Source organism: Gymnoscopelus microlampas, assembly GCF_963454915.1.
Source record: "Gymnoscopelus microlampas genome assembly, chromosome: 24".
Lineage (NCBI taxonomy): Eukaryota > Metazoa > Chordata > Actinopteri > Myctophiformes > Myctophidae > Gymnoscopelus > Gymnoscopelus microlampas.
The window spans coordinates 33,272,673-33,344,761 of record NC_139961.1 but is presented as its reverse complement, the minus strand read 5'-3'; the positions used below and the strand labels follow the sequence as shown (position 1 = coordinate 33,344,761).

General features: G+C 41.2%; 1 protein-coding gene across 1 annotated transcript; it reads left to right on the top strand.

The window, feature by feature from the left end:
- Positions 1-12,173: 12,173 nt before the first annotated feature.
- On the top strand, positions 12,174-50,587 carry LOC311040658 (cholecystokinin receptor-like; the record flags this gene model as incomplete). Its single annotated transcript, XM_084050987.1, has 5 exons — positions 12,174-12,336; positions 30,323-30,571; positions 41,415-41,679; positions 48,357-48,484; positions 49,962-50,587. 5 exons carry the CDS (start codon positions 12,174-12,176, stop codon positions 50,543-50,545), a joined length of 1,389 nt encoding a protein of 462 aa, XP_083907113.1. The 3' UTR covers positions 50,546-50,587.
- Positions 50,588-72,089: the final 21,502 nt, after the last annotated feature.

The following is a 72,089-nucleotide window of genomic DNA, read 5'->3' as shown; positions in this document are numbered from 1 at the left end:
GTCTGAGCGAACAGAGCGTTGAGAGTGGGTGGAATTATGGAATGTACGGGGCGGGTCATTCTAAGCATGCATTAATTGCATTAAAATGTTTAATCTAATTAATTTCATAAGTTAATTAACTCAGTTAAGTCAGTTATTTTGACAGCCCTAATTTTTATATTCCTCTCATTTGTCTTAACAAATGTAATATTCAATATTCAAGTATTAGCATAATTTGACTCTCACATTGGCTTCAGATATTTTCATACATTGCACTACTTGTCCTGCTGAGTCGACCAACATCACTCTCTCTTTCAGACATTTCCTGGTCTTCGGAGCTGCCAATCATGGTTCTATTGGTAGGGAGAACCACAGGGTTCTGACTGGTCAATGTTGATGAGACAGTCTGGTAGAGATCACTGTCTGGGTGCTGGAGAGCAGTGTATGTGTCTTGATCATCTTGGTCCTATGAAAATTCAGCACATTTCAGATAATAAAAGTATATAAAATGTAATACAATGAAATTAGACGATTGTGTATTTATTATTTATCTTATCCCTCCATCCCGGAAGATGAATGGATGAAATTAAATTTGAGCCCAGCTTGTTGAAAAGTATTGGGGAAAAAATCATACACTGTTCACTGGAGAATGAAGAGTTGCTGCTGTGATGGATGGGATGGAATTGCCTTGGTTTGTTCTTCTGTTTCATAGACAAAGTATAGCAGAGTCAGTTAAGAAAGCAAAGCATTAAAGAGAGCATTAGAATGGACCCTTTCACATCAGTCCCTTTGATGGCTGGTTAATGCAGAAGAAGGTAGCATTAATTGTTTCATTTGATAGGTCTTACTGGCACTGCCAGCATCTTCAAAATGCTGCTGTGAAAATGTTCTACAGAGCAAATAAACAAACCCTCATTTGTATACATTAGTGAATTACTAAATTATAGTTTGTCTGTATACTTTATTTGGAGTCTCAGTTTGTACTGATAGAGTTATGCAGTTATTACAAATTATAGGAGAAGTTATGCTTAAAAAAAATACCTTTGACATATTTTCCACAGGATAATCCCAGTTAGGATGAAAATATTGACAGATATAGACAGAACTAGAGACACCACAATAGGCGCCAGGCTGTATTCCTTCTCAACTTGTACCATGTGGTCTGGAAAAGAGGTGGTACACAATGCAGAAAATTAGAAGTTCTGTTCCAAATTGCCATATCCACCTGGTGAAAAAGGGACTGTGACACTTTCTCTAACTTAACGATTGTGGCAAATTTGTTGATATACAAGATAATGTACTGTAGGCCTACTAATCAAATGCCAGCCCTGTGTGGACTGAAACCAGTAGCGTTTTGGCAATACATTAACCATACAGTATGGCTAAACCAAACACATTAACCTTGAATAAGCACTGCGACAAGGGGATGTAGAACTGTGATGGGAGGACTGTGAGAAAATGTAAGAACCTTCTGTTGTACGAGATGTGTTGTTCCGCCATGTAACTGTGGTCACCTCAACACTTTCTGGAATACATGAAAGATAAGATACTTGGTTACAGAAAAGCTTGTGTATCTAGGAATTAACATTCTGATTGATAGGCCTTTAGAAAAATGCAATAAAATAAGGGACATTTGAGTCCCTTATTTACACCGGCACACAATCAATATCTTGACCTGTATTGGGAAAACATCAACAACATACAAAGTATTAATAAGTAAATGAGTATGTATGCATAGTCTCTGTATGTCACACTGGATACAGGTATCCAGTGTGGCAGCATTTAATTTTGAAAAGCTGGATCACAGTCATGATCTTGACCTGCATGGAGAAAATGATAAAACTTAGAACTTACTGTTCTAAGTTCTAACTAACTTTAGAACTTACTGTGTAAATATTCTTAATAGTTATTCACTGTAATGTGCCAACTTATAACCAGTATGTGCAAACATACCTGCAAAACATTAAAATAATTCTGGATTCTAGAAATTAATGCTTGTCTCCCAAACTGGATATCTTCATAATATAAACAAGTAAAAATTAAGCTTGGCAACTTTTTGGCAGCTTATTTGTGAGTGATACATACTGTATAATAAGAGTTGTGAAATATAAGCATGAAACCACCACAGTGTGATTAAATATTACCATACGTTTAGATAACAGGTCACTTTCCCATATCTATCAGTGAAAGTGGTATGTTAGTGACTAACTAAAAACATACAGGGGATTGCACACATTATTGTGGTGACATTTGACTTCCTGGAGAGACGGAACTTGATTTACATGAAAGAGCCAGACTACCGGTTTAGGTTTACACAGGAAATGTGCAAAGACCCACCTAAAGAAACCTTTGCTTCAGTCTATATAACTTCAACATCATGACCTTAACAACAGTAAGGAATAGAGAGCTATATTAAATAATAATAATAATCAGTGCACTGCTCAGACATAACATTCGAAAATCATTAGATGCATATCGAGAAGGCTAAGGTCTAAACATTACCATTTGTCATAAGTTACAAACTATTCTTTCAAAGCTATTGTTTGTTTTTAAGTTGTTCACTCTATTATTTTGCAAGGCGACATCACTGTCTGAAAACTTGCAACATACATTTATATGCAGAACTCACATTAGAACTCGTATCATCATATCATATAGAGTAGTGGTTCTCAAAGTGGGTTCCGGGATCCCCAGCAAATTGGTTAATGGCATCAAAATATTTTTTTACCACTTCAACCCTATTTTACAAACTACAAGCTTATAAATCTGCTGTTTTTGTACAATTTTGAAATAAATATTTTTGAAATGTTTTAACAACACAATCCTTCTCTCATGGGGGGTCCCTGGCACAACTATTGTGGTACACAATGTAGACATTTTTAAGTTCTGTTCCAAAATGCCATATCCACCTGGTGAAAAAGAGACTGTGACACTTTCTCTAACTTAACGATTGTGGCAAATTTGTTGATTTACAAAAGGTAATCACATCAGTCATTTAATGTACTGTAGGCCTACTAATCAAATGCCAGCCATGTGTGGACTGAAACCAGTAGCGTTTTGGCAATACATTAACCATATGCCTAAACCAAACACCTTAACCTTAAATTAGCACTGCAACAAGGGGATGTAGAACTGTGATACAGTAGGAGGACAGTGAGAAAATGTGAGAACCTTCTGTTGTACGTGATGTGTTGTTCCACCATGTAACTGTGGTCACCCCGACACATTATGGAATACATGGAAGATTGATACTTGGTTACAGAAAAGCTTGTGTATCTAGGAATTAACAATCTGATGTATAGGCCTTTAAAAAAATGCAAGAAAATAAGGGACCTTTGATGTCACAGGGACTTTCCACCCTTACAAATGAAACCAAAAAGCTTTGATTATTTATCTATTCTATTCAATAGTGATATAGAGAGGAATTTCCTTTGGCAGACTAGTACAATTTAGATGTAAATAAGAGTCTGATGTGTGGAAATGGATATACTTACCAGAGACAAAAACTTTAATCAAGTGACTGACAGAACTTCCACCTCGACACTGATATATTCCGGAGTTGCTTACGATTATGTTGTCAAAATACAGATAAAAGTATCCTCTTGAATTTGTCTCTTGCTCCAACTTCATGTGAATGTGAGTACTGTCATTAATGATGGTGAATCTTGTATTTTCAACTCTGTAGTACCAGGACATCACTGGTGGTTCATTGTTGCAGAACTCCACAGAACAGTCAATCCTCAGTGGGTTCCCTGATGAAGCTCTATAGGTAGTGTCGCGATGTACTTTAATGACCGTCTCGCAATCAATATCTTGACCTGTATTGGGAAAACATCAACAACATACAAAGTATTAATAAGAAAATGAGTATGAATGCATAGTCTCTATGTCACACTGGATACAGGTAGCATTTAATTTTGAAAAGCTGGATCACAGTCATGATCTTGACCTGCATGGAGAAAATGATAACAATGACATCCATGACTGTATACCCACCCTTACTACTACTGCTACTGTTAACTCCCACATTACCTCAATAATTCATATTTATTTACTCCATATTTAAACACTTTGTGGCCTCTATAGTGTATATATTATTTTCTGTTATCTATATATGTTTGAGAACTTACTGTGTAAATATTCTTAATAGTTATTCACTGTAATGTGCAACTTATAACCAATAGGTGCAAAAATACCTAATAATTCTGTGTTCTTTTAATGAATAATTGTCTCCCAAACTGGATATCTTCATAATATAAACAAGTGAAAATTAAGCTTGCCAACTTCTTATGGCAGCTTATTTGTGAGTGATACAGGTAAGAAAGAATGGGAAATATAGGCATGAAACCACGGTGGGATTAAATATTACCATACGTTAATACCATAACAGGTCACTTTCCCATAACTATTAGTGAAAGTGGCATGTGACTAACTAAAAACGTACACACATTATTGTGGTGACATTTGACTTCCTGGTGAGTCAGAACTTGATTTACATGAAAGAGCCAGACTAGAGGTTTACACAGGAAATGTGGTGCAAAGACCCACCTAAAGAACGTTTGCTTCACAACAGTAAGAAATACAGAGCTGTATTATTATTATTTTAATAATCAGCGCACTGGGCAGAAATCACATTAGAAAATCATTAGATGCATATCGAGAATGCAGTCTGTAAACATATTACCATTTGTCATAAATTACAAATGATCCTTTCAAAGCTATTGTTTGTTTTTAAGTTGTTATTTTGCAAGGGGACATCACTGTCTGAAAACTAGTGCCAACATACTATACATTGAACTCACATTAGAGCTCATATCATATAGAGCAGTGGTTCTCAAAGTGGGGTCGGGGGTCCCCAGCAAATTGGTTAATAGCATCAAAATCATTCCCTATTTTACAAACTACAAGCTTATAAATCTGCAATTTGTGAATAATTTTGAAATAAATATTTTTTAAACATTTAAAAATACTAACAACTTCTAATTAAATCTAACATTATTACTTCTAACACAAATCTTCTCTTATCTGGGTCCCTGGCACAAAATCTTTTCAAATGGGGGTCTGCGGCCAATTCATATCAATCGGGTCCAAAAAATAACTAAATGAAATTGTATTATGTGTTTACAAACTTTGGAAGTCAGTCATTGCCAATCGGAATGGAGTATGGAAAATCTGACTGATAGGCCTACATCTTGATCACATGACTCCAGAGATTTTTGTGAGTTTTGGACAAAATCTGCAGGAGTAATGAAGAAAATGTCCTTAGTTTTAGTCTTTGTCAATATTTTATGCATTTTGTGTGGATATGAAATCTATCTTCCAATTTATCTACTCCAAATGTTTTAGCTGTGCCAGTTTTAACTGTGTTTTAACATTTTTGCTGTACTTTTTCTGAATCTTGCCCTTGATGATATATTATGTATTACACTTTTTTTAAATGTTGTTTTAACTAAAGCTAAAATTTATACTAAACTAAAACTAAGCCTTTACACAAAAGCAAACCCAACAAATTAAAACTAATCTAAGGGCGCGGTCACACCAAACTTTAATTCTGCCTATGCGGGCGGATTCTGACAATGCTTTTCAATGGGAACGGAACAGGTTTTTTTTTCGGAAATCCTCCAATGGCAACAAACCGCTCCGTTCCCATTGAAAGGCATTGACAGAATCCGCCCGCATAGGAAAAATCTAAGTTCGGTGTGACTGCACCCTGCAATTGAGAACACAAAATTAAATAAAAAATTACTTTGGTGAAAAATATGCCCCTGGGGCATAAAGACATTTTTCTCATTTAATAATGTTCCTAAAATACATTCTGTCTCTGTAATGTTGATTTAATTTGTAGGTAGGCTTGGATTTTTGTCCTCTTTGGTTTGTTCAATGTTATTCAATGTTAAGACCGGGTCAGTTTTTCGTGTGGTAAGCAAAAATGCCTGGACTTCAAGCCAATTGCATATAAAAATCAGTCTTCCCTTGTGGTGCAACAAACAAAGCTTTTGAGTTACACATGCCACTCACTCACTAAACATGGAACACAATGTCTAATTTATACAAATAGTTTGAATTGTGAATAGCATGGCGACAAAAAAAGTGTTAAATTAAAGAGTGATTTTGTTTTATGTATATGTATATATATATATGTATATATATATGTATATATATATATATGTATATATATATATGTATATATATATATATATATATATACACATACATATATATATATATATATATGTATATATATATATATATATATATATATATATATATATATATATATATATATATGTATATATATATATATATATATGTGTATGTATATATATATATATATATATATATATATATATATATATATATATATATATATATGTGTATGTATATATATATATATATATGTGTATGTATATATATATATATATATGTGTATGTATATATATATATATATATGTGTATGTATATATATATATATATATATGTGTATGTATATATATATATATATATATGTGTATGTATATATATATATATATATATATATATGTATATATATATATATATATATATATATATATATATATATATATATATGTGTATGTATATATATATATATATATGTGTATGTATATATATATATATATATATATATATATATATATATATATATATATATATATTTAACATAAATCACATGAGTAACATGATTATTACGTTTTTGAAACAAACGTACAGTTTATGCACAGAAATGAGTAAAGCCTGCAACTTACACCTTAAATATAATCTGTAGAAAGACAGTTGTATCAGCAGTTAGTTCATGTTCTGCACAATGAAGCTGATATAGCATGTGACCCATAACCTTTAGCATAATAATAAGACAGATGTCTTACCTTCAGTGGTATAACTTAAATCATCAAGCAAGATGAGAAAAATAAGAAGCAGCTTAATTTTGAAACAGTTTCCCCTCATGATGACCAATAACTCTAACTTTACAGTACTTCAACAGGTTATTCTGTCAGTTAAATAAAATGGCACTAGGAAGTGGTGGTCTTTTATTGAACATGTATAGACCTACCTACTTGTGGTGAGCTGCAGAGGTGGACGAAGTACTTGCCCCCTGTACTTGAGTAAGAGTACAGATACTCCTGGTCAAATTTACTCCACTACAAGTAAAAGTAGCTCAGTAAAAATGGATTTAGATTAAATTACTTAAGTATTCAAAAGTACATGCCTTGAAAAATACTTAAAGTACAAGTAAAGGTAAAAGTACATGGTTTTAAAAATAATTCAAGTAAAAGTAAAAATAGTACATTTCTTAATTTTTATATCAATGAATTGCTGTAATGTTTTCACTATGAACTTATAACTCTTGTTTCAGAGAAGTAACTCTCTGAAATCACCTGCACTGATGTGCTATAGAACTGCAGAAACACCTACTGTATAAATACATAAAAATGATGGCTAGTGTGAGAGCAGAAGTGTGGCCAATTGCATTTTAGGGAAGAAAAAAAAACAGCCGACCTAAAAGTACTCATTACTTTACAGCCTTCCCAGAAATCTACTCGAGTAAAAGTGAAATATTTGTCTTGGAAATGTACTCAAGTAAGAGTAATAAGTATAAAAACAATCTAATACTGAAGTAAAGTACAGATCCTCAGAATCTGTACTTAAGTAAAGTACTCAAGTACATTTACTCCTTTACTGTCCACCACTGGTGAGCTGTGTATGTATTTTTTAATCTTTATTCACACCTGTGTATTTTGTTTTGTGTGCAGTTCATAGCCACAGAAAGGAAATAGGATATGAGTACGTACTTTCAGGTGAAGTGACACTAGTGAACAGGAAGTGTAGGCCTGAGGTATGCAGAGCAAAATGTTGGTTAAGACTCTGAGACATTTTTCTTTAAACCATGCACATCTGCTTTGGAATCCTTTTTATCTTTTTCTCATTGGAGCCGCTTGATTTAATACAATATTAAATACTGGAATCTTTATTTCTTTCATCTTTTAGATTCTTCAATAAATAAATACACACAGTGTATATTTTATTATTATTATTATTATTATTATTATTATTAAGGGTGAAGGACTCCCCCCCCCCCCCCTATAGGATCGAATTCAACACATTTCAACGACTTCCTTGTTAAGACAACAAAGGTTTATCCAGTGCTTTGCAACTCAGTACTATGATGCCAATGATTTTGACAGACAGTTACTGAACAAACACTATAGCAATGATTATAGAGCTTTAACTTTTCAACAATACACTTTTTGTTTTAAGCAGAAAATAAAATGTACACTACAGAACCTTAAATAGTATGTACTTAATCCATTGACCAAACACATTAATAAAGAGTTTACAGAGGTTATACATTATTTTAAGTTTGAACTTATTGTTGCATTATGTGTTTATCTCACACACGCACGTGTGCGCACGCGTGCGTGTGTGACACACACACACACACACACACACACACACACACACACACACACACACACACACACACACAAATGATGGCTAGTGTGAGAGCAGAAGTGTGGCCAATTGCATTTTAGGGAAGAAAAAAAAACAGCCGACCTAAAAGTACTCATTACTTTACAGCCTTCCCAGAAATCTACTCGAGTAAAAGTAAAATATTTGTCTTGGAAATGTACTCAAGTAAGAGTAATAAGTATAAAAACAATCTAATACTGAAGTAAAGTACAGATCCTCAGAATCTGTACTTAAGTAAAGTACTCAAGTACATTTACTCCTTTACTGTCCACCACTGGTGAGCTGTGTATGTATTTTTTAATCTTTATTCACACCTGTGTATTTTGTTTTGTGTGCAGTTCATAGCCACAGAAAGGAAATAGGATATGAGTACGTACTTTCAGGTGAAGTGACACTAGTGAACAGGAAGTGTAGGCCTGAGGTATGCAGAGCAAAATGTTGGTTAAGACTCTGAGACATTTTTCTTTAAACCATGCACATCTGCTTTGGAATCCTTTTTATCTTTTTCTCATTGGAGCCGCTTGATTTAATACAATATTAAATACTGGAATCTTTATTTCTTTCATCTTTTAGATTCTTCAATAAATAAATACACACAGTGTATATTTTATTATTATTATTATTATTATTATTATTAAGGGTGAAGGACTCCCCCCCCCCCCCCCCCCCATAGGATCGAATTCAACACATTTCAACGACTTCCTTGTTAAGACAACAAAGGTTTATCCAGTGCTTTGCAACTCAGTACTATGATGCCAATGATTTTGACAGACAGTTACTGAACAAACACTATAGCAATGATTATAGAGCTTTAACTTTTCAACAATACACTTTTTGTTTTAAGCAGAAAATAAAATGTACACTACAGAACCTTAAATAGTATGTACTTAATCCATTGACCAAACACATTAATAAAGAGTTTACAGAGGTTATACATTATTTTAAGTTTGAACTTATTGTTGCATTATGTGTTTATCTCACACACGCACGTGTGCGCACGCGTGCGTGTGTGACACACACACACACACACACACACACACACACACACACACACACACACACACACACACACACACACACACACACACACACACACACACACACACACACACACACACACACACACACACACACACACACACATTTTAGAGGGCCCCCCCCATGTAGTTCCAATTTAGGATGCCATTTGATCCATGTTAAAACCCTGTCATACATCTATCCACCAGAGGTCAGTACAAAGCAGAGTTTAGAGGAAACCCAGAGATCAAGGGTGTTTTTGAGGCAGTAGGGATTAGGCTACCTCCCCTGCATTCCCTCCACGATTACTGCGATGTCTCTAATTATGTTGATGATATGATATTCAAGGAAGTCTTTATCCACTTTTTTAAAATGGCCACGAATGATCTCAGTACATTGAGAGTTTGTAGATCGACTATTTATTTTGTAACGCGACACCATTGTACGATAAAATATGGCTTAAGTAGTTAAGTAATATCTCTTCATGTTTTGTCCTATTCACAGTTGTACACAGTTCATTTGGAGCAGGTGAACTGCTCAGCATTTTGGGGCATTTGATGATGTAATCACACTTGGCCCCCAGTAGCCTATAAAGCAAACATTAATATCAAATTCTGTTATCATTCTTTCATTTTTCTACCTGAAACTTCTCAGGGTCTTTCTAGTCCATTGTCATTCCATTGTCATTCTCATGTCTTTGTGATCTCTGAGCCACCAGGCCTTTGTTCTTTTTGCTGACATGTGCATTATGCATACTCACGAGCTTCATGCTTTTAAGATATTACAGAGACGAGACCTGTCTCATCCATGACATGTTTGTAAGAGACACTGTGTGTGTGTGTGTGTGTGTGTGTGTGTGTGTGTGTGTGTGTGTGTGTGTGTGTGTGTGTGTGTGTGTGTGTGTGTGTGTGTGTGTGTGTGTGAATAATGGTTGATCACTGAGACCTGTGTGTGTGTGTGTGTGTGTGTGTGTGTGTGTGTGTGTGTGTGTGTGTGTGTGTGTGTGTGTGTGTGTGTGTGTGCGTGCGTGTGTAGATTGAGGATCAAAGCTTACAGGATGTTCCTTCAAAATGAGAGATGAAAGTACTAATGGTTTCAGATGAGAGAGACAGAGCACTTTGCTGCGCTTACGCACTGTGTGTGTGTGTGTGTGTGTGTGTGTGTGTGTGTGTGTGTGTGTGTGTGTGTGTGTGTGTGTGTGTGTGTGTGTGTGTTGCCTTGAGCCATATGAGCCATGATCAGAAATCAGTATTACCCTCATTAGCCTTTAATCAGTAGGCTAGTGTAGAGTAGTAACCTTACAGCATTAACTGATTACCTATCTACACCCCTACAAAGACAGCTACTGTGTGTGCGTATATGCTTTATGTGTGTGTGTATATATATACATATGTAAATATATATAGAATATATACACACTGGCTTTTGTCTACTTTCTGTTTCATGGTATTCGCTGTCACTTATATTGGCTATGTAGTACAAACGTTGCGTGAAGCTAGGCCCATCAGCTAAGTTGCAGCCAACGGGTTGGGTTACCCTATCAGGGACTGTGGCTAAGCGGCACAAACGTGATGTGAGTTTGGGTTGGCCAATCATGGGAGCCTATGCATACAATCTTCCGAATACACAATTTGTGCTTCTCCTCAGAACCACGGGCTGAAAAATACAGATTCAGATTCATGATATGCGTGTTTTATTTCCCCCCGGTTCTCGGAAGCCGATGGTCCGTCTGAATTGAGTTTGGTCTCAAACTTGCCGTGTGCTGAATAGCCATTCAGCACACGGCAAGTTTGAGACCGAACGGTCGGACGCTTTCTGAGCTACGCACAGAGAGTTGGTAAATTACCTAGTATAGATAACACACATCATTTAGTGCTCTAGCGCACATAATTTCTAATATCTGTTTAATCCTTTTCCACAACAGAACCGAATAAGCTCAGTTAAAGACTCATAAACCTTTTCCAGGCATGGCGGCTAAAGCCAATTATAATGCAGTGTTGTGTCCTATAGGCTGCAGAATTAAGTTGTGCCCCATGACTATTAGCCTAGGCCTTCGTACTAAGTGATCGATAGCTGATCAACTGGCTGCAGGTTACATGCACATTAGATTATTATCTCTCTCTCTGACTAGCTCTCTCTCTCTCTCATTTTCTCTCTGTAATCCTCTCAGTGAGTGAGTCTGTGGTGTTGCATGAGTGATTGTGACACACACACACACACACACACACACACACACACACACACACACACACACACACACACACACACACACACACACACACACACACACACACACACACACACACACACACAGGGAGGGAGAGCATGTGAGAGAGAGAGAGAGAGCGAGCAAGACTTGCCAAGTCCTGTCTCTCTCTCTTCTCACTTCAGTTCAGTTATCTCGTCAGCCTCAGCAGCCCACACTGCTTCCAGCTGGGGTGGGGTGGGGGGAGCCGGGCAAACACACTCCCTCTCTCTCTCTCTCTCCTTCTCTTTCATTGTCCCTGCATTCCTCCAGAGAAGGATTTTAACTGCAGAGCTATTTTGAAATGTGGGACTTTGGAATGGCATTAATCATTTATTACCCTTAATTGAACGTTTTTTCTTTTCCTTTAAAAGAAGGTTTTGCAGTAAGATGATGCTAACAAGTTGTTTATTGTTGGTGTAAGTTGTATGATTTCTTGGGAGCAATGGCTTTACAAACATCCAATTCCAGCGTGGTGGTGGGCACATTCCTGGACTGTGTTCTGGACAAGGCGAACATCTCCTCTAATGCCAGCCTGGGAGAAGTCAATTCCACCACCTGTAGCAACGGATCTGGCAACCACAGATCTCCATCTGCACGGCAGAAAGGTAGTGACTTTTCGCCTAACTCTAGGACTGACATGATTGATTGATTGATTGATTGATTGAATACTTTATTAACAGTTTACAAAAAAGCACAGAAAGTACAGTTCCATACAAGGTCTGCTAAAATGATTGAACCCAAGAAAGCACTATGGCTTGTTTCCATTGGGGTCCATGTGTATTCAATTAATCGATTATGACATTTTACCTGATGATTAATTATTTGTCACTCAAATAATAGCGATTACGATTTAATTGTGTCTTTGAACACTGGAATATATGAATGAAAATTACATTTCTGTTCGGCTTTTAGGATTTGAGGTTGCACAGGGAGGATATGACAAATAATCTAACATATTAACTGACATATTTTATAACTTAAAAAAAAACACACTAATAGTGGAAATAGCCGTTGTGAGCTTGTAGATCTGCTATTTCCATGATTTTTTTTTCAACATGGAAACGATTATGACGATTATGCAAAATCATTACGATTATCTCAAATTAATTGTGACAGGCCTAACTGAACTCCAACAATATTCTCTCCTAAACTATTATCAAGTGGCCTTACGCAGCCGCTGACACAGCTGTCTTAATTAGTTAATTAGACCATTTTTAAAACGGAGTGGTTTTGGCCGGCTTGTGCATTAAAGGGATATAGTTCACCCAAAAAAGAACATATTTTCTATCGATTACTCACACCATGGAGACTTGAATTCATGGATATTTTTTGTTTTTTGACGCATTCCTAAGCCAATAATTTGACGACCGGCAGCTGTTCCGGTAGGAGACACAAGAGTCTCCTTTAACGAAATGCTAGATAATGCTGTCTATTGGCCAGTGGTGGAAAAAGTATTCACAATTTTTACTTAAAGGGATATTTCTCAGGCTTTTGTCTGCCCCCCAGACAGTTTTTAAGTTGCTTGATTCAGTATTTAGTGATTAGATATTCATTTTATCAGACACGCCCCCTTCCACACCCAATGTTCAACTTCAAACTCCATTTTAACCATGATAGATTCATCAGAAACACCCATCCTTGGTTCTGGTGACTGATATTTCCCTTCTAATATGTGAGGAGACTGTGTTTTTTTCAATTACTTTTTTCATGTATTTTTAATGTTTTTGGGGGGAAATAAAAAAAAAGTAATACAATAAAAGAAATTAATAAAATAAATGAAAAAAGTAATCGAAAAAACACGGCCCCCTCATGTATTAGGAGGGCAGGATGAGTCACCAGAACCAAGGACGGGTGTTTTTGAAGAATCTAACATGTTAAAAATGGAGTTTGAAGTTATAATGGGTTTGTATAGGAAGGGGGCGTGTTTGATAAAATGAATATCAAATATCTAAATACTGAATCAAGCAACTTAAAAACTGTCTTGGGGGCTCACAAAAGCCTGAGTAGACGATACAATGACCAAAAATGTTTTTTAAAGTGAAGTATCCCTTTAATCTTAAAGTGTTAATATATATATTTGATTGCTTTCATTAGGGCTATTATGATGTTATACACATAGGTAAACCACCCACTTCTTCCTTTAAATTATGCAGCATGGAGCTGACAGGTCCATGCATACAGGTTCTTCTGTGATCTATGATCCCTATAGGCTATTGATTTGCATCGTGAATATGTTTGAACTATGTGAACTTTTGCCTTGTTAAAAAAAGATGATCTACATCTCTTGAGGCTATACTGATTCCAATATTGATCTATTGGCTGATAGTCGTGTGTGTGTGTGTGTGTGTGTGTGTGTGTGTGTGTGTGTGTGTGTGTGTGTGTGTGTGTGTGTGTGTGTGTGTGTGTGTGTTACATTTCACTGTTTAACGTTCAACTTTAATGTCCAAAATAACATCAGTGCAATGAGACAGTATAACTTCATTGGGAATTTTATTATAATACAAATAGAACAATTTATAAATGACCTCAAGTATCTTTTTCGGCATTATGTTCTGTAAAAAAAGGTTAATGACGTATATGTTGATCTGTGATACTGTAAGTTGAAATCGCCTGATGGAATTCGCCTCATGGTCCGTTGCACTAAGTCTAGACTAGAGGGTTTAAATGGTTAAAATGCTGCAGCTGTTCGAATATATACATTTTTCTTATTCCGGTTGTTGGACTTGATGTCAAAAGAGGCCCAGAAATGGATTCCACTGTGTGTCAAAACAATGGTATTGAAAGGAAAGGTTGCGTACATACTGTATGCAGTCAGCGCTATGGCAACTAGCGGCTTAGACTCTTGACTGTTGCCTTCCATCAGTGGATTAGGAAATGAGGTCTACATGTGGGTGATGGTCCAGCTATTGCTCACTGCTGCTGCTGCTGCGGCATAGAGAAATTCTCAAATATTCCCTCACTAAATAATTCACAGGCATTCCCCCTTCACTCGTGCATTTCCTTTATTGACATTATATGTGGTACTGTAGGTCTTCCACTGCACAGCATTGGCAGTGGACTCTGTGCTTCTTAGCTGTACCTTGAGGGCAATGAAATCAACCGGAGACCACAAACTATTACTGGTTCAACCTCTTCATTTGCCCTTTTCAGACATGTGTGGAATACACAGGACAATCCTTAACTTGAGAGTTTACAAATGTAACCAAATGGACCCATTTGCTTACATTTGTAAACTCAGAGTTACAATTCTGGGGATTGTACTGCGTATGTGCATACTTATTTCCAAGTGCACACACACAGATTCATCATTGTGCGCTTACACACACACACACGCACACGCACACGCACACGCACACACACACACACACACACACACACACACACACACACACACACACACTGCTTGGCAGCAGAATAATTCATTTTGTAGTTCTCTTTCTCACTTGAATCCCCAGAGGACCCATATGCTTATTTTTATTAGCTGATGTAGCCATGTTCCTTCCGGCCAGATAGTGTAAGTACGCAAGTGTAAGTAAGCCATTACTGTATATGTCACTCATTATTCACTGGCGCCAAACAAGGGTGAGAAATGACTGTAGCACAGCACCAAGGTCCTTCAGTTGGTAGGGCACTGTTAAAAAGCTTTGGCTTTTTGAATGCAACATCTCTGTGACAGCGCTGCAGACTCACTCCCAATTTTACGCCGTTGTCTGAAGACTCACCTCTTCAGACTCCACCTCACCCCCGGCCCCTAGCACTTCACTCTCCCTGTACCCCTTCCTGCCACCTTCTGCCTCGATTGACGCTAGTGGCTGACCAAGATATGGCTACCATGCAGACATATCTTGGTCATTCGTTGTAATGTTTTTGTTACTGTAGGCTTGTTTTTCTTCACTACAATGTCATTTAGATAGCATATTATTTAAACAGATGCTTGGCTCCACCTGGTATCCTATAGTTTAAATGCACAGATAAGTATTTTGATAGTACAGTATATTGTTTAGACTGCATGCAACATTCTTGGTTTACCTGTGATCCTAGATTCCTGAGGCACTAGACTGTCTCTTTGCATACAATTTGCATTTTATGTATGTGATTACGTTGCTTATTGTAAGTCACTCTGGATAAGAGCGTCTGCTAAATGCCAAAATTGTAATTGAAGGTGTGTAGGCAAGGCACAAAATGAACAAAGAACAGTACAATACCCGCACACTGCCCGACTTGCATTGTACAATAGCAAACTTTAATGAGAGAGACGCAACGTTTTGGTCACAAAAGACCTTCATCAGGCATGAATAATGAGCAATTTAAGTTTGTAGGGGACAAAACGTCAAATAAAAAGAAATATGGAGCTGGAGTGTCTTCTCCTCGGGGGACCTCAGTGCCACTGCTGCCATGGTTTATAGATGTTATAGTCTAATAATTATTGTAGCAATATGCTGCCTAGACTTTCTCATTAGTCCCACGCCTCTATAGTCCACGGATGGGAGATGAAGTCTTCAGTCCTTGATTGGCTGCCATGCAGCAGCACTCATCAGACTAAATGTTAGCTTTGTGTTGATCCGCTGAATTGAAGAGAATTGTTTTTGTTAACTTTAACAGACTAATCTACCGTGGAACCATTTATTTCTATTTTAATGGAGATGTAATCATGTTCCATGTCTTCCACGCATCGTTCCAGGTTCTATGTAATGTTCCATGTACCATTCTACAGTATAGATTCAATGCTGATCATGCACTATTCAATGTTCCATGCACAATTCTATATTCAATGCATCATTCCATGTTGCATGTATCATTCCATGTTCTATGCGTCATTCCATGTTCCATGCATCCATGTTCCATTCATTCCCATGCACTGATCTATAATAAACTAATGATAAAGTTTATCATAAATCATTAGCTCCATCCCTGCATGTTCCTCTCTATTATTCTACTTTCGGATAGGAATACCTGTTGAGTTTATTGTCTGAGCGCTACAGTATGTGTGTGATTTTTGTTTGATTTTTGTTTGTTTTACTGGTGGTCTAGGAGGACAGTGGTTTGGACCCCAGGGGTTAAGGGGTTTCCAGGGGGTCCCCAGCTAAATCAGCAGTGGTTTAATTTCAGTATATTTCACTTGAAATTATTACATATTATTACAAATTATTACAATACAATAAATGTATGAGTGACTTAACAATGACAACAACTAATAATATGTTTAAAATATACATATACTGTATATTTATCATGTAGCTACAGTATGACATTTAGAATTGATACATTTAAACTCTGTGCCACTCTTCACTCCAAGTTGCTCTGTGTGAGAGCATCAACACAGTGACTGAAATGTGAAAAAAAAACATTGTCATCACTAACACTCGTAATACTTAATCTAATGTGATATGTGACCGTCAGCAGAATCCTCACCATCTTTCATATACTGTACATCACATTACTATAATCACATTTGTCCTTAAAGTAGGAGTCAGCGAATTGAGGTAGCGTTTGAACTACTGTATTAGATGAAGCATTTATTGTTGGTCCACCACGCGAGCCCAAGCTGTTGCATACATGCTGATGCAGAGTGGCACTTCGCTGAGCTCACACTGTCAGGATAATCCAGGGCATTCATTTAACTTGGATTTTTTTACTGAGTGTGCGCCTGAGATGAGTTGTCCTGAAGCAGATCTCATAACCATTAAATGAAGCAGCTCGGTTTGCTCCTCAGAGACAAGCCTATAGTGCTCTGATGAAGACAGAGAGAGAGAGAGAGAGACAGACAGACAGAGAGACTTTCTACTGCAGTGAAGCTACAGTATGCAGCACACCATTATGATACTAGGACATGGCTTTATAATATTGAACCAATTTCTACCGTGAGGGGTTTTGTAGATGAAATTAGCGTGTTGTTTTCCCATGTGTGCGTGCATTTAATGACGCTGCTGTCATGGCACGATCAGAGTAATCAATCAGAGGTGGATTTATTAGGAATTGGGGGACAAACTCAAAGTGTACAGTGCATGCACATACAGTAACGCACGTTGTTATATTTGAGCAGACACATGTAAACGCATGCATTGATATATTCACATACAAACACGCGCACACACACACACACACACACACACACACACACACACACACACACACACACACACACACACACACACACACACACACACACACACACACACACACACACAGTGTCTCTTGCAAACATGCCATGGATGAGACAGGTCTCGTCTCTGTAATATCTTAAAAGCATGAAGCTTGTGACCTCCCCCCCTCGCGGACTCTGAGAGTTTGACACCGCTAAACGAAACCGCTTGAGCCGTTTGCAATGCTCATTCAGCCATGCAAGGGATCTATTGATCTGAAATGTCCTTCATACGAGTCTGGGGAGAGGTGGCGTGTAGTACAGGCTAGTGTAACCACAGCTGAGGACGGCTTCACCCATTTTCAACCTTCTAACCATCTAATTGCTCCTCACTAATGCTCATTATAATATGGTACACTTTTTGTCTACTTGGTCTGCGTCTCAGAGGAGGGCTGTGGACAGGCCAGAAACCCACCTACCAGTGACATCATCAATGGGGAATCCAAGCTAATAGAAACTGCAGGCTTTCAATTCCTGGAAAGTTAGCATGCTATAATGGAAGCCATTATTATCGCCTGTTTGAAAAAAAAGGGACTGTACAGTATATAGTGGATTGTAGGGCTGTCCACTAAATAGGAATGTGGAGCTGAGTGGGACGAACGAAACCACTGTACCTTGAGACTTTGTATCTGTAATCCAGACTGGTTGACCTGGTGGCTTAGATCTCGCACACACCGTGTGAGCTTTTGTTGAAACTTGCAGTGTCCTTTATCCTCCTCCTTTCTTTATCTGCAATGACAGTGCCGTCTGGAAGATCTGGGGTGAGTAGAGAGGATTCTTGGGCACCCATGGTGTACGAAGTCTCCTGCCCATGAGGAGTTGAGCAATGAGCAGGACTGTAGGCATTAGCGAGTGGTGTAGCTCTATAGGCCAACAGAGCCAGGTGCGGAATGGATCCTTTGGCTTTCTTTAGCAGTGTTTTCACTGTCTGGACGTGGCATTCCGCCTCTCCATTACTTTGAGGCTCGAGCGAACCTAGGGCTGCTAGTGACGTGGCTGAACCCGTAGGCTGCTGCAAAGTCATTAAACTCAACTGTTGACTGGAATAATGGGGACCATTGTGGCTGAGAATATTGATTTGAGATCACGTCCTCGGATCGTGTGGGAGTTAGTTGCAATCTCCACAAACCTTGAATAATAATAGTGGGTAGTTGTCATGGTTGAGTCCGAATAAATCAGCTCCTACTTTTTGCCATGGTCTCTCTGGGAGCTCACTGGACATCAATGGCTCCACAGGATTGGCACGTTGTTTGATGCCTGTTTTGAAATTTCTCACCGGCTCGTTTAATTGGCTGCTCAAGCCAGGCCACAGTCTCTCTGGCCCGCTCTCTGCACCTGGTCATCCCCTGATGTCCCTCGTGTAGTGCATCTAGGACAGAGTTGCGAATCGCGGTGGGAATGACTAGTCTGGAGCCCATGAGCAGCAGTCCATCTTGAGCCGTAAGTATCTGGCCAGTATGCTTTCACTGGGCCTGTGATCTGGCTGCGTTCAGGTACCTACTTTGATATACAGATGTTTCGACCTAAGTAGGTCTTCTTAAGGGCTTGACATAACGAGAAATTAACCTCACAGTTGTCTCGCACGCACGCACACATGCACTCAAGCACGCTCTTCCATTAAAAATCAATCGGTCGTGTTTAAACATAACAGGAAAAAAAGAGATGGCAATGAAACTTTGAACTTGCTGTCAGCTGTAATCAATAATTAACTTGGAGTGACAGAGCCACAGAGGCCACGTGTGCTCTATGAGTATCCTCTGATTTAGCCAATGGCAACCGATGTGGCCGGTGTTTGGGCTCCAGGGGCGGTTCCAGGGACGGGCTCAGCCTAGCGTCGATTATATTTGTACAATGTCTCACAACTCAAGCAGATAAAGTCTGTAATGGTGTTACTTTTTTCGCTCACTTTATGTGTAACTATTTTTTACCGTTCTCTGATTAATTTGGCTATAACATCAGTGGTAGGCAGCTGCTGGCAGTGTAAAAACTACTGTTTGGATACATGTGATTGTTGACCCACTAGAACCCATGATATTTTCTAGTAAAGCTTACCAGAACTCACTCCACCCGTGGCTTACAGGTTGACCCTGTGCATCACTGCTACTTTGCATTCTCCCGACAAGTTTACATTTCTTGAAAGCACAACACAACAGCACCCATTGCCATACCGGCTAACAGCCTGTAGATAACATCCGCATCCACCTGAAATGTCAGACATGTCAAATATGTTATCTGGTTCTTCAGTTCAAGGCACAAAACATCACACAGGTGTGCTGTTTCTTATCTTCCACTCAACTGTGACACCTTGTATGCAATGTGGTTATTATGTTACTGTCAGAATTCCAAGCTTTCAGAAGCACCACAGCACAAGAGCAGTCTTCAATAATTACAGTACAGCCTTTAACTCCGCTTGCAGGTGTGGGCCCATTGTTTGCACATGAATGTAATTGTAGATAGCAGGTTGGACAGATTTTTCTTTTTCATTTATTTTGTAAATAATTGAGTCTACTTTTCTCTTTGTTTTGTTTTCAGACTTGATAGAGCAGTGGTTCTCAATGTGGGGTCCAGGGACCTTATACCACATTTGGTATATCCAAATGGACCCTCACAGATTTTTAACTGGACCAAATGGGACCCATATGGTTCCATTTGATTCCATTTGTACACTCTCAGAGTTATGGGGGTCCTTGAAATTATAAAGTTTGGGAACCACGATAGAAGACTGGAAGGGAAGATGTCTTTTTCTCATGACTGCTCCAAACGGTCATCTCACTGCTGAAATTATGATCAATCTCCTCCTCCTCTGCCCCTTCCTTGTAATTATGAAGCATAATTAGTTCTATGCAGTTGGTTTGAATGATTACAACACCAATGACCTACAAGTTTTCTAACTTAAGGATTGATGAAGCAAAGTTTTTTTTTACTGCTTCGAAGTAACACAATTTAACTTGCGTGCTTTGACAGGGTCTCAAGGGAAATTGAATATGTACTGGGCTTGTTTATATGCTGAAAACGGGCTCTTTCCAACTTATGTTTAAAAAGGAAAGTGGAATCAATATTGGCATCTTGGGATTCCATTGCGGGAAGGACTAATTGAGTTGAATTGTGCAGACTGTAAGTGTATGTCTCCTCATTAAACTGATCAAATACGATACGCCGGTTTGCGTTTGCACACTGGACGCTATGTTAAATAACTGTATGAATTATTTTAGCCACACTTTGGTACTATATATCACAGACTACACTTGTGTAGTCTACAAGCTCACAATGCGCCGCGATGCAACGCGTTGTGAGTTTGTAGATCAACTACTTTTTGCCGCTCAACAGTATCGTAGATTGTACGACAAATTAGGAAACAGGCTCAACCACATGAACCCAAACGTCCCTATTCTGGGCATGTCATAAATGGTGTATATTCAGGGCAAATAGGTGAACATTCAATGCAAAATATGCAAACATTCTGCAAAACAGCAGATCTACCACAATGCATTGCAATGCAACACAATGTGCTTGTTGTAGATCAGCTATTTTCGCCATTTGATGTACAACGAAGTATAATGTTTTTAAGTGGTTAGGTGGTTATTTCAATAAAAGGAAACATAACAAAAATATTATATGTATCTCAAATTGTCATCGATATGTTTTACACAACTTTCCAATCTGTCAACAGTATATCTAAACTGTGTTGGTCACGTTAAAAGCTATAATGTACAGTATGTGTTGATATGATGTGTATCACAACCAGTTATCCTACAAGTCAATGCTGAACAAGTCTCGAAAACAGTCACTGTCATATCATTCATTGATCAGAGACTGTATTCCTCGTCCTTGACTAAAATGCGTTCAAGTGGATGAGGCTTTTCCGAGCACTATTGATTGGGTCGGGGCTGAGGGACGTTCCAGGCTACAAGACTTGTCATCACAGCCCCTAACCTAAACTATGTGGATGGATCTGGGGAATTAGTGAATTCAGCCACCGTTTGATTAGCTCTGACAATATGAAGGAAGTTGGGTGAAATCTTCTGTCCTGCTCCATGATCAGACACGGAGGGAATGGCAGTATATGTGACTGGCAGCAGAACACCTTATCGTGTTGCGTGAAGCAGAATTGACATGTTGTCTTGATGATGTGCCCTGGGACATAGCAGCCCTCTATTAGTTTTTTAAATTAGAGTGCAACGTTTACATAAACATGTCCCCAATAAACAAATCAACAGAGATCATAATTTAGATAGTAGAGTCTCACATGAAAATAAGCTGTCAATCGCTTTAATTAAGCACTTCCCTATTTTGGGCATGTCTTTATAGGTGATCTTTTGTAGACGTGTGGCACAATGTGTGCCATCACAATTCGTTGTGAGCTTGTAGATCATCTACTTTCCCTATTCGTAGTATGACAGTATACAGTATAGGGCTTAAAGCTACACTATGTAACTTTTTTAATGAATGAAATTATATTTTGACCTGTCTTTCTGGTAGTGTATGTTTGCACAATATTACTATAACTTCTGCAGTGGTTGCAGTTGGTCTCCCTGCTCTTCTATTGAGACATTTAGATCCTGTGGTCAGGTAGACCCACTACTGGTTGACAAGTGGTACTGCCTGAGGTCAAATTGCAATTTATCCCCTGACCAAGCAGGTGTGCTCTATTAGCTCTATTGCGTGTTAATTTTATTAAATAGCTAATATTAGTTGGGTATTAGGTAAGAATGTCAGCACTTGTGCAGGGGACCTGTGTTAAAGTGTTAGAGATATGAAAGTTACAGAGTGCAGCTTTAATACATGCAAGAAAGTCACCAGAAACACCTTTATTTCAATACAATTACTACTTTTTTTTTCAAAGCAAAAGCAAATTTCTAACATTTGCTAATGTGTAAATGACAATAAAATATGCAGGAAAAAAAAATCTATCAAGCTGTTTTTGTTGGGAGAAATTAAATATTTTTTCCAGACTCATAGATTGTTTGTTTGCTTTGCTTTGGGGCTGACTGTTCTGAACTAGATACATGGTCCTGTAGGATGACCTCGAGGTTGTTTTGCCACTGTGCTCATAGCCGGTTTCCTGTGTCCCCAGATGACATTGTTGAGTCAAGTGTCAACTCAACAAAAGAATATGACATGAGTGATGTGTAGGAAGTATAAATTAGCCATTTTAAAAGTTCTCCCTAGTTTCCTATCTATTGGTTGAGCAGTTACACATTAACCCACAGGGTAAAGTGCTTCTGCTAGATTTCAGAAAATGTGTTTCCGTACGTGAGTAAACTGTTCAGGGAGTGCTTATTTTAAGTGTCAGTGCTCTTCAGCTATCAGTGTCATAACTGAATATCCGGAGAATAATACCAAGACACTTTGACTCTGAGGAAAAATATGATTGCCTCAACATGTATTGAGGCAAATGGCTAAATAACCTAATAACCTGACATTTAAATTAAGTTTCAAAATGTATTTATTTATTTTATTTTATTTTATTTCATTTCTTTAAGTAAAACAGTGAAATGAAGTGAACCAAGTCGCTAAGCTCTGATTAAAAACATAAATCAAATGCTGGCTCCCTTTGCTTTGAATTCAAATAACCTTCAATGGGTTTTTTCCCACCATTATTTAATGACCCTTTTAACAATTTATGATTTTTTTTCAGGCTATGAATTGGCCCCATGCCGTTTGTGGGAACTGGGTTTCAGCTGCCTGGTTAGGGACAGGTTGCAACCAAGATCACTTGACTATAACCACAAGTTCCTTGTTAAAGACCACAATGGAAATAAGCTGTCTTGCTTTATTGTGTTTTATCCTTTTGACGGATATACAAATACATGTTTAAGCAATTAATCAAATCAATAAATCAGTGCTAACCCCACAGCAACATCCTGAGTGTTAATGTAACTCTAACTATAACTAACAGTTTATATCTAATATAGTGCATGCTGTATCTAACATCATATACATCTAACATAGAACATACTGCATCTAACCATGTAGATCTAACACTGTACATCTAACATAGTGCATTTCCAGGGGCAATGCACTCAGTACAAAGGTGGTGGAGCACTAAAGTTCATGACTGTAATATAGCTCATATCTGATCTTACACACAGATTGTCACTTATTGAGCCAAGAAAGCAACAAGACAAGCTTGTTCTGAAGACACAATTAACCACTTAAACCATCTAGGACCTGAGTTTGCTCTTTACTTGGACCGCTTCTTTTACGTACTCTAGACCAGGGGTCTTCAACAGGGGACATAAAAGTTTAATCTCCAACACAATTGTATACAATATGTAGTGGGGGTCCCTGCTTCATCCCTCTCCCAGCTAAGGGGTCCTTGGACGTTGAAGTCAAAACTAGCCGATCTACTGTACAAGCAACAAATTGCGACGCGTTGTGAGATTGTAGATCGGCTATTTTTGGCTAATGTTCCCCCAAGAATGTGGATGCTGGGGTTCATGTGGTTAAGAAACCTGGTTGCCAGTTGTGACACAATGTTTCAGCACCAAGGACAGCACTGTAAGTTGCACTATGCATCGATTGGCAAATGGTTCAGCACCACCACTGATGGACAGCGTGCACATTTTGACCATTCCTTTTTTACACAGGGATAAAATACCCAAGAGAGCAAAGCAGAGCTGCCGCCAGTCTCTATGTAGTCATTATGTTTGTAGTTAAGCCATTGTCAACGCCACAGATTCAGCAATAAATGCCAAGGGATATAACGCACACACTATACAGTGCAACGGTGAAATGACAAGCTACGTTGCAGTTGACAAATTAGTTGTGGTTTTGTAAAACATTTTTTGTTGCAGTAAAACACAAATGACAAATTTCTCACAAAATACAAAGTTGTCTGTTTAAACATCAAACGCCTAGTCAAAGAATACAATGATAAAACAGACACACAGTGTAAGCAATATAGACACATCAAGCAGACTACAGCGACAGACAAACAGATAAGATAAGCAACACAAGCTCGGATCGATTCCAGGATAAACTTAGATCCAATTATACATCCATTTTGCCATGTTCTATATTGTGTAAAATAAATGTTTTTTTCTTTTGGTTGATATACCACCTTATGGGGCCCCTATTGAGCCATGGCGCCTGGGGCGCTTGCACCCTTTGCCCTTGTGGTAGCCACTACTGAGCATATCGTATCTAACATAGTTTACCTCTAACATCGTGCATGCTCTATCTATCTGTGTATATAACAGTGCATGGACTGTTATATATGGACCTCCTTTATAAGTGAGCTGGACAGTCATTGGGCCTCATTCGCTAAGATGTTTGTTTCGTAAATAGTGTGTAAATAAAGTAAAGGTGTGTATTTTCTCTAAGCACAATCTGACGTGCGATTCACAAAACGGGGTGTAAATCTCTGATTATGTGCGGATCACAGGTGTTTCTCATTTTTGTCTGAAAGTCACGAGCTCGCTCCTGTGTAGATCATCCAGGCCCCATTTAACACCAAAAGGCAACCGGAAAAATCGTCAGACGGAAAACGTCATCACACTTAAAAATGGACAGATCTACAAGCTTATAATGTGGCGGTACGCACCCACTTGACAAATTGTAGATCAGCGCAAGCGAGCTGCGAGTCCCTCATGCGATGGACCCACTGAATGTTAATAAAGTAAATAGCCTACTCTCACGTGTAATGACAATAAGTAGTTAGTTTACAAATTTTAACCTCACGACCAAAGGCTAATAAAACTTGGAATGGATATTATATAAGCCCTTTCTACTTAACAATTGCTCACTCACCTTTGCCAAGGTAAAAAGATGATGCTGGAATCCGGCAATATCCGATTTCTTTTTATCAAAGCTTTATTGATTACTGAGGTGAATCTGTCCTTTGGACGAACCCTCCACTGTCCTCCATCGGAATTGGAAATGGAGTAATGGACACAGCTAGATTTCATCCATACTGTATCCTCTTCAGATGGTAAGACTGCGTTCATGTGATGTGGTCAATATCATAAATTAATTGCATGACATTGGAGTTAGCACGAAAACCATTAAGCGAAACTGTGGCAACACTTGCACTGGCGTGTTTTGCAACGGCAAACACGCCGAGGGAACTAATAATTCAGCTCTAAATGCGTCAACCGAAAATAAATAAAAATCAGTTGAATTTTCATCATGTCTAAAATCGTTTGACATATTTTTCTTTTCTTTGTGTTTGACAAATGTTGGGCACATATTTAATTTGAGGTTGGCACTATTGTAATTGATTTTGTATGAAGAATAAGGAATTCTAATGACATACGCAAGCTTTGGTCCCATGTAAGTCTGCCTCCGAGCAGACGTGAGAAATTCACGGACAAAAAAAGATAGATGAATCAGACTCGTAACGTGAGAATTTGCGTAAATGCCGGTAAGTACAAAATATGGACGTAAATGAGCTTAGTGAATGAGGCCCATTGTCTTTTAATTTTACTGTTATTGTAGCAAACACAGGGTACATCAAACAGTGCATACTTTATCAACACGGTTTATGAAATGATGGTTCCAGTGCTGGCTGAGCCCGGTTGTAAAATCCTTCTATGAATGCATGAAATCTCTGTGTGCATGTGTATCTGTCCTTCGTGAAACTCAAGGGTTTACAGTTATTATAGAGCAGCTAAAGGGGTTGTAACAACGGCCCTTAGCTGTTATAAAATTACTGTAAACAACGTCCTCTTGGGGCTTACTGCTTACATCTAAGGCCAGGTACACACTGCAGGACATTAGGTCCGATATTGCTGTCGCCGACCTTTTTTGGCGCTCGCCGACAAAACCTCCCGACCTGACGCAGATCGGCCTTTGATCGGCGAGATAATGCTCGCTGTGTGTGAAAGGCTCCGCGACACGATGTGGCCGCGATTCTCCGCTCTGCGACGGCTTTCCGACCGTTTTCAGATAACTAAGGGCAGGTACACACTGCAGGACCTTAAAGTGGTCGGGGGGTCATCTGATCGTTAAGCATAACACACTGCAGGAGTTTATTTCTTGAAATCGGCTGTCATAATATCGTTGTGGTCTTCACAACACGATTGATCCCCGACAAGGGCTGACACACTGTAGGATAGTTCACTAGGATGCTATCTCCAGAGTCAGACCCAATACATACATTTGTGTTTATTCCAATTCATTTTAATCGACGTATCCCGTGATATGCCTCTCTCCCTCTCCCTCTCCCCCCGGGCCCTCTCTCTCTCCCCCCTCTCTCTCTCTCTCTCTTGCTCGCTCGTCAAGAGCGCAGAAGCGGTCAGTGCCATGTCTGCTTATTATAAGCGACTTTGGGATTGTTTTTCTGTAAAGTTGCTTGAAAGTGTAGTTGTTTTTTTTGCCTTGTTTCCTAATGTTGTTTGAACCAGTTGTTCTCAAACATTTTCATGGCAAGGACCCCCAAATTAATAATAATAATTAATTGTCCACAGAGGCGCAGACCTCCCCCTTCTGAAAACATGTTGTGCCATAGACCCCCATTCAAGATCTGTGTGGATTTTGTAAATATCCCCCCCCCCCCCCCCCCCAAAAAAATGTCTTCTTTAAAAATAGCCTATCTACAACGTGAGCTTGTAGATCGTCTATTTTCAAGTATCCAATGTATTTGTATATAGGCTTAAAGTGCTCATAGTCGCTTTTGTTGGGCTTGTTTTCACAAACCTGGTTGCTTATTTCTCTCGCAAAATCTGGCAACACAGACAACGACACACACACACACACACACACACACACACACACACACACACACACACACACACACACACAGAGAGAGAGCGCTCGCTCTCGCTCTCTGTCTCTCTCTCTCTCTCTCTCTCTCTCTGTACAATTCCTCTAAAATAAACAGCCCACCAGGCTCGCTCACTTTCTCATTTTGTTTTATAATGTTAACTTATTAGAGGACTGGACGGTAATATTGCGGTAGGCACTGTTTGTTGTGGTCAGGTCCAGCGAGGCTCCCCTATAGCCACGGTGGCTGTAATGTGCTCTCATTGGCTGTAGCGTGCATCTCCTCGCAAGGTGCTCGCAGCCCCGTTCATAGTGTATGATATTGTCTGTTGTCCTGTCCCAGACAGAGATGAATATCTAACAATTTAGATATCTGAAAACGGTCGGAAAGCCGTCGCAGAGCGGAGAATCGCGGCCACGTCGGGAGGTTTTGTCGGCGAGCGCCAAAAAAGGTCGGCGACAGCAATATCGGACCTAATGTCCTGCAGTGTGTACCTGGCCTTAGGGCAGGTACACACTGCAGGACATTAGGTCCGATATTGCTGTCGCCGTCATTTTTTGGCGCTCGCCGACAAAACCTCCCGACCTGACGCAGATCGGCCTTTGATCGGCAAGATAATGCTCGCTGTGTGTGAAAGACTCCGCGACACGATGTGGCCGCGATTCTCCGCTCTGCGACGGCTTTCCGACCGTTTTCAGATAACTAAATTGTTAGATATTCATCTCTGTCTGGGACACTTCAAAATAGACGATCTACAAGCTCACGTTGTAGATAGGCTATTTTTAAAGAAGACATGGGGGGGGGGGGGGGGGGGTTGTGGAGTATTTTCCAAATCCACACACATCTTGTATTCTTCTTTCAGAAGGGGGAGGTCTGCGCCTCTGCGGACAAATATTAATTTGGGGGTCCTTGCCATGAAAATGTTTGAGAACAACTGGTTCAAACAACATTAGGAAACAAGGCCAAAAAAGCAACTACACTTTCAAGCAACTTTACAGAAAAACAATCCCAAAGTCGCTTATAATAAGCGGACATGGCAACTCTGTCACAGCGGAATCAGCGCACTTGCCATGAGAGAGAGAGAGAGAGAGAGAGAGAGAGAGAGAGAGAGAGAGGGGGGGGGGGGGGGGGAGAGGCATATCACAGGATACGTCGATTAAAATGAATTGGAATAAACACAAATGTATGTATTGGGTCTGACTCTGGAGATAGCATCCTAGTGAACTATCCTACAGTGTGTCAGCCCTTGTCGGGGATCAATCGTGTTGTGAAAACCACAACGACATTATGACAGCCGATTTCAAGAAATAAACTCCTGCAGTATGTTATGCTTAACGATCAGATGACCCCCCGACCACTTTAAGGTCCTGCAATGTGTACCTGCCTTTACACACTGCTGTTATGCAAAGTAAACTCATTTCTTAAACTGTATCTCTCATCTAAATGGACTTCTTCTGCATAGCACACACTTCTGACCTTGGCCTCAAATTGGCCTCACATTGCTCTTTGTCAATTCTTCTTTCCCATAATTGCCTGTTTTACATCCAAGTAACAATTAAATGGAAGCCAAATAATGTAAATACCAGATGAAATCAGGGATGCACCTATCTTTGCACAGTCCATTGGATCAAAAGAAGTGAAAATCAAAGCACAGTCTGAAGTTTAATCAAACAAAGGTTTGAGCTCAACATTGATCTCAACATTTCACATTTAGCATTGAATATTAATTTAAAGTTGACTGGGGCTCCCACATGGCTCTATACTTAGTCTGATCCTTTTTTCCATCTACAACACAAATCTGTTTGCAGAAGCCCCCAATCCGTTGCAATTTGACATGTTGTGACTGAGCTTGTATATTGCCTATTTTCACCGAATACTCGCCCCCAGAATAGGGACGGTGGGGTTCTGTGTGGATATGAAACAAATATAAATGTTGCATGTTGGTTGTAACCTGGTTAAATTTCCCCAGAAACAGTGTGCGAGTGTAAGGTGATTTGGAGCCTCTGTTCTGCAGCCTGATGGTGCTGGAACCCATGCTGTTTTAGAGTTCACCTACATCACTCTTTTTAATCAGAGGGTATCAGTCTCAGCTCGATACTCGAAAGTATCCTGTCAGATACTCTCATCCTCAAACACTGGAGCGCTGAAGGGTCAGTGTGAGAGAGCAGAGCATCCCTAAAGCCCTCGGGGTCTCCTGTCTCACATGCACCGTCTCCCTGTAATGTTTCTCATTTCATCTTTCTGTCTTGTAAGTAACAATTAGAAAGCAAAGTTATAGAAAGCTGTAGTTTTGTTGGTCTTGTCAAGAGCAGATGTGATACAGTAATGTGAGAGCAGAATTATGATTCTCTGCGCATTCACTCAAGGTGGAGTCCAGTCTCCCAGGTCGATAACCATGCACGTTCTCTTCAGTTAATGTCCATATTAATACATTCTCTTTCGTTCATATCCATACACTCATAGTACATTCTCTCGAGTTAATGTTCCTTTGATCTGTTCAGACGAATTTTCTCTTCTTTTCACACACACACACACACACACACACACACACACACACACACACACACACACACACACACACACACACACACACACTTCTCTCTCTCTCTCTCTCCCTCCATCTCTCTACGTCTCTTCTTCCTTCAGAGTTGGACTCATTGTAGATCTTAAAGATCTACAATGAGCTAATGAAAAATGCATGAAAGCATGAATGAACATTAACCTCTATCTCCCTCTCTTTCAGATACGGGCTCAATTCGCATCCTGCTCTACTCTCTCATCTTCCTCCTCAGCGTGTTCGGAAACCTGCTGATCATCGTGGTGCTGATGCTGAACAAGCGCATGCGGACCGTCACCAACTCCTTCCTGCTCTCACTGGCCGTCAGTGACCTGATGATGGCTGTCTTCTGCATGCCATTCACCCTCATCCCCAGCATCCTGCAGGATTTCATCTTCGGAGCCGCCATGTGCAAGATCTTCACCTATTTCATGGGTAAGAAAAGAAGAACGTTTGGGGCTTCTCGATAGCCAAGTGGTTAGGGGGCGCAGGATCAACATGAGCAACATGAGCGCAGGATGCCCTGTTCAGCAAGTCCCTGGTTTGATTCCCTGCCGGCTGGACCATTTGCTGTGTCATTCCCCTACTGTCTCTTCACGTTTCCTGTCTCTCTCCAGTGTCTCTATCAAAATATAGGCTAATAATAGTAATAATAATAATAATAATAATTAATAAATACATTTCACAAGCCAAATAGGATTTTGTAGCTGTCGGCATCACAGTTACTTTTCAGGAAATGGAGAAGTTCTTGTTAATACTTTTCATTGGTTTATTATAAAACCCACAGACAGACTTAACCATTTTTCAACCTGACGTCCCTATTTTGGGCATGTTATTATAGGTGAAAACTTTCAAATATTTTCAAAATATTTCAAAACTTTTAGTAGTTTGGGGAAAAAAGCTTGTAGATTGTCTATTTTCGCTTCTGTCATGTGAGTACAAGTGTAATTGGGCATTCATTTATATTTGAACAACAAAAAACATACTGTAAGGGGCTCAGGAGATAGATCGGCCACTTGGGATGGTTCCCAGTTCGATCCCGAGGTCCCCCAGAGTTGTCGAAGTGTCTTTGAGCAAGACGCTGAACCCCTAATTGCTCACTAAGAGCAATTTGGTGCCTTGCATGGTTTCCTCTGCCATCGGTGTATGAATGGTGTGAATGGGTGAATGTAATGCACAATCATTGAAAAGTGCCTTGGATAAAGGTGCTATATAAATGCACCATTTACCATATAAATGCACCATTTATAAAAAGATGGAAAGTGGAGATTCAAGGTTTCTGCCAGACAGCGATGATTAAAAATGAAAAATACAATCTCTCAGTGATTGGATGGTAGCCTGGCAAAGTAGCCGACTGGGCCCCAGTCAAAACTGACCAGTATTTTGGTTAGTGGCCAGTGTTTATTTCACACTCTGGGGATACATTTCTAGAAGGGGAGACCTGCAGCATATGGGGGACACAGGGTGAACACTCTGGGGCAGGTTTGATAACAAGCAGGCAGGGTTACAGGAGCTTCTGGAGCCCATTATGTCATTGATGGGCACACATGAAATGTGCATTGCACGAAATAAACCGTGGCTCAAAAGCCCCACATCTATGCCGGCCAGGTTTTAATTATCGGTTTCTGCTGCAAAGTAACCTCAAGGGCCCTTTCTCCAGTGGCCACTGGCATCTGGGCCTGTCTGGCTTAAAGCCAGAGTCTCCACTGTGTTTAGGATATTATGGACACATTCTGCCAGACCATGGCTTAGACCAGTGGGCTGGCATAGTGGGCTTATGGTTATTGATTACAAATGAAATGTGTCTTCTGCCCCCCAGAAAAAAGCTTTGTCCAGTGTTTTGTTATCATTGATAAGATTTTTTTCTTTATATGTTTTTTGCTTTATGTATTTAGACAGTGAGCCAGAGTCTCCACTGTGTTTAGCATATTATGGACACATTCTGCCGGACCATGGCTGAGACCATTGCACTGGCATAGTGGGCTTATGGTTATTGATCACAAATATAATATGTCTTCTGCCTCCACACAAAAGCTTTGTCCAGTGTTCTGTTGTTATTTATAAGATTTCTTTTTAGGACATTATTATTAAATATAATAATAATTTTATTATTATTATATTTATTTTTAGACAGTGCAGGGAGAGGAGGGAATGGCATCTGGGACATTGCAATTTATATGTTTGCTTCATTTCATCTACTGGTGCGTGTGCTTCTTGCTTTTGATTTTAACGGATGTTCACAGTATTAGACAGTGGCGTGACGAGAGACTAGAAAGACAGATAGTGGATGACCTGCAATGCAAGTCTTGAACTGAACTGAAACCCACAATGTCACAACGGGGTCTGTTTGTGATTGTGTGTAACATAGTAGTCAAGCCGACCAGAAGCCGAAAGCTTGATTTATATTTGATTGTACACCAGTGCCGCGTGCCGAAAATAGCAGATCTACAAGCTCAAGATCTACACATTGCCGTGCAACTAAGTACAACAGGGCTTTATCGTCTCCCTTGGACAAGAGGAAGGGGGATTCGCCTCTATATATTTGGTTTCCCATGGGTCGAATCCAGGTGTGTACATAAAGCTTGTTTCTCCATTCGGAGGGTTTTCATCCGATGTATGAAAAAGCACACCACCATCATAACTCACGGCGTGACAGAGAATTAAGTGTCTATGTTTATATGAAATGTAGGTAGAATGTCGAAGACAATGGAAGAGAAAATAATGAAAAAGAAGTGCAACTAAACAGACTGTGAAATCGAAACATTAGTTGAGGACGTAGCAAACGATGAACAATATTATTTGGCAGCATAGTAGTGTCATATCAAACAAAAAGAAAAAAGGGAGTGGGAGAAATTGGCTCGTGTCTTGAATGTAATTACATTATGATGTTGGTTCAGTGCAATAAAAAAGCAGAACAGTGCCCATAAGGCAAGAGTCACAGACACTGTCTGGAGGAGGATAGGGGACTATCTCACATATCTCCACTGGACCAGCACAGCCTGTCAGTGGCATTTTCACCATCGTCTAGGGAGACGTTTTTTTTTTTAATGGTTTGGCCCATTCATCCATACTGATTTGCGCAAGCAGGGAAAGGGTGCTTTCTACACAAGAGAAATTTCTATTTCATGCTAATATAATGGGCAATAAAGTAGCAAATTCTTATCTGATCTAGAACAGAATACATCAATTTAAAACTGATTAACATTTATGTTGCTATAACATTATTTTGGACTCAGAACACACACTATTAAAATTGTTACTGCATAATCTCTCCCTCTCTGTTGCCAAAACACACTGCCTGAAAATGTGCATACACTACCTGCAGAGTATCTTTGCTCCTATATTATTTTATTGACTCTTGGTTCAATGAATAGTCCAAATATCATAATCAACATCACCATCATTACCATCACCACCCTAGTATGTGTACAGCATGTGTGTGTATGTGGGAGATCGACAGGGAATTTGTGTGGTATGCTGCTTGACCTCCTTCCTTGTATTGTCTAATCCTTATCAAGTTGACTGTGGTGTTCCACAGGGTAGCATTTTCAGAGTTTAACTACTCGTCAAAGTCAAAGAGCCAATTCAACAAACTCAAATGGCTGCCAGTGGAAAGTCACTTTGTCAACAGGATGAAATTATCCATTATCTCAATGGAATAGCTTGGGCACAGACATTTTATGTTTAAATATCTAATATGGACCGCTAGGCCAGCAGGCACCCGGCTTTATTTATTTTCAATATGACTCCCAGACACGGTGGTTCATCATCGTTTTAGTTTATCGGTGAAAGGATTGAAAATAAGTCTCACCCCAAATAAATGGGTTATTTGCAATTCAATCAATCGCATTTGATACATGGCCCCTGAAGTCTAATATCTTGGCCAACCAATAACCCTGTGGCTGAGTGGTTTGACATTTTTACATCGAACCACTCAGCCACATGGGTATTGGTTGAAGTAAAGGCTGAGTGGTATGCTTGGATGCTTGGTTTCTGGGTTTGAATTCAGGTGGTTACAGCGGGTCAGTGTGCTTGCAGTAATATATACTGTATAATTGACTTCTGTCTCTCTGTTCTGTGGTGCAAAGATTAACTGTTGACTTAAAACATTGTGAGATTGGCTTGAATGCCGTCATGCTAAACCACACACACAGGTTTTGATTGAATGATTGTCTCAAGGACAGCGGGGCACAAAAAGACATCAAAGCAAGGCTGGGAAAGGCTTCTACCAACTCCGTTCCATCTGGAGGTCCAAGCAATACAGCCTTAAAACAAAGATGCTCCTATACAACAGCGTTGTCAAGTCTGTTCTGCTGTTCAGAGAGCTGGCCGAGAAAACAGACATGAGTCGAATGGAAGTGTTTCACAATGGATGCCTCTGATGAATACGCCAAATCTTTTGGCCTAACAAGATCTCCAACAATGAATGCACTGTTCAAGAAAACAGGGAGCCGGAGCATCACCAAGGAGATTACACACAGACGTCTGAGATGCACCACAAAGGTTTCCTTGGTTTAAGATGTGTACACCATCAGGCGAAAGAAAACCTGCGAGGCACAAAACCACCTGCCGCAGAACAGTGACACAAGATGACAGATGAACCTTCATGGGGAAATGGCGCAACATGCCGCCAGAGACCGAATGCAATGAGAGCGCTCATTGAAACCTTATGTCCCATAGGGCAGTGAAACTGGGGGTCGGGGTTAGCCTGATTATCAGCCTGAAGCTGCGTGGAGCTTCAGTCTGACATTGGCTGCAGTGTCACGCGATTACCATGGGGAGTGGATTCAAATTTCCCTAAACCAATCACAAGAGATCTACGGATCCGCCTACATCTGACGTCATCGCACAGCTTGTTTTAGCAGATATTCGCTGATTGGCGTGTCGTTAGACCACTCCCATCTCCGACAGGTTTTTCTTCGACCGTGAAAAGCTATAGGCTCACATTATGACACCAGACCAAGAGGAGCAGTCCACTCAGAGAGTGGGCAGGGTCTATGGTCTGGAACCAGGCTAGGTCGGGGTCCCCATATGATTTTGATGGGGTCCCCAGATGACAGTAAAGTGACAATGTAAGGACTTTTAATAAGAAACAAAAGAAAATAAATGAAATGAAAAGACCATTACGGCATCAAAAGTAATCAACCAACTATACTATAAATACTGGTCAAACATTGGCCAAATTGTCAAATAATAGGCTATAAGAAAGAGGTAATAAAAATTAAAAAAAGCTGACAACGCTGTGAGCTTGTAGATCAGCTATCTTCACAATATGTATCTGTAACATTTCCCACTTGTTACAATAAGACCTTTAAGATCCTTTTTCCCCCTACTGTCAGAACAGAAGTATCACGTTGGAACTCCTGGAACAATCACACACCTTCAGAAGTGTTACCCAACCATGCATGGATGAGTCTCCAATCAAGCCGGGAGTCAAGGTGCCCATTGATCCCTGACACCTATGTCTGCTCCGTCGCATGACAAAGTATAAATTGGGCTTTAGTGAGAGAGAGAGACACCTCAGAGAAAAAAATATATATATGTATTTCTCCATTGTTCCATTGCTCATCTTTGTCTCGACTGTTTTCAGTCGACTGAAATTCACCTTCGACTCTGAATGGGCTGTACGTTGAATAGCCTGGATCCGGCTTGTTTTACTTGTTAGGTCTCTCCAAAATAAAATATATTCGGCCGTATGGAGAAGATTGTATTTTCGCCTGCTGACTCTCCCCATTCCAATTCTCTTCTTCAATTACCAAGCTTTCTAAGCTGCAAGTGACACAGGTGGTAAGACCGTCTATAATGAGCTCTTCATGACAGATTTGTTATCATGTCACTTTGCTGTTATCTCACTCTTTTCAGCTGTGGGGAGTGTTTTGCCCGGCATGCCTGAAGTGAAGCGATGCATCATCTACCTGCTTTCTGCTTTTGTGTTTTTTTCTCTCTTCGCCTTCTCGCCGGCTACAGGTCTGCGATATCAATACGGCCCAGACAGGACATGGCTACGAGCAACACCCTTCATCAAACAAAGCCAGTCGATAAAACGGAATCATTTAGGCTTTTCTTTCCCATTGATTTTGTGCCTGCCCTCAGCGAACTCATCTGTTAACACACGCACGCTTGTGAGCGCACACACACACACACACACACACACACACACACACACACACACACACACACACACACACACGCACACGCACACACAAGCGCACACATATGCACACGCACTTACACTGTGCCATTCATATCTTAAATCCTTCCTTCCATCTAACCACCCATCTACCGCTTTCCATCCTTCTTCCCTTCTATCCATCTGCCGATAAATCTCTCATTCATCCCTTCCTCCTGCTCTCTATCCATGCATTCACCTCCCCTCTCTCCCTCAATTTACATACTTGTTTTCTTCTTCTGCAAAACCTGGCCATGGAGGGCATCTGGCACTTATTTTTTCATAACACTGTAATTGCATTTGTAAGGGTTGTATGCCTTCAGGCTACTTCCAGCCTCTGGCGGCATGCACGTCTCCGGAAGTGAATTATGTGGAAAGAGAACGTGGAAAGTAGTAAATCCTATCTGACTCCCAGGAGCCACAGTATAGATGGGGTTTCTCCTCTTAAAAAAACCCTCAACTCTAAAGCTCAGACCTCCACCACTGCCTCATACCGGAGGTTGAATTTTGAGAATTGTCCTTCCTGGAAAGTCGGTTATTAACCGACATATTGTAGACGTTCATATTATGTTCATGTTTTAATGAAGAAGGAAAGGGATTAGTGCTACTCCTCCAAAGATGGAATGGCAGAAAACATAAGACGAGGACTTTCGCTTAGTTGCCAGGTAATTGCCTTGACAGCTCCTTGTCCATACTCAAACCCTCTTTTACTATGAATCAAACCCTTGGATTTAAGTTTACTATTATTATTATTGTTGTCTCCGCCAGGAGACTATGTTTTTACTTTCCGTCCCCCCCTCGGCCAAGCTAACATTGGTCAAGCCTCACGTGACACGTGACAATACGTTGAAAGAAGTGTGCTCTGATTGGCTAGTGAGACGCATGACGTATAGCGGCCTATAAATAGATGTGTCACTTTGAAAGAGTCTAGGCCTCTTTCAAAGTGAGGTAAGACAGGAGTAATCACGAAATGGCTGAGAAATGGCGGAGTAACACTTAAGACAGGATTAATCAAGTAACACTTAAGACAGGATTAATCAGGAACAGTACTGGCGGAGACCTGTGCTCCGAGGAGCACATTTTCTAGTTATTGTCTCCGCCAGGAGACATTGTTTTCACTTTCCACATGTCAAGCTAACATTGGTCAAGCCTCACGTGACACGTGACAATACGGTGAAATAGTGTGATCTGATTGGCTAGTGACGTATTGCGGCCTATAAATACATGTGTCACTTTGAAAGAGTCTTAGCCTCTTTCAAAGTGAGGTAAGACAGGAATAATCACGAAATGGCGGATACTGTAACAATTGGATAGGACACTTACACAGACAGGACAGATAGGACACTTATACAGACAGGACGGATAGGACACTTATACAGACAGGACACTTACACAGACAGGACGGATAGGACACTTACATAGACGGGACGGATAGGACACTTATACAGACAGGACGGATAGGACACTTATACACAGTAACATGTTCTATTTTTTGTAAGAATTAGAACATAAGAATTAGAACATTCCCAACATTCCCAACACAAGTCTGCTGGCGGAGACTTGTGCTCCGAGGAGCACTTTTTCTAGTTATTATTATTGTTTATCTGCTGGCAGGCGGACCACGGCCACGTCACTCTGACAACCATAAACAAACCATGGCCACATCACTATGAGAACATAACCATAAACAAACCACAGGGACCGGCGGTGCCTGCCGTCGAGTAGTTTGGATATCCAGTTGTCAAGAACCACCGATCCAACCAATAAGCCCATATATGGGAATTCCAATATATGGGCATATACTGATGAGATCAGGGATCTCCATAAATGGGCATAAAAGGAACAAGGACTGACAGCTAAAAATATCTCCATATATGGGCACAAAAGAGACACAGACAGACACGGTACGGGTAATGTCAGAGTACACTATGACTCAGACATATTGGTCGGATTGGTGGTGCGACGTAGGTGTGAGGGCCGAACCTCTTGTTAAATAAAGTGTCTCACTTTAATGCAGAAAACTGCTCGGTGGGCTAAATAAGTAGTCCATAACTCTTGGGTCTTATGTGAAGACTTTCTGTTAACAGTTAACACCTTTGTATTGAGCAGACAGTCTTACCCAGATGAAATTACAAAGTGCAAAGTCGAAGTAAACACCATTATCTGGCAACTCCACAGCAATTAATTGAACTCTGAGAGTCCTGTGTCCAGTCCAAAACTACTAAACTAATTAAATACATTTTAGGACGAAAGTTTATAAAGCAAAGAATGTTGTGTGTGTGTGTGTGTGTGTGTGTGTGTGTGTGTGTGTGTGTGTGTGTGTGTGTGTGTGTGTGTGTGTGTGTGTGTGTGTGTGTGTGTGTGTGTGTGTGTGTGTGTGTGTGTGTGTGTGTGTGTGTGTGTGTGTGTGTGTGTGTGTGTGTGTGTGTGTGTGTGTGTGTGTGTGTGTGTGTGTGTGAGTGAGTGAATTGAATGGAGGTTTTTGGACTCTCTGGCCATCATCCATTTTAGCCGCTCTTGAGAAATCATTACTGACAAGATATGTGCACTTCAACCTTGTCTTGATAATGGGCCCTTAATGGAAGTATATAGTGAAGTAATGCTACATACTGTTGCACACACAAATGCAATCCAGTGCATTAGCAGCAACACAGAGTTGCCCTTTCCCGTAAAGTAGCTTAAGGTTGTTTGTACTGAAGTAATGATTTAGTTGGAGCATGTTCAAATGTATAATAAATCTCATGATACTTTTTCATATATTGTATATGTATGTTATGCTGTAGATGTTCTTATTTTTTTGGGTCCCTTTTAATGAAGGAGTCTTGGTGCGTGTTGAATGAGAATGAGAACGTTACATCACCTGAGCAAGTACACAACCACCTTGAGATGTGAATGTATGCTATGCAACAAACAGCCTTCATAGAGTGACTTGTGAAAAAAAACATTAGTCTTATAATATTTCAAAAGGACTCAAGTGGTTATTTGTCTGAGAAACTCCACTGACCTTGTACTGTCTCTCTCAAACAGCACACTGGCAAATTCTTATCTCAACACTGTGGCACAAAAGGGCCATTTCTGAAGAATTTTCTGATCAAAAAGAGCTGAAAGTCCCTGAGAGCTCACTGTGGATACATATAAAAATATGTACATATAAATTTAGGACTTAGACATTTTTCTTATCTTTTAACTAGCAGGAGACACCAGCCCGATCTGCACAGCGGCAATGATGATGAAGCCGTACCTTTCACTTGGTATCACATATTGTAGTAAATTTGATATCCAAGAGTGTGACCATGCACGCTAAATCATAATGATTTCGCTCTGGTCACGTATAGCCTCTAACAGAGTGGATATGAAAGGAACAGAGATTTCATGTCTTAAATCCTCCAGAGCATGCACCGTGCGCTGCTGATTACGCTAGAAGATACACAGTGGAAAGCTCCCTGCAGATGTTTATTTAATGGAGCTTCTGGAAATTGAGTTGCAGCATGTTCATCGTAGTATACAGTACATGCATACAACTGATTGCCTCAGTGGAGCCAGGAGGCACCTCCATGGTTTGGCTAGAACAGTGGTTCTCAAACTTTTTCATGTCAAGGACCCCCAAAATGATATGTATCTGGCCGCGGACCCCCATCTCAAATATTTTGTTCCAGGGACCCCCAGAAGCAAAGATGTGAGCAACAAATGTGAGCTTAAAAATATATATATATTCACAGGTATACAGGTTTGCACAAATGTTCACGATTTTTCAAAAATAGCAGATCTACAAGCTCATAGCGTGGCACTCGGTGACGCGCTATGAGCTTGTATATCTGCTATTTTTACAAAAGGTCATAATTATTGTGATGCTATATGAACACATTTTGCTGGGTACCCCCTAGAACCCCCTCAAGTACCCCTGGGGGTCCCCGGACCCCACTTTGAGAACCAATGGGCTAGAAGATGCTTCTGCATCTCTGAGGAGCTGTTTTGTTTCTGTGAAGCAATGTGCTTTCGGTAGTGAAATCGTGGGATTTACGCCGTTGATTCCCTGAGGGGAATGTGGGTCGGGGAGTGGGGTGATTGGTGAGGAGAATCCCAGAGCGCGTCTGTTGCATATATGCCCGTGGTGCACATGTAGCCTATATGTTTATTAATGCTATTCGTCTCACCCTGGCTAACCCCCTTGCATTGTGTGCCTTTCTTTTACATATTCATGCATGCAAATACAGCCATGTCCACCAAGGGATTTGAGTCAAAGTGAGCCCTGATGAGAGAGTGTGACCTTGGAAGAGATGGTTGAGGACATTTTTGACAGAAGTGTGTTAGAAAGCCAGTCAGTGGAGACAGTTTGTCAATGTGAAGAGACACTTAACTATAGATCTCCATTTATAGTCCTATATATGCTCGCCGCTGTTCTATTTTGGAGGGTTTCATAAAATGCGGATGTTCCAAAGTTTACAGATACAGGTAGTATTACACTATCTATTTGAAGACATTGAGTCTGAGGGAGCTGAAGAACGCCCCCCTCACAAGTGAAAAACAGACATGTATATTGTATATTGTTGATGATTAACAAAACATGCTAATACATTTTGGTTATGGGTTATGTGGTATTGTCATTGTGGGCATCCTACTAATCGTCTCGTTAAGGCTGTGTGTACCAAAGGGCCACGGAAGAGAGAGGGGTGTATTTGGGAGGGTTTTGTTAGTTTGGGTTTTTGTTTAGTATTTCTTTAGTTGATTAGACATTTGATGTACTGTATTACCTTGTGTTGTCCTTGCTTACTGTCTGCTAAATGCCTAAATTGTAAATTGTATGGTTGGTGCTTAGTATAAGGGCTATCAACCCCATTCTGTCAAATAAAATAATCAATCAATCAATCAATCAATCCAAAAGGTTAAATAAGTTTTACATTTTTTAAAATGCATATTTTCCGTTTTAAATACGTGTGGACGGGGCCTAAAGTGTTGAGGTACTACACACAACACAGGAGTGTGGAGCCAGATATAATGACAAACCCTGGACGCATGTGATATTTGCACAGACTAGGTTGAGTCCATGGGTGCACACATTAAGCTCTGTAACAATATTAGCTTTTCACCCGTCCTTTCTCTGCTCTGCAGGGATCTCTGTCAGCATATCCACCTTCAGCCTGGTGGCCATCGCCATCGAGAGGTACAGCGCCATCTGCAACCCGCTCAAGTCCCGCTCCTGGCAGACCCGCTCGCATGCCTACCGTGTGATCGCCGCCACCTGGGTGCTGTCGCTGCTCATCATGGTCCCCTACCCGGTGTTCTACGTGATCAAGACCTCAGTCCGCAAGTCGGACAACACCACAATACACATGTGCCGCCCGGAATGGCCCGGTGTATGGGTAGAGCAGACCTGGTAGGACAAACCAATGTTCAGTGTTGTGGGTTGTTGTTGTTGTTGTTTTCAAGCACACATGAATCATGAACCTCTCATCACAGAATGCTCGGGTAAACACAGTTGAAGGTATTGTGGGTGTGTTTGGCACACAGAAACACCTTAAGGAAACATATCCTCAATGAATTATTACCTAGAGAGAGAGAGAGAGAGAGAGAGAGAGAGTACGAGCATGTGAGCGTACAGTCTTTGCAGTATAAATATTTTCAGCTCTCAGTCTAATGGGTGTACCTCAGCCATGTGACTTGTTTGCAATTTGTTCATGCAAAAACAACGATAACGGCTAACTGACAATGTTGCCTCTTTTGTTCATTCCCTAATGAAGTAACTAATGAGGGCAGTCGACTGTCTGTTTTATTTTATACTTTTTCCTCCGTTAAGCCAATAGTAAAATTGAGACAGATACAGAGAAAGGCACACATTTTTAGGTCTCCAGTTCAATATCAGCCGGGGTATGTGCGGTTCCTACAATCTCTCCTCTGTTGAGGCTTAATTGGACAGGAGAAAGAAGAAGAAGAGAAACAGACACTGCATAGCAGAGGTCACTGCATAGGATGATGGGGGCATTACCACTCTGAACCCATGAAGCTTAGCTGACACATTGAAACTTTGAAGACTTGAACTTTGAAAGAACTTAAGTTTGAAAGAACTCCTGATAAAGTCATTTTCATTATTCATTAATTAATATATCCATTCAATGCTAGGATGTAATTACTATTTTACTTTAACCTGAATGACAATGGAAATGACTTGAAAAAGGCCATAACAAACTCAGCAAAGCATAAAGCATGTATTTGCTAGTACTATAGCAGTTGTTGCACAAGTGATTCTGTCGGTATACAATAAGAGCTGCTTTGGTGTCAAATAAAATAAACACATCATGCAAACCAACCAGTCTGTAGCTCCCCTATACAGTGGCATGCTTGGGTGCTCCTGAAGATTAACATGCATGCACTGAGGCTCTCGTACTGTAAATCTGCACATAAACAATTTTTGAGGAGGGAAGCAATTAAAAAGAAGGTGGCGATCCAGAAGAACCGCGTTTGCGTTTCCCCGTGACAGCACTTTGTGGCTGAACACCCCTCTGAAGAATTCTCCCTTTGCACGGTGTCCATCAAAGTGTCTGCGTGCGCAAGGGGAGGCCAGGAGGTGAAAGACTGCTTAATTAGTGCAGCCTTCACAGAGAGGAGATAAAGTTGGAGCTCAGATAAAAGTCTAAAAGTCAAGGCGTGTCACCGGGCACGGGTTCCCCTAGGTTTAATCCGTAGCTTTATTTTCAACCAGGATGATCCATACTTCACTGTGGGAGGTTGGAGGCGTATTACCGTATCTTGGATCTCTGCCAGATAAAAATCCTTCTCATCTGCCTCTCACTGCAGTCATATGAATAATGCCACTAGATAGAGTAATCCTTATGAAGCAGTGCACACATTTAAAAGTGCAGTATAAGCGATCTGTCAAAATCTGGGTATGCAGTGGTAATTCTAAAAGCTATAAGTATTCACTAGTAAAGCCTTCAAACGATACATCACTTTGGGTTGTTGTTTATTGCATACCACTTTATATGCATATATGCACAAATAACAAGCAGATACACCTCACTGATTGACAAGAGGGGAGGAGAAAAGGTAGCAGATATCGAAGGTGATTGGAGTCAGGTGAGCAAAGGAGGAGTTATGAGATGGATTGGCGACAGGGGAGCGAGGGGAGATGGAAATCAGGAGCGTTGGGAGAGAGAAGGCCATATATTATCAGATGCTTTGGTACAAGGCGTTGATTTCCCTCCTGAACATTCATTCTTCCAACTCAGTTAAAGCACTGAATGGGTCAAAACCTGGGTATGCAGTGTGAATTCTAATGGCCAATTTAATGATCTTTGGTGAGAATTGTAGAACTGTGCCTACGCATGTTGCCATGGTCATGGTCACGTCGCCGTGAGTAACTGCTCCACAACACTTTTGCTGTCAGCAAAAACTAAATATATATATAAACCAGGTGGAGATGTAGAAAGGGCCATTTCCGGTTGCTTTTGCATTTCACTTTGTAGAGCGGAAGTGCAGAGCAATGAGCATGTTTGTGTTAAGTGTTTTTCTTTGATGGGGATTGGCCCAGTATTACTTCACCCCGATTCATGCAGACAGGTGCCGCATTCAGACAACAGCATGAATATTAATTGCAGCTATTCGTTGTCTGTCTCATGTATCCCACTATAGACACTGCTTCCCTGTTGGCCTATTAAAGGGAACCGACGAACCTGAGCGAAGCACCAGCATGTGTCCCTTTGTGGTCTGCTCGTACACCTTCCAATGGCCTTTTGTCGTTCACATTTGACACACTATCAAACGGTTAACCGATAAAAAGATCAGACAGACTATCCAGAGACCGTCCGGAGGCTTGAAAGACGGTTGATAGATGGGGGTTGGGACTTCAGAGGAGTGCCCGGCCGTGAAGGCATTAGAATATCACAGAATTAGTCAAAGCCGGCCTCGTTCCGCTGGGCACTTACGTGCACTGACTGATGTTCAGCACAGATAGTGGTTAACACATTAAATCCGGGAACACATCTGTGTAACCACTTAAACCATTATTTTATACTTTGGCTATTCAAAAATAGCAGATATACAAGCTCATATCGCTGCACCGAGTGCGAGTATGAGCTTGTATGAGCTTGTAGATCTGCGATTTCTTTTTACTCAAATCTTTACTTCTTGGGGTCCCTGGAACAACATAATTTGAGATGGGGGTTCGCTCCGCGGCCAAATACATATCATTTTGGGGTTCCTTGACATGAAATAGTCTGAGAACCACTGATATAACAACATACGTTTTTTCAGAAAACTGTTGGGTTTAGAAGACATTTGTAGAACATTGACATTTGTAGAACCCATTCAGACCTCAGGTCTGAATGGGTTAAGAGAGTTCTGTGATGAAGCCAAATGAAAAGCTACTTCTTCTAGCTGGGGGCATACAGAAGGTTTGTTACGATCAAAGTCACACCTGGACAGTTCCTCTGCCACTCCAGTCATTCAAGTATTTTTCTCGCCATCTCTCTTTATCTCTAGAATGATAATCTCCCTCCATAGTTCTCTCTTTCTCTCTCTCTCTCTCCCTCTGCCCTTTTCACAAGTGAATTCTGTTCAGTTCCGTTTCCTTTGTTGCTTCTGAAGTTTGAAAAAGTACCGACATTCATTCCCAGACCTTTCCCAAGGAATACTGTACATTTTTAGCAGAGGCGTCGTTCTAGGAAAAAGTAGAGCGTGGTTAAAAAGTGACCGCTTAAACCTTATTTAAAAATAGTGAATCGCAAGTTGTGAGCTTGTAGATGCACTATTTTCACATTTGGTGGGGGGGGGGGGGGGGGGGGTGAAAACGTTTGCCTATAATGACATGCCCAAAATTGGGACACAAGATTGGAAGTTTTTAAGTCATTAAGACCTGAGGCCGATTCTACAAATGTCTTCTAAATTCTTACAGTTTTCTGAAAAACATTTTGTTCCAAGGACCCCCAGAAGCAAAGATTTGAGTTAAAAATGTTTGCTTTAAAAGAATATATATATTCAAAGATTTGCACAAATTGTCCCGATTTTTCAAAAATAGCAGATCTACAATCTCGTAGTGCGGCTCGTAGTGCGGCTCATAGTGCGGCTCATAGTGCGGCTCGAAGTGACGCGCTATGAGCTTGTAGATCTGCTGTTTTTGAATAGCCAAAGTATGAAATAATGCTTTTTATTTTATGACAGACACTTTCCCGGTTTAATGGGTTAATTAACTCAACAGAGTAATAGAGTAAATACATAAATAAACTCACCCAACGCCAGCGATTTTCGTGTTTTATAACCTTTTCAACTGGTCACAGAACATTTAGATCCATTATGATCGATCGTCGGACCATGTGTAAACACAAACAGTATTAGAGGCCGTCCCCCAGAGGAAAAAACATTCACCCGCGAGGTGCCTTCTCTTGTTGCAGCACCACGAAAACAGCATCTTCCGTCAATAATGCACTTTCCCACCTCCCCAACTGGCCACAGAACATTAATATACATTATGATCGCTTGTCAGACCGTTGGTAAACACAAAGGGGATCACTGTTCGTCGTGCAGAGAAAAAAAATGTAACCGGCACTGTGCCTTCCTTTGTTAGACCACGTTGAAACTACTGTCTGTCGCCGAATCCAGGGCAAAACAAGTCAACTCAAGATACAACTGTTTCCAGGAAACCAATAAACAGGAAGTGGACGGAAATCTTCGGATGACGTAATTTCCGTATCCGTGTGAGTTAAAAGCGAAAGTTATCACTTGGGTGATAGAGAACAGAGCAATCTTTTATAAAACAATTAAAAAAGAATCGGAATCGGACAGGAATTCCCGTCCGTGGCAATGAAAGAGTTAATGAATGTATGGTTGCAGACAAGAAAACACATGTGTATAACGTGTGTTACATGTCACATGCAGATGGATGGGCACGGATAGAGATGTACTCAGTGCCAATCTAAATCTAAATCAGTTTAATCTGTAAAAACATTCAGCCAGGTGGAGAAAATGTGCATGAAATAACTGAATTTTAGGTTAAATGTAGGGCGTGGCAATTGCTATCCCCTGGGACCCTGACCCCAAATGACCGCCCTGACTTATAACCACTGGCACAATGTTCTCCAAATGCTCACCAGCAGTTATGTTTTGCATCTGATCACTTCTTTATTTAAAAGAATGTTGACTATGTTTGTAGTTTATTGAGTAGACATGATAATGAAGAGTGCAGTCAAAGACAGGGTAAAGATAAATGGTGACACAGGTCATGAACCGGATTCAAACCTGTGGTATTCTCCATATAACTGCCTATAAGTTGCTTACCCATTTTCAAAAGTAACAGTTTTTATTTATTATTATCTATACATATTCAAACCCACACATAGCTCTTTTATTATTTCATTTGTTGCATAGATGGGGAATTTTATATAAAAAGAAGCACCTACAATTCAAAATGGAAAAATATGAATTCAATATTTGAGTATTAAGAGAACAATGGTGGAGGATAGCGATAAAAAAAAACAATTTGATAAACTATGGAGCTCAATTTATGAGGCTCTGTAGATTAGTGAAACCTTAAAGGCATTGTAGGGAGTTCAGACATAATCAAAGAAAAAAACTGTTGTCAAACACCGCCCCTCCAGCAGTTCTTTTCCCCGACCACCAGGGGGTGACGCAGGGGGGACTTTTTAAATGAGTCATGCCCAAAATAGGTTGCCTTATGCGGATACAATTCGCGGAAATGCCCGACCCTACGGTTCTCTGAATTTATATTTTTAAATAGGCTCTTTCATGATAAATTGACCACATATATGAAGCTAAACAACTAAATTCTATCCAAACGATTTTTTAAAAGTAAATTATGTGCCTCAAAAAAGAAGTTTGAGAGCGTTTTAAAACCGAAAGTAAAAAGTTGATACGGGCACGGACGCGCACGGACACGCACATGCGTGCGTTAATTTACGACCCGGACATAAACAACATGAACATAAACAGAAGGGAAAATACGGATTTCAGACAGAGGACTGTGTTTCAATGAAGGAAAACACCCCAGCATCATTATATAGTGGCTGATAGAGGGGAGAAAATTCAAAAAATATATATATACATATTTTTTAAATTTAGGCTTAATGTTCCCTACAATGCCTTTAAGGAACCTAGTTTTGTGTGAGGAACTAAGTGTGTGATGGACATTGACTTTTTGTTATTGAAGAAATTGTACCACTCTGCTCTCATTCTGTCATGGGATTTTTGTATATTTGTCATTATTTATACAGTAGTTTACACAGTCTGTAAACTTTACACATAGTAGTTCAATTATATGGTAGTCTAATTGCCCACTCTAGTGGGGTACGACTTTGAAAAATAAATATCAAACCGCTTCTCCATTTTGATTTTTCTATGGTTGTAGAATGCTCATACTGTAGGTGAAAATATAAATGCAAATTGGATAACTGCATTTTCCTTTAAACTCAAATAACACATAAAATATGTGGAAAATTATATTTCTGTTATGGAATCATACTTTCATTTTAAATGTTACATTATCATTTTAATATAGTCCCCTATCTTTAGCTTTTTAGTCCCCTAAATATAGCCTGTTCGATGGAGAACTGTTTATTTACTCAGTCATCTGCTGCTAAATGTTTACTCCCTATCTATTCCTGACTGCTGTAATGGCCCAATCTCCCTCTTTGGGAGGTTTTTATTTGATCTGCTAAATGAAAGTCTCCCTGGTCCCATCGCTCAGCACCCTCTTTAATAAATACAAGAAATGGGCTGCAGACACTTTGCCTCGCTCCAGCCACTGAATCGCTAGTCACACATTAAAACAGATCCCATGTTGAATGATGAAGTGAAACGAAATGGCTGTTCAGGCTGAGTGACAGGCTAGCTGACACTTAATATTCAGTATGTGGAAAAAGACCGTAGTGCCATGCTGAAGAACTTCATTCATGTTTGTGATTGGCATTCAGAGGTTTTTTGCGGAATTAGATTTTGCTATTCAGCGATTCATTGGGCTCTGGCTGATGTCGTGTATATGTTATTGTCATAAAGGCTTTTCAGATGGATTTCACACACTCCCTCCTGTTTTTGTCCGTCTCTCAGGTACATGTTGCTGTTGTTCACGCTGTTCTTCGTGCCTGGCGTGGTGATGATGATAGCTTACGGCCTAATCTCCAGGGAGCTCTACAGAGGCATTCAGTTTGAACAAAGTCTCAACACGGAGACCACTGGTGAGATCCATCAGAAATTCCTTACAAATGGGACACCATTTAAAAGGGAAATGAACAGGCTTTCCAATGGTATAAAAGTTGTTACCAAGAAGCATTATTACAAGACATAATGTACCAAACACAAATTCCTGAACTTTTTGTTCAATGTTTATTTATCTACAATAGCAGCAATAGCAATAACATACTGTAACATTATTCAAATAATGCAATATGACATAACCATGCGTACAGATACCTTGTATATATTAGACTGGATCCGTGGACCCAGATATTCAAATAGTAACCTTTACCAAAATGTTATTGTGCTTTAATAGACAAAGCTCAGTAAAGAGACACAACCAGGTTTTATTCTCCCTCTTGGCTCTGTTTTCTTTTATTATTATTTTTTTTTTTTAAGAGTAGACAATTCATTTTTACCCTTTTTTCTCCCCAATTTAGTCGTTATGCCAATTGATTCCTCCCCACACACAATTCTGTGTTGTCACTGCTGTTGTATCCTACTGACTCACCTACCAGTGAGGAGCATCCACCGGGAGGACGTAGAGCCTTCGTCCTACTCCTCCCGCCCAACACTCCCTGCTGACAGGTGCCGCCCCAGCCTGTAGGATTACGTGCAATAACCAATATCACCCTCCCTGCCCGGCTTCCCTCCCCAGAACATGGGCCAATTGTGTTCGTATAGACGCCCGACAAAGCCGGATGCACCATGGTGGATTCGAACCATAGAGTTAAAAATCACACCCTGTGTGAAGGTAGCGGCGCCTTTGATACATTTTTGTCATCGTTTATAATGTGTTTATAGCCATGTGTCACGTGAAGCTTGACCAATCACTTTGTTGACGCACCTGACCAATCAGAACGTTGACGCACACGGACAAAGTCAGGTATAGAGCAGGATCCGCTCTATACCTGACAAAGTCAGGTATAGAGCGGCTAGCGCCGCTAAAAATAATAGAGAGGGCACCCGAAATCCCCTCCCATCCACTTGCATTGAGTTGCTCACCCAGTGCATGAAGCGAATTCACCCCTTCTTCCGGGTTGGAAAGTGTGATGGGCGTAGCCTATTTGGGGCCACTGTGATACGTTCTGCGTCACAGAAGTGACGCTTTTTACGTCACAGAGGTGCGCGGCCCCGTGCGCAAGCTTGTGCGCAAGCTTGTGAGTCGAGCCCATTGGTCGAAACCGTTTTCGCTCGTACATTGTGCAGTAGCCCCGTCCGTTTAAGCTGCAGTACCTACGAATGGCCAGCATGTCCATTTCGCTTCAATGCAACCACTGGGTTCTGGGGGCTTGATTCGAACCCACAACCTCCGTGGTGGTGGGCAGGGACTTTACCACTGTGCCACCCGAGTGCCCTTGGCTCTGTTTTCACCCGTCCTCTAATACTTTGCATTTTGTTTGTCTCATGCAACCAAACCCTACTCCCTTATCATAAACCACCACATATGCACACACGCATCCTCTACGATCACAAAAGGGCTGAAGAATGGCGCCAGCAGCAGTGTCGCCGGAGGCAACGACGACAGCGACGGCTGCTACGTCCAGGTGTCCAAGAGGACCCCGTCAGCCACGGAGCTCCGCACCCTCTCAGCCTCCACCTCCGCCTCGTCCTCCGCCCAGGCCAAGACGGAGCGCGCCCGCATTAACACGTCCGAGGCCAAGCTGCGGGCCAAGAAGCGCGTCGTACGCATGCTGATGGTGATCGTGGCGCTGTTCTTCGTCTGCTGGATGCCGCTGTACACGGCCAACACTTGGAAGGCCTTCGACCTCCACTCGGCACACCGCGCCCTCGGCGGTGCCCCCATCTCCTTCATCCAGCTGCTGGCCTACACCTCCGCCTGCGTCAACCCCATCATTTACTGCTTCATGAACACGCGCTTCCGCATGGCGCTGCTGACCACGTTCGCCTGCTGCTGCGGGGCGCGCCTCTGCCGCGGGGGTTTCTGCCGTGGCAGGAGGCAGGGGGAGGGAGGCGACGACTGCCTCACCGCCGCCTCCTCCATGGCCACGTCCATGTCCAAGTTCAGCTACACCACCGTCAGCACAGCCGGCCCCGGCTGACTCCGCTCTCGCGCCCCGCTCTGACAGGCGTTATGGTCCTCCCCCCTTTTTTTATCATGGGCTTGTCTTGTTTTTTCCATTCTTCATCTTGAAATGAGTCATGTACAGAGGAAGGTCTTTAATGAAAGCCCTTTGTTTCAATTTAGCGTGCATAGTTTTAAATCCGCAGGGGGGATGGGATGTCGAAAGTTAAAATCAGACGACGTTCTCTTCTCCTGTTTGATTAGCAGCCTTTGTTATGTCACAATAGGACATCAAGTGCCTGTGTTCTTTGTGTGACTTTGTTCAGTCGTGGCTCTTCAAGCATTTGTAAGGCATATTTGTGTAAACAGATAGTTTGTGTGTGTGTGTGTGTGTGTGTGTGTGTGTGTGTGTAAATACCGTGTTTATGTACCTCTCACTGTCTGGAAGGAAACGTTCACCCATGAGGACATGTTATTGAACGGAAAGCTCTTAAGTACATGCCAGGAACGGTTGTCAAAAAATGAATGTATGCACTTTACCGTTTATTTAAACCTTCTTCTGGTGGTGACATTATATGGAATTTTTATTAACCTGTCGAGCCTGATTTATATTTTGTAGTACGGCAGTGTCACATCCCAAAAATTACAAGCTTGTAAATTTTCAGCTCATGACACCGTCGTATGACCCATAAATTAGGCTTTAGGTTTCTTATGCATCAGATTCTGTGCAACACTGAAAAGGAAACCATGCCTTTTGGTCAAGATTTTGAATCCATGAAAACTGTGTCGCCATTGTAATCCCTGAAAAGGCACTGACAAAATGAAAGTAATCATTCATTAGTCATTGTATCCAATGCCTGCACAGAAACATGCTCTGAGTTGTGTATTTCGCTGTGTACATAAGTGCCCTTTTAATTCTACAGCAAAGACGAGTGATGACATGGAGCCTGCCTGAGACACAGATGCAAACGCTGTCACAAATCTTGCACGGTTTAATTGGAACCAGTCCAGTTCTCAGCCTTGCCCTTGAAGCCGCAGGCAGGCGGGGGGGATGACCTCTCTCTTCTGCTCTCTCTCTGTAACACTCCCTATGCTATGGGTGCAACAGTTAATTGAACGAATCAATTAAATTGATTATTTAAAAAAAATCTAAGATGCGATACATTTTGAGCGGTTAGTTTCACTGTTTTTGTGCAACACCGTTGTACGACAAAGTATAATTGTGTCAGACTAATCGATCCATTAATATATCATTATTTTTAAAGAAGATAATCTTACTCCATACTATTGGAACAATATTAGTTATTGTTCCAGGAGGCTTTCCCTGTCTGGTCTGCATGGTCACAGTTAATCTAGGATATCCAACAGTTAATCCAGTGTTTATCTGAGTCACGACTGTGGCAGTGTGGCAGAGACCCCTGTGTGTCACCAGGTGTGGTGGTTTATCTCTGTCACATGCTGCAGTATATCAAATTACAGTGAGCATTAGACATGTGAAAAACACAATTATTGTATCGCTTCTGCCTTACACTGCTCATGGCTTTCCCCTTGTACATAAAACTGATGACAAACAGCCTGAAGATTTTGATCCTCTCTGGGGAATTCAAAATGTAAAAGGGGCAGCTCACTAAAACAACTGTCAACCATGCACAATATCCTTTGATTTACGGTAAGGCATTTGAGTGGAAAATATGGTAACTTATTTTATATTTAACCCCCTTTGAGATACATTATATGCTCCGTAGTCTGCTGTACATAGAGCCTAAATCATCTATATATTGTTGTAGGCTACATAATGTCCTGACAGCAAAGCGCTGCTATGGCTTATCTATCGTTTTACATGCACTGTCTGGTTTTGATTGAACATCACCGAACACGCCCCCCACCTTACCCCTTAGCTCCCCCCCCCCCCCCCCCCCCCCTCTCTCTCTCTCTCTTCCCTGGATGGTGGTTCAAAGCACATAAATGACATTGTCTGGGCGAGATATGCAGACACGAGCGTTCCTCCCAGAACACTTAACAGGCAGCGATAGAGGTGTCAGACCATTTGACACACGTGCTGTACATACAAATAAAACAAATAGCGTAGCTTTTCTTGTTAACAGTGCACTGGTCAGGCTGTTTATCACACTCTGTCGTATTGATGGAGAAGATCAACTCTAGTGTGACTGTGCAGTGCATTCTCTCTAGGTGTGCCTTTCATGTCAATCATGTTGATGCCAAGGGAATTCTCAAAGTGGGGTCCGGTTACCCCCATGGGTCCGTGAGGGGATTCCAGGGGGTCCTATAGCATCAAAATCAGTTTAAACACTTCAACCCTATTTCATACTTAGACTATACGAAAATAGCTGATCTACAAGTTCACAATATGTTGCATTACAACTTAAGATGTATTGTGAGCTTGTACATCTATTTTCAAAAAACATTTAAAAAAAAGTCTTTGAAGGAAAAAAACAGGAATAATGTTAAAATTGGCTTCAGGGAGGACCGGCCGGCCGGCGGGTGGGTGGGCAGACCACATCGTCACACTCATGTCACTATGACTCAGCCATAATCATGGAAGGAGTTCCTAATGCTGCTAGCACCAAATATGGAGTGTGTTGTTTAACCTCAATGTATCCCCATGGCATCAGGCGCAAACTAATTAGTCAGCTCCATATGTGGGCACAAAAGGGGCATATACTGATGACATCAGCGATCGCCATATGTGGGCATGAAAGGGACATGAACTGATAGATACAGAGATCTCCACATATGGGCATATTGGTCGGATCGGCGATGTGATGTAGGTGTGAGGGCCGCGTAGCAGCCCGAACTCTAGATGTGAGGGGCGCCTAGCGGCCTGAACCTCTTAGTGTTGAAAATCTTAACAACTCAAATCCAATGGGGGTCCTTGGCAGTACATCTTTTCAGATCCCCATCTGCTGTGTCGGCAGATGCAGGCTTCGCACCGCTAGGCACTCGTATGTTTGTCACCTCACTCTTCACCTCACCCTTCAGAAACAGGCTTGTGCTCTGTGAGGTGCGCCTGCGTTTTTGTCAATATTTTTAACATGTTTTCAATGTTTTAAATGCCATTTTCAATGTTAAATGGTCCACACTGTACCCGAGGTATCACATTTCAACTGCCCCCACCAACTCCTCAAATATTGCAGTTTGATCATGTGACACCTCAGGGTCTGAGAATGTGTTGGATTGTGTTGCTGATCCAGGATAGCTACAGTAGGCGTCGTTTCCATAACTTGGACTCATGTTGTGGACTCACTTAGGATTGATTTGCAATCTACTCACAACAACAGATCAGTTTACATCCAGACGTTTTGTGAACGCTCCAAACAAAGCCCATACTCTTGGTCGACAGATGTACAGTGTACAGTACTGTATGTTGTCTGTTTTTGTGTATGACAACCCAGGACCCCAGGAAGACTAGAGGCTCATTCATGTGACTCTACTGGGGATCCTTTAATAAACAACAAAGGCTAAATGTTTGGAATAGGAATACATGTTTGTGTCATGAAGCTTTCAAACGTGTCCACATCCTCTGCCCAGTAGGAACCTCAGTTTAAAATAAGCAGGGTATATGAGCTTTTTTCAATATAGCACAGAGAATTCACATTGTAATTCCAATCCCTCTGGTTGTGCAAAATCAAATTCGGAGCGTGACCCAAAACCAATGCCTGATGGAACTTCGGAGTCGGAGAAACGGTACCATTTATGCCGTGTGCCTGTCTCTTAACCTTGAGCGTGATTCTCACTTGTGACCAAAACAAATCAACTAATATTGCATTTTAGTTCCGCTTTATGTATGGATTCAATTTGAACTTATATGGGGATTGGGAGCACAAATGAAGTCACAGCACACAAAATAAAACGTCCTTTTGCGGACTGCCTCAGGCAGGTGTAGTGTACCTGTACATGTACTCAACTCAAGCTTAACCAAAACAGACAAAAACGTTATTATGAAAACTGTCTTTTTATGACATGTACTGATTTGTCTCTTTAGGAGGGCAAATAGTTTCCTCCTAGCTGTTAAAACCTTGTTGTACCCAGCAATCAACCACAAGGAATCTAACGTCCCTATTTTGTGGGAGAACATTCAGCAAAGAATAGCAGATCTACAAGCTCTGGTCCAACGCGTTGTGACCATTATTAGATCGGCTATTTTTGCCATTTATTGTATAGGGGAAAAGGATGGAATCAAATATAAAGGACCCTGGTCACTGAAGTATACAGTGTAGGATTTAAGTGGTTCAGTTTTTATGTGTTTACACGTGCGTAGGTCAAGTTAAGCTCTGGCCCCAATGCCCCATGTGTCAAGAGAGTTTATGGGGTCATGTGGAGTAACGGTTTTCAAACTCATTCATGTCACATGCTCCCAAATTGACTTTTATTAAGTCATCGACCATCATTTCAAATTATTATCAAAATGTCATGACTGTACAAGTATACATGAGAAATAGATTCATAGTAGTGAAATATTGTTAGAACAGTAGTCCATCACTTTTTGTATTGTAATAATTTAAAGTGAATTTAACTAGTTACATTAAACCACTCTCATATGGCTGGGGAACCCCCTCAAGGACCCCTCGGTGTCCCCACTTTGAAAACCACTAATATAGAGGCGACACTGTCATGCTGAAATTGTTCCTTCAGCAGTTATTAGCTTTGAAAACCCTTCGGAGATGGTGCGTTTGTGTCTGTGTACGGTATGTTTATTGTGTTTACCAAGACGGTGTCTAAGGCTGCTGAATTACTGATCGTGCTGCATTCAGGTGCCTGCTTGTGCTACATTGCAGTAATGTACAGTAAAGTGAGTCTGTTAGCTTATGCATAGTCTCGCCTTCCACAATTTTCAAATGCTTCTGTCATACAGTCTGGAGCACGGAAGCTATAAAGCGGATGTGAAGCCTCCTCCCCACTTCCGTTTCGTCTTTATAGTTGAGCAAATGTATCCTAATATAAATCTAAATCATCAAAGCATATATAGCTTGCTGCTTAGCAGAAACGGAAATTAAAAAATAAAATGTAAATAATATATTTCAAAATATATTTCCGTGAACGGAAATGACAAACATATGCCATCTTTCTGCCTCAGATTTTGGGAGGCGTAGTTCCAGACTCTATATAACATTCGGAGATTGTGGAATAGTTGTCTGGCTGGCTACGCAAGACTATAGCTTATGCAGGACCATATTGTCACTGTCGGGCGGAAACCTTGTACGTATGTCCGAAGCCGTTACAGGAGATGGAAACAAGAACCTGTGTTCCAGTGGATCAATAGTTATTTGTCACAAGCTCTTTTCAATACGTTATATTGGTTAAATATTTATAAAACCCACAGACAGACTTAACCCCTTTCAAACTGGCATCCCTATTTTGGGCATGTCATTATAGGCAACATGTTTCACAAACAATTTCAGAAATTGTGAAAAAAGCAGAGCTACAAGCACAACTGCTTTTACGCAACATTGCCATACAACGTATAAAAGGTCATTCATTAAATAAAAGAAATGTGAAGATACAAGGTTTCTGCCGGACAGCTGTTTTAATGTCAGTGGGAGTTTTTAAATGTGAAACGTGTAATGCTCTGCTTTATCTACAACATTACATTTATTATGTTGTTGTCTTGTGACTATTAAAGAAATAAAATGTTTACTAAGCAGAAGATATCAAGATGCTTGTGTGTTAGTGAGTGAGAGAGTGAGAGAGAGTGTCTTGAATGTCTATGCTAAACTAATCTGAGTTCCCAGAAGTTTTCGCCAGCTCTGGCGAGGAACTTCTGGGCCACAGCCCTGGTATTTGTGGGCGGGATGTACGTCACGCTCTGAATCTGAGCGGACACGCCTCTTACCGGTCTGAGAGCTGTGCAACTCGTCTAAAAAGTCCGACGAGAGGCAAACAGCAGTACACAACAATGGCGGCCGAAATTTCTCAAGGGGAAATTGCTTCCCGTCGATCCTATTTAGATGCATCACCCACTGCATGTGGATCCCGCCCCCTTTTCTTCATTGGCTGTTGATTTGAATCACAACGCAGTGGCCGCGCCCCTGCTGTCCAAGCTCCGACGCTAACCCTCCCAGACTAATGCTAAACTACTTCAAGCAATTAATACTTCAGAATTATTCATTTTCCTGCATTCAAGGTACATTGTATACTCACAGCAGTGCTACATTGTGTAAAGTAATGCACATGCATAATGATACATTTGCATTAAGTGTGATATACATAATTAGGGGGGCGGCGCTTGTGTTGTTGTGGAGGCTTGGCATGGCAGTTTTCGGGGGTGTGGCTTTTATGTGGGCGTGACCAGGGTTTTGATTTTGCCCAATCTACAAGCTCTCAACGTGTCGATCGGCTAGTTGAACTATTTTAAAATGTTTTTCAAAATAGAAAAATATGCCTAATAAGTTTAGGGATAAGGGGTAAGGCAAGATAGGGCCCTAGGCTCTAATGTAGCCTGCATCGCGGCTCCATCTCTCTCTCCCTGTTTCCTGTCCATCTCCACTTTCCCCTATAAATAAAAGCAGAAAAGCCCCAAAAAGTATCTAAAAATAGAATTAAAAAAAAGACAGACACGGACGCAGACAACTTAAACTTTATCGTAGATATATACACCCACAAACATCCTCATCACAATAGTTTTGCGCTCTCTTTCACTCAAGCCATAATAATGCAGCAAGTTGTCAAGTCTCTCTTTCACTTGGTATCTCTCTGTCTGTCAACATGCTTTGTGGGAAAGTTTTGTGAAAGTCTGCCCCCTCTCAAAAATAAAAAAACTTGAGAGATGAAAAGCCCCTCGGTGCTTCAAACATAGTCTGAGTTTGAGGAGTCAAGCATGGAGGAGGCTACAGTGAACACTTGGAGCGTTGCAAGTGCAACAAGGGACCTGTGTAATGAGTAAATCTATTTGATGACCCCTTATTATTATATTGACTGGGGCAGTGGGGTGATATTAAGGTGACTCCACCAAACAGGTGGCATTTAGTTCAGCTAAGCCAGCTCGGACCAAACCTTTACCCCGCTCTCTCCCCTCTCTTCACTACCCCACGGCTCTACCAGTCGGCCCAAAGACTGAACATGCTCGGTTTCTCTGAGTCGCGTCGAAAGAGGTCTGACCCGATGGAACGACACCATCCAACAACAATTATGTCGGCAGCAGATGCTTTCCAACGCTTCCTGGCAAAATCATGTCCATATAATCCACATGTCCATATAATCCACTGAATTCAAACACTGTTGGTTAATAGCTTGCTCAAAGTCTTAATCCTTTTCTACATGCTGTATCCTTTATTTGTTTAAACTAAATTTCAGTTGAACAAAGCTGCACAATAGAACAAACACCATTCAAACACTTACAGCAGTTTGAGGAGTCGAGCATGGAAGGCGGCTGAGTGAACACAGGGGATTCATTACCATAGCAACAGGCCCTGCCACAAAATTTAATCTGTTGTCTCTGAGCTGAGGACTGCGGAAATGCATTTTTTATTTACAAAAACAACCCCCTCCTTTTACCATTGCAGTGTAACCGGAAAGGGGCTGTGAATATTTTTACACATTCGCAGTGGATACTGAAATTAAACTGCTTTTCTTGCATATTAATGAGGGGGCTGCGGCTGCTTATTGCAAGTTGTGTTTAATGTAATGCTCCCTCAGGGCAGCTACTGCATGCTTTCTTGACAACACATTTTTGGTTTGAAGCCACAGGTAGCTTTATCCCAGAAATGTCTCAGGTGCTCCTTAGAACTTATGCATTACATACGGCTCGTAGAAATTTTGGGAAACCCTGCATTACCATTGAACCGGAAACACATATGACACCTTCACATGTGTTTAATGTTCAAACCTGCTGCCAAGCAAATCAAACGAATAATTAACAAAAACGCATCATGCTGTGGGAAAGAAGACTTGAAACTAGCGATCAAAAACTTAAAGTCTTAATGAAAAGGTAAGGTAATAAAACAAAGTGTAAAGTCGGGTCAAGTTGCTATCGACTTCAATGGAATGACATTTATTTTGCAGCCGGAGGAGGGGAATCAACACCAGCTGCAGGGCCATTGATGAGAACTACAGCATTTTCATTACTTCTGTATTGGCTTCGAAAGATTGCCACCTGGTTTAAAGGGTAATCGGAACACATCCGCCCGCAGTGGTTCTTGTATTTGTTTTTACTGAGGTTTACGGTTAGGAATAAGTTCAGGGTTAGGCATAGTTTTACTGAGGTTAAGTTTAGGAATAAGGTTCGTTTTAGGCATAGTTTTACTGAGGTTATGTTTAGGAATACCTGGTGGCAACCGTTCCGAGGTTGACGGATTAGCCCCGTGGCGAGCGTCTTTTTGGGTGAGCGTTCTTGTATTCGTTTGAAGTAGGGGAGCAACAGGATTCAAATTAATCCAGGTTTACTGTGAAAATTTAAACCCAAGTTTAAATGGTTTAAATGTAAACCTGATTTATTTTAACCATTAAACCCTATACTTAGTTGACAATAACCCCCCTAGGCCTATAGAGTGCCTACTAGGCCCCCTCCTGTTTTTCGCTCGACACTAAATATCTTTCCCGAAGATATTTACAAGCTCACAGCATGGCGTGTTGCAACGTTTTGTGAGGTTGTAAATCGGCCAAATTGTGCCACATTTTCTAGAGGATGCTCAAGTGGCTAAAGCTTAATCCTTTGTGCAACAAACATTTTAAACTTGTACACTCTTTGAGTTAGTTAACACTGAGAATTGTACAGCAGGGTCTGCATTTCTCCTGAATTATTTAAAAGTCTCTAGGATGCTCAGTTCTATCATTCAGCGACATAAACACGCCAAAAGTAATAACACACATACAGTACATAATGCACTTGTGATGCGGGTCAGGTATCGTGGTCTTAACTATTCAACAGCCGAGGGACAGCGGGGCCCTGCCTGCTTGTGATGCTGGCACTGCACTATACTGCGGATGCCATTAGCCTTGTCTGTCATGGTCCGTTGTACACAGTGGTGGAAGAAGTACTTAGATTTAAATTGTTTTACTTTATAGTAAAAGCTCACAGCATGTTGCACATTATGAGCTTATAGATCAGCTATTTTCGAATAGCCGAAGTATAGGTTTTAAAGCAGTGGTTCCCAAACGTTTTAGCTCGAGACCCAAAAGACAAATTTGCTGTCTCCCCGGGACCCTAACTAGTGAAACTAGCAGATCTACAAGCTCACAACACGTCGCATCGCAACGTGTTGTGAGCTTGTAGATCTCCTATTTTCACTTCTTTTTTTTAAACAAATTCGTATGGAATTATTTTGAAAAACGTTTGAATTAGTTTTCAACTTTTTTTTAACGTTTTTTTTTTTAGAATTTTTTGGGGACCATTTTTTAAAAATCTTTTGAAATAATTAAAAACAAAATCTAGGAAACAAAAAATAAAGGGTTATTTACTCGCGATGCAACATCGCACCAAGTCACTTCTTTGCATTGACTTTGTATATAATCATGCTACTTGAACAAAATATTTTATCTTGCGATGGGAACACACCTTTAGATGTAATGGAGTAGAGGTATAAATGATAGAAAAATGGAAATGTTCAAGTAAAGTAAAAAATACCTCAAAATTGTACTTGTACTACAGTACGTGAGTAAATGTACTTAGTCACTTTCCACCAGTGGTTGTACATGGCTGCAGGCCTCAGTGTTAGGGGGTGTGTGGTCGCTGTGTCCATTTACTGCTGTTTCCACCAAACTGCAGTAAATGGACACACCGACAGCGAGTATACCACAGGCAGGCCATTTGTCTTCCCCCTACATCTTAACAGGTGTTCCCAACCTATCCCTGCAGCCCCCTTCATCCCCTCAACCCCCACGTATGCAATTCTCTCTCTCCATGCCTCGTTGGTTCGCACTGAGCATACAAAATAGTGGGCCATTCTGGTAGCCCATGTGTGTTGGACACTGCATTGTGGGGTTGATTCTGGTACAGTATGTCATCTGTGTCAGCTCACTCCCTCTCCAGGCATTCATCATTGTCCTCTATAGGGTTGGGTTTCACTTCGGAACGGGTTACAGTAATGCAGACTATTCAGATTCAAATCTTTTCACCCCAAATCTGTTCTGCAAGCCTGCTCCATGTGTTTTCATTTTGAAATGTAATACATTTCTAGAAGGCTGACAATGCACATTATCCTCACCAAGTGCCCTAAACGCTGGACAGGTTTATGCAAAGAGAAATTATTTATATTTGATTAACACATTCAGAAGGATTCAGATTCTATAAACTGATTCCTCAACCCTAGTGCCCTGTAACACCCTAACAATGATCTTTAAAAAAAAAGGTTTATCCTACAGTAGAACACTATGGTGCCTCAATGATTTCAACTATTAGGCCCACTGCATATAGTGGACTGCATGTGGTGCATACACAATGGCCCCCACTCTTTGAATAAGACAGCTGATAAATAGATGATATGTGTCACACTTTTAATTAATGTCACCAATTTGCAGGGACTGCAGCACAACAACAGCCACATTATGGCTATTGTCAGCGTGACACATTGGTGAGGGGAACTTAGCATTGACGAGCAGTCTAGCAGCAATAAATACCCCCAAGCCATGCACACATACCTTTCAGTCTGAGATATGGGGCTTTGACCAATGCATACTATACAGTACCTTTCAGCGCGAGATATGAGGCTATGGACAAGCCACATACTTTTCAGTGTGAGGTTTCTATAGGGCTTTGACTAAGGGGCCGCAGTGATAATGGTGCAACACCATCTTAGATTAGATCAGTACTGTTTGGTTTGGTATGTATGGGTGCTGTCAGGTGTTTGGTATAATGTATGGGTATTACTGTAAGGTGAAGGCGCTTTCTCAAAAGGTCATCTGTTGCCAGAAGACTTTTAATCTGCAATAGATCCCATTGGGGGGGGGGGGGGGAGAGAGAGAGAGAGAGAGAGAGAGAGAGAGAGAGAGAGAGAGAGAGAGAGAGAGAGAGAGAGAGAGAGAGAGAGAGAGAGAGAGAGAGAGAGAGAGAGAGAGAGAGAGAGAGAGAGAGAGAGAGAGAGAGAGAGAGAGAGAGTACTGCATGTTGACCCATTAGCAACGATAAAGTCAGTGCTGTGTATGTGTGAGAGAGAGAGAGAGGGGCGGACGGACGGAGGGACGCCTGCCTGCCTGCCTTGCCTTGTCGGTAAACATGGTTGATGCCGTTGGTTTGGTCAACTTCCAGGGTGAGGACACACTGGAGTTTATCTGGGTACAAATTAACCAAAACACAGCACAGAAAACATTGACCGTAGACTGCAATCAACAGTAGCTGCGTAATGGTGAAGCCGGCAGCCAGCAGCACCTGCCAAGTTTTCATCCAACTCCCAGTCCCACACTGTTGGTAAATCCCAGGAGGGCCTCTATTTATTCAATTCAATGGTACAAGAACACACTTTGACTGTCGGTTTAAATTATTTATTGGGAATGAGAACGTGCGTCATTGTTGCTTTACAAAACTAAAATTATTGTCTCCGCCAGGCCGAAGGCATGGCCGGGGCTATGTTTTTGACCCTGTCTGCCCGTGTGTCAGTGTGTGTGTGTCTTTCCGACTGTGACCAGCTAATCTCTGGCACTGTTGGACCGATTGGCATGAAACTGTGCAGATTCTCATATTCCATCCTGATTGGCTAAGATTGGCTTCCAAAGTTTGCAGGAGTGGCTCGTTTTGAACAAAATGTCTGATTGCCGTGAAACATTGCTGGCCCACAATAACCTCCCTGCCTTGGCGGAGACCTGTGCTCCGAGGAGCACATTTTTCTAGTTTATGAACTGATTGTGCTTAAGCGTGTCCATATGTTCCATTGAATTAAAATACTTTTAGTTCAATATTCAATTCAATAATTTTCTACATATCTCCCATATATATTAAATATACCTTCTATTGAGCACAGTGCACAGTAACACAAACAAGAGTGGTAATATAAAGTAAAATATTAACACAGTGGGTAAGAAGAACAGTAAATAGTTATGGGTTTCCATACAGACAATGACTAACTGTGTTGTGTGTGTGTGATATATTAGCATAAGTTTATCCTGACAAGCAACTTTTTCCTCAGCTGAGCGTCGTCAGATACTGTAGAAAGAGAAATAGATGCCGTTTGTTTTGTCGTCTGCTTCTGGGTCCTCACCTGACACACACCGTGATAGAGGGATTTACAGATAGATGGATTGGATAGATAGCATAAATAATAGATGGACAGACAGATGATAGATTAAAGATGGCGCATTGCACCTTGTGAATAGCTCTGCCAGTATTTCCGGCTTGGGTTTGGCGTTGGCGTTGGTGGTGTCTGTCCAGGAAATCTCTAAGCCAGAATTGACAGCTTGCAGACCTTGGCAGGCGCTGTACATTGGTTTCCTGTACGTGTACAAGGTTGGAAGTGTGAAGAGGTGTCAGTATTATGCGTCAACATGCTCTGCTGTGGCACATCGCACCCCACCCACTACCATGTTGGTTCAAGACGTTCAGATGTTCACTGTGTATTGGAAGTACACTGAGGCCAAGCAGCAGAAGGCAGATGTAGACATGAGCCTGATTTTTACTTTGACGTACAATGATGCTGCAAAGCGAAAATAGCTGGTCCACGAGCTCGCAACACATTGCATCCGTGACGTGTTGTGAGCCCACACATCTGCTATTAATTGTATACACTAGAAGCTCGCCCCCGCTACGCGGGGGCTCGCGTCTAGCCCGCGGCCACGCCCACGTAGCGCCCGCGGCCACTTGGCAACTCATATAAGTGGCGTAGCGTCATGAGGGTCAGTGGGGCCGTGGCTCGGTCAGTGAAGACCCTGTAGTGCGGATGATATGTGGCATAGAGGGGCAGATTGTAAATCCCCAGAGGAAACATCCGTGGGCTACCATTGGTTCAGCGATGTGTGCGGTCGCCCTGCGGCCCCTCCTCCTCCACCAATGTGCAGTATTGAGAGCCCTGACGTCACAACAATTGGAGCGATGGGCACTGCACTGTGGTTGGTTAGGGTACACCTAGGGCCCAGGTAGAACCCAGTTAAAGCCTGCATGGGCAAACCCAGGTAGGACCCGCCTTGGTCCCACATAAACATGGGTAGTTGGGGCCCACCTAAGGGCCAGGTAGGTACTGTTTGTCCAAAAGACACAATATCTCCTCTCCCACCGACGTCATGTGTTCATTTATGGACAGCCGTACAGACTCCTTTTGACACATTTTACCTCGTTTATCCAGCTCTCACTGACTCATCGGGCTGTTATTTTGCTAATGTGAGAGATTAGCTATCACAGACGGACGGACAGGGGGTGAAACATAGTCTTGCGCCATGCCTTTCGGCCTGGCGGAGACAATAAAAAAAGGAAAGTAAAGGAAATGAGCATTTCTGCAACAAAAGTAGTCAACAAACTATACTATGAAAACATGGTATAGTTTGTATAGGCAGTCATGTAGAAAATAGCCGATCTACAAGCTTACAAAGCCTCTCAACGTGAGGCGTTTTGAGCTTGTAGATCGGCTATTTTCACAATATGTACTTGTGGAACGGAGTCAAACAGAATGGGGGGGGTCCCCAGATCAAGTACGTTTATTTGGGGGGGGGGCGGGGGGGGGGGCGGCGTGAAAGGGTTGATAAGCACTGCTGTAATCGGAGCGAAATTATCTGAAATTACTACATGACCATAATGCAGCCTAACATGCGTTGCACGGGGCGGTCCTGCCATTACGTTAGTTACTGTAGTTGCTGTGGAGCTACATAGTTCTCCAGAAGACACACACAAACATACACCATCTACAATGGACTAACTGAGCAGCAATATTGACATTCACCACACGAACGTGCATTGTTGACAAAGTGATTGCACAGCCGCTGCAGGCATGACAACCACGTTAGCGTTAGCGACATGGCAGCTATCACAGCGCCCTGTCCGTCGTCGCTGGGACTAACTGTGATGGCTACAGCAGTAACAGCAATCTTTCTGCGATGCCATTGTCTGGAGACTGCTCTTAGCGTGACACGACCAATGAGAGTGAGCGCTGTAGTTGTTGCTAAGATACGGTGGCGTCTCTGCCCCATAGCTTGTAGATCTCTCAGGCATGATTGGCGTAGGCTGCGTTGCCAGGTCTGACTGTTTGTATAAGCGATTTTGGGCTTATTTGGGTGCACTTTTGGGCTCGTTTCCATAGACCACGGCAGCGCTTATTTCTTTCCCGTGACCGATGTGGCAAAAAAAGTGCAAAACGAACCATCCGGAAGTAAATTGCGAGATGAAATATATAGCACTTTTTGATTATTAGAGAAGGAGACACATGTGAAGGTTGAAAATGAAAGGTAGGAGATTATATAGTTTTTCATGAGGGATTTTTGTAGCAAGTTGTGAGAGAATTGGGCCACTCCTGTGGGCGGGGGGCTGATTAGAACCATTGGGGTTTGAAAGGAGACGCTCTCTGTTTGAGTGATAAGATAAGATGAGGCTGCTGTCTTGTGTGTGGCTTCTTTTAGAATAACACTCGAACCTCCCATGGTCATGCAGTTGGAGTGGGATACCCTCAGGCCATTTCCTATTTTAAGTAAGTAAGTCAGTCAGTGTGGCTTATTGTCGGTATCGGCCAAGAGCGAGTGTGTCTATCCCCTTTTGGTTGCGCTGCCTAGATTCCTGGGAGATTGCTGAGGTGGGGCACAACACCTACCATCAGCACCCAGTACTTCCCACACATCTTGCTGCACCCAAGCTGTGCTACTCATATGCTGAGTTGGCAGGATCGAACCCAGAACATTGCAGTCCAAAAGGAAGTGCTCTACCGACTGAGCTACCCTATTCTAATGTTTGTCATCATTTTCAAACTGTCTTACCTTGTTGCAAAGAGTGAGAGACGTTAGAGCTTACATAAAGCTCTGATGAATTATAGAGAAGAAAATAATAATGTAACAAAAACTGGCATCTGTTGCTATGAAGGGCAAATAATTGAGACAGAGAGAGAGACTGCTTGAAGTGAGGAAAGATAAAGGGAATGAAGTAATAAAGAAGGGAAAGGAATGTGAGGGAAAGAAACACGTTTTTCATTTGCTTTTTAATTATAGTTTTGCCCGCATAGACAATTATTTCGTAAATTAAGGGTCACTCAAAAGCAAGATAGCTTGTATGTGAGTCTTTCATAATGCATGAAAAACTGTAACAACCACAAAAAAACAATTTCCTTCATCAGTGTGTTAAACCACAACCATGTTAAACCAGGTACAGTATGTACTTTATGTAAGATGTAACATATAGGTTCTGTACAACCAAATTAACAGGTTCTTGCACGCAGGCAATCTATTGACAAACCACACCCACCAATGGGTAAAATAACACATGAGCCAATAAACACTAGACTGAAAGAACGAGCCCAATCGATGGTCTTGAAGGGCGGAGCCAAACCCAGGCGCTGGATTCCAGCGCCTGGGTTTGGAGCACTCTGATTGGTTAGGAGATAACAAGGTCCTAAGACCAGCGTTCCTGCAAGGTTCTCCCAGGCTTTTTTTCTTTTGAAACAAAAAAAAAATGCATGGGTTTCCGAGGCTAATAAACACAAGCACACACGTGTATAAGCTCTCAATCTCTTTTTTTCATACAAATATACAGTATGGTCATATATGCACTTTTTGTCAATAAAAATATCAATCAATAGGACACCCTTGTGGTTGAGCTCCTGGTGTCTATGGCAGTGACCGGCCAGCCTCATTTCCCATTGGTATAGCTCCCCATACGATAAATGGGGGTTGGCATTGGCAATATGGTTGATTGTTACATCTCTGACAGTTAAACTGACACTCTGGATTTTTACAGAAGCATCTCTTCTCTGCCTCTCTCCTATTGTAAAAGCAGGATGTGTAGTAAGCGCCTTAAAGAACAGGACTGATATATCGCCAAATATCCTCCTGACTTTACGATCTCTTCATTTCTCTTGGTCCAATTTGCCAAGTCCCCATCTCTGGTTTCTCAAGCTAGAAGAGGGTAGACATTTGTCATACTTAGTAGTGACTTTTAATGACACTGGCAGCGTCCTGGCTTTTTACCGTATGGCACCAGCTCAACCTGCTGTTGTAGGTGAAGGAGAGCTCTTGTTTGATCTTGGGAACATGAAAACCGTGTGTGTGTGTGTGTGTGTGTGTGTGTGTGTGTGTGTGTGTGTGTGTGTGTGTGTGTGTGTGTGTGTGTGTGTGTGTGTGTGTGTGTGTGTGTGTGTGTGTGTGTGTGTGTGTGTGTGTGTGTGTGTGTGTGTGTGTGTGTGTGTGTGTGTCCTATATCTGAACAACATTTCATTTTATTTCCCACTTTCGGGTTCACATTTGGAGGCCCCGCTGGCATTGGCCTTAAGTCTGCACATTGTTTGGGTGCACCCATGGGCACGGACTAGTTTAAATGAAACAATAGAGAGCTTGAAGTCAGACTGTGAAATGATAGCCCAATTGTGGAGAGGAATAACAATGGAGAATGTGAAAATCTCCAACGAGAAATGAAGGCATTGCAGCTTCAACTACAGGAAAGCAAAAAGAAATTGTGACTATAGTTCACAAATATAGCAACCAAGTATGACTTGCATGCTATTCTCCACAATACTGCACCAACACAAACTACTCTTGGCATGGTGCAAAGAAATCAACATAGAGGGTCAAATCCTCAGGTCACACTATGGACACAGCATAACTCTATAAAAATATATGTAAAAACTAGAAAAAGTGCTCCTCGGAGCACAGGTCTCCGCCAGGTCAGGTAGGTGAGTGTGGACCAGCAATGTTCTGAATTCGCCAATCATGATGGAATGCGAAAAATCCGACGGATCCGTCTTGATCACTTGACTATAGAGATAATGTGTACCGTTTGCGTGATGAATCAAGTTTTGTAAAAATCGGCCTCCTGGTGGGCAGTGTTGAAAGGGTGGCATTTGTTCTTCAACATAGTGTGAATGTGCGTGCAAAGTTTCACGGCAATCGGACACTGCGTTCATGATTTGCGGCATTTAGTTCAATACGGGCCATTCCTGCAAACTTTAGATGTCAACCGAAGCCAATCAGCATGGAATATGAAAAATCAAACAGATCCGTCTTGATCTCATGACTATAGAGATCATGTGTAATGATTTATGTTAAATTTGGATACAATCTGAAGGAGTAATATCCAAAAATGTGTTTTACATAAGTCGGCCTCCTGGTGGCACTATAAAAGGCAGATGTGAAAAATGCAGGGCAAAGGTTTTTCCTTGACCTGTTGGGAGTGCGCATACAAAGTTGTAAACAGATCGGTGCAGTTACGGGTAAAAACACGAATCGGCCTGTTATAGCGCCACCATGAGGCTGATTTGAAAAATTTGAAGTGGCATTTCTCCCTCGGCCTAGTGGGAATGTACATGCTGTGTTCATGATTTGAGGCATTTTGTTCAACACGGAGCACTTCTGCAAACTTTGGAAGCCATTTTGAGCCAATCGGGATGGAATATGAAAAATCTGAAAAACATTTTTCGTTTAATGACTAGAGATACTGTGTATCGATTTGCGTGACGTTGGGACAAAATCTGTAGGAGTACTGTCAAAAAATGTGTTTTGCAAAAAGCGGCCTCCTGGTAGCGCTATAACAGGCCCATGTGGGCAGAGGTTCTGAATTGGCATCCAGGGAGTGTGTGTGCACAGTTTCGCTGCGATCAAGCCACAGACGGACACACACACGGACACACACGGACACACACGGACGGACGGACGGACGGACGGACGGACGGACAGACAGACAGGCAGGGGGCAAAACATACTCTCTCGCCATGCCTTTCGGCCTGGCGGAGACAAAAACAGACAGCTGTAGACAAGTACAATACAACAATGTCCATATCCAATGGCTTTAAGGCACATTTTCTTTTAGAAATTCAGTCTGCTGTAAAAAGACTAATGAAAAGGAGCCGCCAGTTCATGTGGTTCATATTTGCTCCTCGGGTTTGCTTTCTTTCTGTTCTTTATTTGTCGCAGAGAGTTCACAGACATCGCTCAGCCCTGACCTCCGTGACCCCTCCCCATTACAGTTAACTACAGACTGGAGCTGTGAGCGGGTAAAATGGAAAATGACTACAGCATGGTTCCTATGCTGTAGCTTCAACGTTTTAATGTACAAAACAATTCTCCCCACCCTAACCGTATAAGCACTGACACATCCACAAACACACAAAGACAGGATTATCATCACCCTGTACCTGCCTGTATATTTATGTAACAGGTTCAATATTTCACTTAGCAAATACAAAATAAATACAAAAAATAATAATAACATAGCTTATAAATGACAAAGTAAAATACTGGAGGAAAAGCATATCTGGAATGGGATGAGACTATAAGCTTTTATGGCAATTGGAGGCATCACCTAACTTTAGTGGCTACTTTAGGTCCGCTGGTTCTCCATCTGGGTTTCTGTGAAAATGAACATATTATACGTTGGAGGGGCTATCTTCCCGGCCGACAAAGTAAAGATATTCTGTGTGCGACTATGCCTGTGTTTGGGGGCCTGCGACGCTGCATTTCAATTAGCACAATCTTGACTCTGGAAGAAATACATCAGAACTAAATTAGCCAGCAGACAAACACTTTATACTGAACAGTAAAAGGACATTTTAAAACAACCAAAAATGTTATTAAAAGAAGTAGAAATAAAACAGAAAAATAAAATGACAATGCAGAAGATGACTAAAGATTCTCAATAAAGCAGAGGTTAACAGAAATGATTCATATTCTGTGTGCGACCATGGCTGCGTTTTGGGGAGTGCAACGAGCATGCTGCATTTCAATTAGCACAACCTTGACTCATACTGGAAGAAATAGATCACAACCAAATTAGTAAGCCGCGGGCTTACTAATTTGGTTCAGAACACTTTGTTCTGAACAGTAGGACATTTGAAAACAACAAAAATGTAAATTAAGAGTAGAAATTAAAAGTAGAAATAAAAAAAAATCTTCATAAACAAACAGCAAGGTTTTTTAGAACCAAGAGTTGTAGCACACTTGCAGTGTTCCAGAAGTTTGTTCCAGAAGTGAATGTCAGCTATTCAGAAACTATGAAAGCTTAAATGTTCACTTTCCACGAGCCTCCTTAATCTCTGCAGCACAGCTGTTAATGAGGGTGCAGAGCTTAATGCCGGACACCATACAACACCTCCTCAGTCATCTTCAGCCTGTCACTGGCCCAGTCAGGTTTGGACTTCACAGCCTCCTCTGCCTTTTCATACACTTGTTCAGGGCCAGCCATCAGATCAGGGGTCAGATCTTTCACCGTTTACACTGCAGATTTCCTCCAGATGACCTGGGTTTCATATCCTGGGCGGGGAAAGGGATTAGTAAAGTTATGGATTGGTATTATGATAAGGGTTTATTTTACAGTTTTATTAATTTGTAAAGAAACAAATATTCCGTCAACAAATATTCCGTCAAAATGCTTTTTTCAAATAGTTCCAAGATAGAAGCTACACATCAACAGCAGTTAAACAGTTCCTATGTAAAACCTTCTATGTCTAGCCTTGAGATGGCATTATTACATCATCTCCAGGGTCTTGAATGGCCATGTCTCAGCTTTATGCATTCATGTAGTTCATTCTAAAGAATCGTCGAACAACACAAAAGTGGCTTGGTCCAATGACTTTGATGGTGAAATCTCTGAAACTGACTGGAAGAGCGTTTTTTATAATCTTCAAACCCAGTCTATTAGCACCAGACTTAAATTGATTCAATTTAAATGGATCATTTGTACAAATATTACTCCCTCCCTGTTGCACCGCTTGGATAATAATAATCCTGATTCATGTATTAAATGTGGCTTTGAATTGTTTATGGAGCTGGCTAAAATTCCATACATTATTGTTGTTATTTATTCTGTTCTGCCTGTTTGTCCTAGGATGTTTATTCATGGGTTACTTTCACCAGAGTTAAGACCATCAGATGCCGATAAAAAAGGTTGCATGGAATTGCATAGAAAAGTTCAGAGGTTCCTACAGTTGAACATTGGATTAAAACACTTTCCAACAGTATGGCCATGGAAAAAATATATAATTATGCAACGGGTAAAATACAGAGCTTTGTTGATAGGGAACATTTTGTTGAATTTCTCAAAGGTTGCCATGTAAGTCTGTAAGATGAGCACTTGAAAATATTTGTTAATATTTATGACTATTCAAAAGAAGTTTTGTCTTAGAATCGCAGGGTTATATTTATTTTTTCATTGTTTATCTTTACGCTTTCTTCAGCACAGTAGCTCATTGCACACTCATTGTAACATACTAATGCATTCATGTGGTTCATTCATGGCTTCTTGTCTTGACAATTATTTACATATTGTAACAGTATTTATCCAACAGGTGGCAAGATTAGGGTTGATTAAAAAAGACCAGAAAAGATCTCCACTGGTTGTTCATTTAACTGGCTATGCATAAAACAAACATAGGCCTGATATAAAACAGAATATATACACATTGTAAAAAGGAGGCTTAGCAGTCCAAAGCTTTGAGTTTTTTTAACACATAAAACACAATTTCTTAGTTACACAAGAACATTTTGGTATGAGGCATACAAAACCGATACAGGCTTTTGTGAAAATAGGGGGACAAACAGATACCAGCCAAAATAAACGTTCACTCTCTCGACAAGCCCTCTCAAATTTTATTTTCTCCACCAAATCAACACATTTGTCGATCACGGTGTGGAGCTCAATGCTGTCTGATCACCTTTTGAATGGCCTTCAGTAGACTTTGGCCCAGTACATTTTGGACAGGATCCCTTCCTCTACAACAGCATTATACTTCCAGGAGAGTTGTATCAGGAGGGACAGGTTGAGCTGAGTGGAGAAGATGAAAACAGAGGGAGACAAGAGTAGAAGGATGGGAATTGGACAAAAAACAGCCTAGGGCAAGAGATCAGAAGGCGTTAGTCCAAATTCACTCACTTACTGATTCTGTCTGTCTCTGGGTATTTGTCTACCTGCTTTGTCCTTAGGGACATGATATAGCTTTATGCCATCCTTCAAGGCTCAACACTAACTCGCTCTGTTGTGGTACTGAATATAAATACTTAGGAGCAGAGGAAAATAATCCAGGTGCATGATTTACAAAATAATTACTATTTACGTATTCGGCAAGTGAACATAAAAAAATAAAATCAAGTTTAAACTATATGCCTAGCATAAAAAGTATTATTCTGCTACAGTGACATCACGCACTACAGTATGTACAAATAGGAGAAGGGAATCAACTTCACGTGCGTTTGTTGACGCAAAAGAAAAAACTTCTTGCATTCATTTATTATGCATTGGACTTGTCCAGCACCCCCAGCAAATGTTCTTCTTGATAAGGGCCACACAGGCAGTGGACAGGCCTTATAAATAATAAAAAATGCCTACATTGACAAAGGGCACCTGACCCTGCGTTTTAACAGCGGGCAACTCTCGGGCGATGCCGGGCAACATCGCCCAAAATATAATGAAAGTCTATCCCTGCGTTTTAACAGCGGGCAACTCTCGGGCGATGCCGGGCAACATCGCCCAAAATATAATGAAAGTCTATATGAGAGCCGGCGATCGGGCGAAGTGGGCGGGG